We start from the raw sequence: 64,004 nt of genomic DNA, 5'->3' as shown, positions 1-64,004 counted from the left end.
TGCAAGGTTATACCTTCGCGAAAAATTGCTTGGAGCGTTTGGAGGTGTGACAATTCGGGTATCAGAGCACAAATTGCTCTGTTTTGGCTTTGTTTTGGAAGATTTTCTCTGTTTTGCTCGAGTTTTAGTTGCTGAAAATTGTTAGATCGTAATGGATGGTAAGAAGAGTTCGATGGATGCCTTAACTGATAGGGTAGCGGACTTGGAAGACATGATTGGCGAAGAGGTGCGCCATCCTTATGATGCACGGTAATGACTCGCATCCAAGCGTTGGACAAGCATGTTGCTGATATGTTCGTGGAAAGCCAGAGTGCAACTAAGAAGCATGATGATTTGGAAGGCCAAATCAATGTTGTTAAGATCATGTTCGCAGGTGCCTTGAAAGAGCTTACTGATGAGTTAAGCGTCTTGAGGAATATGGTGAGTGTAATTGGTTCGGATCAAGCTATTGCGGGTGGAAGTGGCAGTGACTTTACGAAGATTAAAGTCCCATAACCTAAGGCGTTTTCTGGCGCAATAGATGCGAAAGAATTGGAGAATTTCATGTGGGACATGGACCAATACTTCAAGGCCGCCAAAACCCCGGAAGAACAAAAGATTACTCTCGTTAGCATGTACCTGGAAGGTGATGCAAAATTATGGTGGAGAACTAGAACTGATGATGACCTTACTGCTGGTCGTCCAGGCATCGTGACATGGGACCAAGCAATGCTACTTGGATATCTAGAGAGATCTTGCGTAAGCTGAGGCATACCGGTACACCACGGGAATACGTCAAAGAGTTTTCGTCTCTGATGCTAGACATTCGCAACATGTCTGAGGAAGACAAGTTGTTCAATTTTACATCTGGTTTGCAGCCGTGGGCTCAGGCTGAAGTGAGAAGGCAGGGTGCCAAAGACCTACCTTCAGCCATTGCAATCGTGGACATCCTTGCTGATTTTAGGTCAGTTAATACCTCAATTGATGCTAATATAAAGGGAAAGGACAAGAAAAACCAGAAGTGTAAGGACAAGGATAAGAAAAGTTCTGAGGCCAAGGAGAAAAGCTATCAAAGGGATGATAGTTTGGCTGCGAAGAACAAGGCTGGTGGTTGTTTCTTATGCAAGGGTCCTCATCTTGCGCGTGATTTTCCAAAGAAAGAAAAATTGTCCGCAATCGTCACTGAGTGTAGTGGTGAAAAAGAAGAAGCTGATCAAGTGGAGCATGTTAATCATATTCAACTATGCAACATAGTGGCACAAACGGCAGCAGTATAGCATGGGCTGAGTAGCGCTGGCTTGGTTTATGTGAACGTTGGCATACACAACCATCGTCTCTGGGGCATGATACAGGTGCGTCGTACACTATGATGAGTTTGTCGATGGCAGAGTACTTGGGTTTGGAAGTATATCAAGCTGGTCACTGCATGAAGACAGTGAACGATATAGCTAAGCCAATCAAGGGGATGGTTGTGGCAAATGTTGAAGTTGGAGAATGGCGTGGCCAAATCAGCGTAATGGTGATGCATCTGAATGACTTTGAGATGATCTTGGGTAACAACTTTTTCAAAGAAGTAGAGGAAACAATGATGCATCACCTTGGTGGGATTTTCATACAATGTTCAAGTGCACCTTGTTTCGTGAAGGGTGTAAGGAAAGTTAGTCCGGTTGACATAAAGTGTGACAAAGGAAAGGCAAGTGAGTTTGCTCTTGTCCGCTCGTTCGAAGAAAGCTTAGCTGAGATTCACATGGAATTTGGATATCCTATGGATCTTAGCATCCCTTATTCACCGTGATTGGCGCATGTATGAAGCAGGGGTATTGCATTGATGTTTGCAAGTGCTTGAACCTGCAAGGTTGCTGAAGTGTGGATACTTTGGCATGATTTCTGTTTGCTGGTTCTATTTGAAGTTTTAGTTGGGTGTTGCTGATCTTATGGTCTTTGAAGATAACACACTTTTGTTGGTGTATTTTCTTTGGTAATGTATTTGCTTTCAGTAAGGCCGGGTGTTGTCCAGTGGTGTAAATGGGAAGGGTCCCTATGTTTCTTGTGTAAGGCTAGTGTAATGAATGAAGAAGGTGTTTAAGAAAAAACCTTGTCTCTTTTTGCTTAATTTAAAGCTAGTTCATTGGAGAAGCACTACAAGTATACTTAGCCAAAGTATGCAACAAGAAACGTTGAAAGCAAAACCAAGCAAGAAGTAAAGTTGGTGGCATAGGCAAGTTTGTTGTTGGGAGAGTTACGTAGAAGTGCGACTGTAATTGGCAACGATAGAATTGAGTAACGCAGCAAGAATGAAGATGTAAGTCCATCAAGCATATGAGTTAGGAGTAACTCATAGTTAGGAAAGGCATGATGTTGTTTTTACGCTACATTAAAGCGTAGAAGTTTGAAAGAACAGGTGAGACCTTGTTAGTTTCAAAGGTGCGTGAAGAGGAACCTGGTCTAAAGAGACGGTATGATGTCACGGGTATCCTAAGTCATGGCTAAAGTCATGCATTTCAGTCGAGTTTGCACTAGGGTGTTGCAAGGTGATTGAAGAATACTTAACTTATAGTAAGCCCTGTTGAAATTGCAAAGGTGCAATGTCAGTCGTAATTGAAGGCAAATAAGCTAAGTTATGCATATCAGGGTGATATGTTAGCTATTTGGCGTGTACACTTAGGCACGAAATGGCTTGAAAGAAAAATTTGTGTGTTGTTGCAAGGTGCATGGCAACAGATTGCAAGTAGCATTTGGGTGTTGAGATGTGAATGAAGTAGAGATTGAAGCATAGTCTACGATGCGACAATGATGCTGGAATTCATAGGCTCAATAGCAAAGCAAACAAACTAAGTGGCGGCATAAAGTACTAGGCAGAAAAGTTTTGGCAAGGTTGAAGGCCAAACCAAGTTGCTGATTTCTGAGAGTGGCTCAGATGCGTACAAGGCCAAGGAAAGTTCAGTAGAGGTTGAACTGATGTTGTGTTCAACGAGGACGTTGAACAGATTGGGTGGGGGAGGTCTATAACATGGCCCAACAGTTAATCGCCATAGTGGCGCATTACGAAGTTTGTAACCTGGCAGATGGAGCTGCACAATCCGACGATGTAGCGCCAACATGGATGAGACAAGAAAGGTTACTTGGCACATGCAACAACTATGAGATAGTGTTGCATATCCTTATTCAGAGTTAGCCCATCTCAAGGAAGGAATAAAGGATGAGACGAAAAGTCATGGAATGACTTTGGCATGATCCTAAGCTTTGGCCATGGCTTGGACTATGCATGTGCATCAATGGCGAGGCCAAACACGCCATTGATGATTATTGCTCGCCAAATGAGATGCAAGTGATGCATATGAAACATGAAGCTGAACTAAGCAAGTCAAGACTCAAGTGTTATGGTATTTGGATGATGGCATCCAAATTAACTAAGTATGTAGCTAGGATGGATGTTGCACATTCCTTGCCAGATACTTGGCAGACATGCAAGTGGCATGTTGCATTACCATTGCCAAATACTTGGCAGAGACCAAGAGGGAGTGAAGCGTAATCATTGTTAAAGGCTTGGCAGAAGTACAAGTTGAGTTGCACAAGCATGCCAAACATTGGCATGTCCGAAGTTGCACGTTGCGAGACTTGAGTTCAAGTGCCAGATGCGAGTGTGTGTGCATCACACGCATGCCAAAGTGGAAGAGCAAGTTAGAGACTGTAACGGACGAGAAATTTCCTTCTAATGAGTTGGTTTTCAACCCAGTTAGCAAGGCAAAATCTTCCGGTACGTTACTCAAAAACTAAACAAAAATGTACGTTTATTTCCAAATCCAGTAATAATGAGTGCCAAGGCCAACAAGAAAAATGAAAACGAATAAAAAAATTTAAAATGAAAATCTCTTATCGTGGCTCTGACTAAATGAATTAAGAGGTTAATGTACTTTTTGTTTAAGCAGCACTTTACAAATAAGTAACTATAAAAGAACAAGGTCTCGAAACGTACACTAAAATGTTGACGAAACCATTTAGTCTATAATAGCAAAAGTTCATATAGTTGAAATGAGTCAAATACAACAAGAGTTAATCAAATGAATCTCACCCGCTAGTGGGAAGACTAAAAAAAGATTTTCAAGCACTTGTCAAAAACCAAGACATCACAAACACATTTTAACATTGATCAACATGTATAAAGTTGAGAACTAGAACATATGAAACTTTAATCTAAAGACATTAATAGATGTACATGAGATGGTTAGCTCATACAATAGAGGAAAATGTACATGTGCTTGTACTGCATTAAAGACGAAAGTGAAGGAATTTCTTAAACAGTCTACACATAGGAAAACCCCAGAATGAGTTTGCTGACAGTCTTGTACACAAGAAAATATAATCAAAAGCATTGGTCAAGCCAGAAAATTAAACCACCCAGATAACCCCGTGATATACATATTCGATAAGCAAAGTTACCAAGTTTTGCTTAAGCTACTAGCCGTAAGTTCTTCCTAAGCTTACATCCTTAACCTCTCTCCAAAATCTGTTGGGGGGGAAAACAAAACAAAAACGGGGTGAGCGAATGCCCAGTAGGAGTTTTATCCGTGAAACATAATGCCTGCGAGAAACATAATTGGATAGACAAGAGCAGCAACTAAAATAATGTACAAAATGTAAAGCTTTAAACAATCAGTCAATAAGTAAGATTCAATGCCGCAAATAAAGATAAGTTACTCTACTATTCCTTTGGCAAACGTCATTGTCAGGGTAGTCCGATACCAGCCACCGTTATCAAACAAACGGTCTTCCGGGTTGCCATCCGTAGATGGGGTGCCAATTAAGGCCTGACGGTCCTACAGTAGAGTCATCTAGCTTCCAAATCAAATCCATTATCGTTAAGGAAACTTCCAGAAACCAAGTTATGAAAATCTCGTAAATCCATAACTGAAATCTTACTTAAACACAAACATTGGCGGCATTCACGTTATTAGTAAAATAAAATCCTCACCATGAAACCATTCTCGCAGGTAGCTTCAAAACAGAACTCAATGGTTGATAAGCATGTGAACCCATAAGAATAGTAGACCATGGAGATGTAACATTAACAAATTTAGGCATAAATTTGATGAAGAGCCAAAAGACAGCAAGATAACACAAATGGTTGAAAGTTGAAATTCACCAAGATACGCATCACGAAAGGTGACAAATGAAACTAAAAATCAGTAGCAAAGTTCTTAGTACATTTTCATTTTCTTTACTTTTAAATTGTTGAAATCAAGAAATAAAGTTGACTAAGCTACATGGCAGTTTTAAGACTGTCTGTAGACAATTTTCCTTTTCAAAGCAATCATATCAAAAATGAGACCCATTGGAAGCCAATAAAGTTAAATCAATACCTTCATGTGATCAGAGTGCAATGATTTATGATAGCCAAAAAAATTTAAGTAAACAGAGTGAATAGAGAAAACACCGTATCTCATTCGAACTCATTTTTGCAATAGGAAGCATTTCTAAGACATTGCAAAGGGTCAGGTGTTTGTTAAAACATGATAAAATCCCTAAACAATGACTTGCATAATAATCGCAGTATGCCATCCAAAGTGGGTTGTTCAAAAAGTTTCAAAGAATCATGCTGGTGATGCAATATAATGTGAATTATTATCTTGTAACATTTTGAACTTTAGGGTAGTGAAAAGAGTAAAATGAGAAACATTTATGAAGCAATTTCAATCTTCTTTTGGCTATCAATGGGATTTCAAATGCAAAGATCATTTTGTCATTTTAGCAAACAGGTAGTAGGCAAGTTTAAAGTTTAAGACAAGAATTAGATTTGTGATGAGAAAACGGAACTTCAAATGACTAAAAAAAATATCTTTACTCTTCATCAAATCATTTATACCATCAAAATCATACACAGTTCAATATGTATAGGTCAAACACAAAAATTCCATAATTCCAAACCAAATCTCTTATCATGCAAAATTATCAAAAACATGGATAACTTGAAGAAATTAAGTTTGTAAACAAAATATATCGAATCAATGGTTAACAAAACATCTCCAATAAACATTAACTTAGGTTAAAACATATATGCAGTAACAACAGAAGTAAGAAGAGAAAACATCCAGTGAAAAGGATTGAAGGAAACCCCTACCTGCGTGATAGTGTTAACTTGAAATCCAATCCCATTAATGGCCGTGTAGAAGCGTTAAAGACGAGAAATTAGTGATGGTTAGAGAGGAACAGTGGTGGTTTCATTTCTATTTTTAAAAAAAAATGTCGGAAACAACAAGAGGAAAGATGAGTTTTGTTTCTGTGAATTTAGTTTACAACGAAAAGAACCAAAATACCCCTTTGCTGCACATATTTGTCAAGCGGCAAGCATGCTCAAATCCAGTAGCATCTACTAAATTTCCACCTTAGTACTACTAAGGGATAACCTCTTTATTTAAAAACACACATACTGGTTTCAGGGCACTACTCACCAAGACTATAAGCATATGATACTAGGATTATACACCCCCCATTGCACAATGCTAGCGCTTCCCACCCAAATGGGTTAGACTCGGGCTCAGCGCAGCCCAAAGGAAAAATATTCGTGTTGTTACAGAGACGGTTGCAAAGGAGTTTTGTAACTGAGTTTGGCGTGTCCTAACCGCCCAAGACAAGTGTGGCGCGTTTCTGAGTGCCAGCACTAAAGATAGCAGTTAAAAAGTAAGTTGTGGCGGTTAGGGAACTGCCCATGGACAGATGGTTGTTCATGGGGCGTGTAACAGAGTTGCATACGGATTGGCCCTGATTCTTGGCATTATAAATAGCCAGAGAACCCCTTTTAAACGAGTTGTTCAATAGTTCGAGTATTGAGGAACCACATTTGCAGTAGAGAGTAATTGTTGCGTTAGGTTTAGAGAATAAGCTTGTAAGTCCATTGGTTGGACGATTTTGTATCTTCCCCTTAAGCTAATAAAAGTGAATTTGTTGGCTTATACGTTTGGCTTTGGTTTACTGTTGATTTGATAATACTCCCCTAACTCTGTGAAGCATAAACATGGCAGGAACCTCTTTGTAGTATGGGCTACTGTAAGGACCCTCAAGCACGTCAACGCTATTAGACTAGTCAAGAGACGATTTGGCCGCTAATAACTCGATTAGTTTAACAATGACGTTAATTAATAGAAATTAATTTAACAACGATTTAGTTACGAAACTAGTACCGTTGTTTAGATTTCGGAAAGTTACGCGGAATGGACTGCTCGAGCGTGTCATTCGGATACCGTACGAAGAAGATATCACCGTAATTATGAGAAGGGAAAAATAGGCATTTGGTAGTTTAGCCGACATGGGCTCCCCATATCATTTTGTAGAGTACCTCTATCAGTTGCCCTTGGCTTTATTAGAACTGATCGAGCAGATAAGCTCATTCAACATTTTTATTTCTCTTTCTTCCTTCTCTTCTTCTCTTCTGTTTTTCCTTTCTTTCTCTCGTTCCTCTATTCGATCTCTGTAGAAGTTAAGGTGTTGATTTCGGGATTGAGTTAGAGAGAGTTTGATTCATGAAACTGATCTTATATTGAATGAGGTGATGTGGTTTTGATTCAGGAAGGATAAAGATTAGAGATTGTTAGGGTTCTGAAGTTAGGGTTTTCTGAAGGATGAAGTTGATGGAGATTTCGTGGAATTGATTAGCGTATTGGGTTCCTGATTGATGAAGATTGAATGGGTTGACGTTTAATTGTAGTTTTGAAGATGAGTCAGTGATGAATCAAGAGTTAGGGTTTTATAAGAAGTTCGAAGAAGAGCCAGAAGATGAAGTTGTTGGTTAGAGGATTGAATTAGAAGATGGGTTTGCTTAGTTTGAATTGATGTTGTGTGGTTGTTTCGATGAAGAATCAGTGAATTAAAGAATTGGGTGGATTCTGAATCGAGATAAGGTGTTTAATTAGATCAAGCCAAAGAAGAGGTTAATTCAGTTGCTTCATAACTTGGTCTTGAGGTAATTTTTCTTATCAGTAAACCTAGCAAAGTTATTTGGTTCGTGTATTGAAGTTGTGTGGTCTTTAATGTATTCATAGTTAAGTTAGATAAATGGAGTATTTGCTGGAGATGAAACTGTTTAGATGTTGATGTTGTTTTGAATTGAAACTGAATATAACTTAATTGGTAGATGTCTCAATTGGGTTACAAGAATACTTGAGTTGGATTATTAGAGGAACTGAGAAAGAATGATTCTATAGGAATTATAGGCTAAGTCAGTGGTGTTGGTGATTTGAGATGCCGGATGTATGGGTGATGAGATTTCAGTAGTGAATGATTGTTGTAGAATGTTGGTGAACATTGTAGGTACTGGTGATGTCGAACTGTGTATATCAATTACAGGTATTGGTGTTAGTTTGTGATATGATGAAGTTGGAATTATAACTGGTGTTTTTTTATATGAATTGTTACATGTGTTGTAGAGTTTTGGTGTTGCAGATGGACCTATAATTGGAGATGGTATAGAACAGTGTTTGTAATATGAAGTTGTGGTTAGTATAGAGCTGAGACTGAGTTGGATTGTGCTGGTACTGAAATACATGGAATATAGTTGAGGAGTGTTAACTGAAGTTGAAGGTGGTAATGTAATGGTTGTGGTCTGCTGGGTTGCTTGTTTTGAGATTGGTTTGCGATTGGGAATGAGGGTTAGATGCAGTTGTTGAGTGGATCTTAGGTGAAAGCTTGTTGCTGCAATTGCAGGTAGGATATAGTTTTGTTTGTAATTGAATTGTTGAATTCTATTTGAATGAATGCAATGTTTAGTAATTGTATAACTTATGTTCTTGAGTATTAGGCCTGTTAGTCATCCTAGTCAGACTATCTGACTGATTATGTTCTTAGCTGACTTAGATCATCTGACTGAGTTGAATCAGTCTAACCCTGAGTTGGCTCACTGATTCCCTATTTGACTCAGTGGACCTTGACCGAGTTATCCTTTGACCGTGGACTGGACGTTGACCTTTGACTGACGTTGACTGTTAGCTGACATGTGACTGTCAGTTTGCCTGTTAGAGACCGTTAATTGACCCTAGTGGACCAGGCCTTGTGTAATGAGATTTCTTACTGGACTTGGGCTTAGGGTTAGTTTTACTAGTTTGATGTTTTGAACCTATGTAGTGCGAATTAGCATTTGGCTCCTTCTACAAAGTTGTAGATGTTCACGAGACTTAACTAATGGATTATATAATCAACCTAATTCAATTAGTAAATCATAGTTATGTCAAAGATAGAGAATGAAAAGGTGTAGAGTCACAAAAGGACTTAGAACTACTAGATAGACTTGTATGATTCTTGTGTGAGCCTTTGTGGCTAGATTCTTAGAGTTCTTGTTTGATTAACAGTTACCTATTAACAACGATCGATTCAAAGGATGAACCAGTGGATTGTGGATCTCGAGGTAGGCGAGGCTTGTAATCAAAAGAGGTGGGAATCGATAAAGAACTCTCTTGTATTCATTATTGTTTTACAAATCAATCTTTGTGTTGTGAAATTCATGCATATCTTTGTGTTCTCTGTGTGGTATGAGATGTGTGCCGAAACAATATCAGTATTCTATGGCTAGGGCGATACACCGCAATATTACACGGCTAGGGCGATAGACCGTAATATTATTATTCCTTTATATATATTCAGTATTCTATGGCTAGAGCGATACATTGTAGTATTACCTATTCGGTGTGGAATTGGCATCAATATTACTCTTCCTTATGTGCGGCAACACACATCTCATACATGGATGTTTACTGTTATTTATGGATGTCTATGAAGAAGTTTCTACTTTGTTTTTTACTATCTTTCCGTGTATTAACGACTTTCGATAAAACCTGCATTGTCTTCGAATCATATTAATGTTTACTTGAAAGCTAGTTGTTATTCCTACGGGGCACCCCTTTTAGGGATGATGTGCTCACCCATTCCCACTTTCAGTTTCAGAGACAGATCAGGGTTGCGCAGTGGAAGCTTTGTGGCGTTGAGTCTTCTGCTATGTTTATTATGTTGTATATTTTATTTGCAAACCAAATAACAATTGTATATGTATCATTTGAGAGGAATTATTATTTATATATTTCTGAGCGGGGCTAGTTTTTGGGGTTAAGCTTTGTAGCAGATTCTTAATTGAATGTTTAAGTAAATGATTTAGATTTTTAGTGCCTCTTATTTAGTTAATCTCTTGGATTAGTCAGCTGCTAGCTTTGGAGGCGCTACAGCTACATTGTTTGGTAGATAAAATCTAAGTAAATCTTTCATTGCATACTCAAGGTGAGTTGGATGTTTGCATTGGTGCAAACTTATAAGGCTGAAATACGAGTGGGTGATAAGAGATCATTGAACAACTATATTGCCGGGTTATACCTTCGCGAAAAATTGCTTGGAGCGTTTGGAGGTGTGACACGCACCCCAGTGCCAATGGTATGCCATGCCAGCCACGTCTCCGTGCCAAAGGCATGCCAACCATGCCATCCGCACCATCGTGCCAATGGCATGCCATGCCAGCCACATCTCTGCGCCAAAGGCATGCCAGCCGCACCATCGTGCCAATGACATGCCATGCCAGCCACATCTTCGCGCGAAAGGAATGCCAACCATGCCGGCTGCACCATAGTGCCAATAGCATTCCATGCCAGCCACACCTCCACACCAAATCCATGTTGGCCATGCCTCCATGCCGTTTGCCGCAAAATGGAGGGTTGCAACAATCAACGACCACCCTTCCTCCTGAGGTTCAGATCTCAGCCGTACAAACTTGCCACCAAACGACTTGTGGCAATATCTTGGCTACGGTGCCAACTCTTGGCCACGATGCCAAAACCTTAATTTGGTCATGGTGCCAAAGCCCTAATTTGGCCACAGCCATGCCTCTGTGCCACTTGCTTCCAAACGGAAGGTTGCAACAATCAACGACTATCCTTCCTCCTGATAAAGATCTCAGCCGTACAAACTTGCCACCAAACGACTTGTAGCAACATTTAGCTACGCTGCCAACTCTTTGGCCACGACACACAGTTAACTATGCCAATTATTTGGTCACGACACCAAACCCTAATCATCCACGCCAAGAGCATGCGCAAGCCATGCCAACACCATGGCCACGCCACTGGATACCAGCGGAAGATGACCACAATCAACGGCTAACCTTCCTCTCAAGATGCAAAATCTCGGCCGTCGAAGGTCACCACCGAATCGGCGAGACTCTTAATCTTAACTTTCCAAACAATATGCTACACGTTTTCCACGAAAACACTCGAGACATCAAAACATGTCACAAACTGGGGGATGCTCATCAGGGTATTGGTCTGGCGGTTTACAGCGTGTGGCGTACACTACGCCCGTTACAAGAAAGTGTCAAAAGAGTGAGGCGGTTAGTAAATACAAGAAGTAATGGTGAAACGTTTCCTTCATTATGGAAACATAAATTCCAGGCATTACCCGTTACCGCTTTCTTCCATTTACTCAACCGTTTCCACTTCTTACGAGACCAGGGTACGTTTCATTGCGACTTGTATAAATAGGTCTCACTTATTTCCACCAAAAAACAAGTTTTGGTCAGGAGAATACAACACTCATAAATCACTTGTTAGCTTCCCAATCTGCTAGCGTTTCACTTTCTGATACAAGTCGTCAAACAACTACTCTTCCAGAATCAACTATCCTGGTCTCAACACTCTCTTCGCTTCCCTCCCTAAGACCAACCTTTCTCCTTCACTTTGTGATCGAAGCAAGTCTGGAACGTACATTTCTTGGTTTAGGCCGCATTTGTACAGATTGATCTCTCGAATCAAAGTACTCCTTGCAGTACATTGTTTAGGGTTTAAACTCGTTTCTCACCCACACACGAAACTACCGAAATCAGCAGAAACCGTTTTCACCCTCAAACAATTGACGACCACAGTGGGAGATTAATCTGTCGGTTACAATATCAGTTCCCGATTTCCGATTTCATCTTTTCAACCCAGATATCGAGATGATAGAAACCGACTAGTCGCCGGCTCGGTTATCAAACGGCTCTGGAACGACTGGGGACTTAGGAATGATTGGGGACTTTTCACAGTCACGGACGCCGCCCACAAAAAACTCATATTTACATCCGGGAGATCCATTTTGTTGGGAGACTCTAAAAAACAAGTAAGTCTCGTCAGACGAGTTGCATGTTCTATTACCTAGAATTTTCACATAGATATTAGAAACCGACAGCCATGCTATCCCCATGTTTCATCCCATACTTTCTACTGACAACACAACATTCACAACTCCATGACTCTCCTGGGGTATTTTTGCCACTTATAGTCATAAAAAAAACAACACTATTCTAAAAAACAATTCGTTCCAAAAGAATAATCCAAAACCCCCATTGGAGACAATTATCTATCAATTCAAATCGAACCATGAACTAGGCGCTCTGTTTTCCTTTCAAAAGAAAAAGCCTAAATAAAGAAGTTCAGAAGACAGGAGTGCATTCAAGAAAAACCATCTAGTAATGGCTTGATCTTCTTGGAGAAATCCTCCTTCGTGCTTTCGAGAGCCGCCCACTTCAACTTCAGCTCCTTAGACAACCTTTTGATCTCCGCCTCCTGTTGTGCGACCTCATCCGCGGAAGGGCCTTCAGCCGCCGTGGTATGCAACTTTTCGATCTCAAAGAAACCTTCAACAAACCAGGGAACGTTGAACCCGTGGTCTACGCACACATCACGATGGAACTTCCAGCTTGAGACCACGTCCTCAGAAACGGTATGGCCAGTCACTTTGCACATATCGTCAATCGAAGATAAGGCTTTATCCACACACTTGACCAGCGCAAACCGACTAGTAACCTTTTTGGTTGTGGAGATGTGTTCATACCTTTCCCATATCTTGGTATATAACGTCTTGTATTTGGCTGGCACGCTGAAGTCGCCGATCAGTACGTGATCTGGATAAGGAACTAAGTATGGATGAGCGAAAGCGGCACCCGCAACTGAATCAGTAACTGGCAAGGGATTCCTAACTACAATTGCGCTAGCGGTCGCTGGAGCACTCTCCGCTACTTGATCCGCAACAACATCTTCATCTTGATTGACCTCCATTTCCGGGTCGACAGGCGCAGCTGCCACGGTTGGAGACAAAGCTGTATGTCCACGGTTTTCCGCCTCGGGGTAATCTTCAGGAGCGGGTTCTCCCTCCGATATCACGGTTTAGATATTTAAAAAAAAAAAAAAAAAAAAAGAAGAAGAAGAATGCGTGAAGACTCACTGATCCACTTTCAGACCGACTAGATGAAGACTCGGCGCTGCTGTTGAAGAGCTATTTTCATCATCACTAGATTCCAAGCTTTCCTCCTTTTCGAGATCCTCTTCACCACAAGAAGGCTCAGCATTGCCACCCTATACCGCGAGAGCCGCCGTTCTCTGAGGCTCGGCATTGTCACCCTCTGTCGCGAGAGCCGTCATTCTCTGAGGCTCGGCATTGCCACCCTATGCTACGAGAGCCGCCGTTTTCTGACTACGTGCAAGCTGGGCAAAGGCTTTCACACCCTATTTAAGGAATAAGGAAATATTTTCAATAACGAAAGAATTGTGCAATCCGACTGAGTGGGCAAGAAAAAGAATACATACCCGAATGTTGGAAGAACTGAAGGTCACGGGAGCCGTCGGATCCGACTGAAAGCTACATGCACGATTTTTCGACCTTCGCTCCTTCTCTTGGGGACTGTCTGTGTCCGTGTTAGGATATTTCCGTTTGGGCAAGGAGGGATCCCTTAACAATGGATGTTTTTCTAAAGTTGCAGCAGAAGGCTTACCACAAGTATTCTTCACTACGTCATTCAAGAATCCATGAATGGCAAGGAACTCGTCCTGCCATAATATGTTATACTTGGAAGTTCTTGTCATATTTCGTCTTGAGAGCAAAAAGGGAAGACTTATACCCGGCACAAGAGCACTAACATCAAGAGCAGCTGGCAACAAGTTTTCTGGAACAGGCGACTGAAGAGAGAGAGGGACTCCTTGGTCAAATCCCATATGCCGAGCCGCCCTGTCAATGTTGTAAGAAACTGCCTGGAAAGATCCTCGAAAGAAAGACGGTACATAAACAGGCGTGCAACTTCTCATGAACACAACCTCCCCAATGCACGTATTCTTTTCAGAAAGCAAAGATGTGTTCGGAACAGAGGCAAATGTGTCCATTTAAACTATGGAGGCATGCACCGGTGCCCATGGACGAAAGTTGATTGTCTAGGAGTTTTCGAGGAATTCAACCAGGTTCGAGCCAGATTTTGGACGCCTGTTCACCCAGCAAAGTATCTTAGAACCACCCCAAGACTCGGGAAGTGAAGCCAGCGGTTTTGGAGCGTACTTCTCGAAATGCTCCCACAACCACGCTTGAAGGGACGTACGGGTCCACTTTCATGTAACCTTTTGAAGCACGCATGTCCGCAACCAGATGATCCAAGTGTGTGTACAGAAAACAGAGAACCGAGAAACAAGCCGCCAATAGGTAGAACAACACCTTGCGCTAATCTGATGGCAAACTTAATGAGCCCTTCCTTATCTCTTTATTACCCGAGCCGTCGTCAAAAATATCCCTGGATAACCAAAGAACCAAGAACGCCGCGACATGAAGCGTACTATTCTTTATCCGGCTCCGACTCATCTGGAAACCATTGAGACACCCACCATATGTAGAAACACCTCGTCTCGTTTTCCTTCCGGACAAAGCCTTTCGACTTCGCAACAAAAGCGGCGCACATCTGTTCTTCATCTTCTGACAAGGTAATATCAAGATTCCCTGTTATGGGAAGGTTCGGCAAGACGGCCACACTCTCTAAAGAGATAGTCATTTCACCCCACCTGCATATAGCCGTGTGAGTATCTGGACACCATCGAGAGATAAAATCAACTAAGCTCGGGATGTCTTTCCTGATTTGAAGTGCTGCAGAAGCTGTGACAGCTCCAATGATTTGCGTCTTGGTCAAATTGGCTCTTACGCAGTCCTGACTTATCATGAATCACATCCATTTGTCAAAAGATCGTAACGGACTCTGGCAGAAGAAGCAGGATATTCTTTCCTCTGAAGGCAAAACTGTATTACACAACCTGGTCGAACCGACCGGACGTCTCCTTCACCCTCCGAACCGGTATGAAGGACGGGCACAAACCTGGGATGATTTTTCCTAGATGTGGCAGACGTTGTAAAGAATTCATCATCCGTGTTTGGCTTGGAACTGCCAACGTTTTTCAAAGCCGCGGTAGGGTTTTTCTCAAGTAGCATCCTAACGAAACCTTCTTTAGCCTCTTTCACTTTCAAAGTAACTAAAACAACGGAAAGGGGTATAAAAAAAATTACTACCGGAAGGGGGGTGCACGAAGATTACTTTGTCAGCAATGAAGAATTCATTTCGGTTACAAGCCATTCTATTTTCAACCACAAGTCATAACACGCATATCCAAAGAAATGGGGACTGATACTCGCGTAAGACAAAGTCCTACGCTGCCAAGAGACACACCCCTTTCCAAAAACGTGCGTTGCAGCGGGAAGCACGCTCTCGGCCAAGAAGATGCACCTCCCACCGCGGGAACTATGCTCACGGCCACACGCCAAGTTGTTCATGGAATCAATGACAGTTGCCTACCCGTGCATGCTTACTTTACACAATAATTGCTTCCAACACTATTCATGAGGTGACCGATGTTGTGATTTTCGAAGAGGAATTGTTCATGATGAAGTCTTTCTACAAATGTAAGGAAGACATACCTATGGCTAGGGTTTACATCAACAATATTTCTACAAATTTTTGGAAAGTGTACCTACGGCTAGGGTTTGCATCAACACAAGAAGAACAAGATAAAAGAGAAAAACTAGAGTACATACCTGGAATACGCTCACCCACTTTATTGTTATCTCTCTACCGCTAACACAAGGACGTGGGAAGAAAGATGCGAGATAAAAAGGAGAGCAACCCCTTTTATAGGCGTGACACTTTTGGAATTTGAATAAGGAAAGGATTTTCCACTTGAGCTATGTATGAAAAAGGCAATTGGGCCCGCAAGAACAAGCTTCACGGTGCCAACAATCCATGCCAAGACAGCGCAGTGCCAAGCCAACGTCGCGCCATGCCAGCGCTCACACCATGTCGTGTCAGCACCCACGCCACACCATGTCGTGTCAGCTCCAAAGCCCATGCCAACGCTCACGCACGCCAAGTCTATACCAACGTCCCGCCAAGTCAATGCTAGCGGCTCATTTCAAGCCATTACAATGCTAACGGCTTCATTCCAAACCGAGCAACGCCAGCGGCTCACTTCGCGCCAAGCAATGCAAACGGCTCCTCACCGATCCAAGTTCGTGCAAAGTCGCCAACACAAGAATCACGAATTCTCCTTAACTATCGAAAAGGTTAAATGGATCTTCCTGACCATCTTTTCATGACTTGCTGTTTGGATTTTGTCCTTATCTGTCACCATCTTATGCTTACCTCGCAACAATGCCCCTATTTCGAGCTAAGCAGGGGACTTAATGTTGATGGTGGTTTTTAGCTTAGGGTTAAAATCATAAAATCTTAGTCAAACAGTGACGTCACACTTGAGTAATAATGTTGCCACTAGCACATTTATCGAACCATTCGACATGTCAGCGTAAAATTACCGGGGTACCTTTTTTATGCATATGTCATGCTCCACGGCATAGCCCTCGGTACTGATTGGCAGCATCTCTGCACATGCCAGCCACACAACTGTGCCAATGGCATGCCAACCATGCTAGCCGCACCACCGTGCCAATTGCATGCCATGCCATCCACATCTCTGTGCCAAAGGCATGCCAACCATGCCAGCTGCACCACCGTGCCAATTGCGCCATGCTAGCCACATCTCCGCGCCAAAGGCATGCCAACCATGCCAGCCGCACCACTGTGCCAATGGCATGCCAACCATGACAGTCGCACCACCGTGCCAATGGCATGCCATGCCAGCCACATCTCCGCGCCAAAGGCATGCCAACCATGTCAACCGCACCACCGTGCCAATGGCATGCCATGCCAGCCACATCTCCGCGCCAAAGGCATGCCAGCCGCACCATCATGCCAATTGCATGCCATGTCAGCCACATCTTCGCGCCAAAGGCATGCCAACCATGCCAGTCGCACCACCGTTCCAATAGTATTCCATGTCAGCCATATCTCCGCGCCAAAGGCATGCCAACCATGCCAGCCGCACCATCGTGCCAATGGCATGCCATGCCAGACACATCTCCACGCCGAAGTCATGCCAACCATGCCAGCCGCACCACCGTGCCAATGGCATGCCATGCCAACCATGACGGCCGCACCATAGTGCCAATGGCATGCCATGCCAGCCACACCTCCGCGCCATTGCCATGCTGGCCATGCCTCCATGCCGCTGGCCGCTAAATGGAGAGTTGCAACAATCAACGGCCACCCTTCCTCCTGCTATGCAGATCTTAGCCATACAAACTTGCCACCAAACGACTTGTGGCAATGTCTTGTCTACGGTGCCAACTCTTGGCCACGGTACCAAAGCCCTAATTTTGCCACATCCATGCCTCCATGCCACTGGCTGCCAAACGGAAGGTTGCAACAATCAACGGCTATCCTTCCTCCTGAGATGCAGATCTCAGCCGTACAAACTTGCCACCAAACGACTTGTGGCAACCTTTGGCTACGTTTCCAACTCTTTGGCCACGACACACACTTAGTTATGCCAATTCTTTGGTCACGACACCAAACCCTAATCAGCCACGCCAAGAACATGCACAAGCATGCCAACACCATAGCCACGCCACTGGCTACCATCGGAAGATAACCACAATCAACGGCTAACCTTCCTCTCAAGATGCAAAATCTTGGCCGTCGAAGGTCACCACCGAACCATCAAGCCTCTCAATCTTAACTTGCCAAACAATATGCTACACGTTTTCCACGAAAACATTCGAGACATCAAAACATGTCACAAACTGGGGGATGCTCATCAGGGTATTGGTCTGGCGGTTTACAACGTGCGGCGTACACTACGCCCGTTACAAGAAACTGTCATAAGAGTGAGGCGGTTAGTAAATACAAGAAGTAATGGTGAAACGTTTCCTTCATTATGGAAACATAAATTCCAGGCGTTACCCGTTACCGCTTTCTTCCATTTACTCAACTATTTCCACTTCTTACGGGACCAGGGTACGTTTCATTGCGACTTGTATAAATAGGTCTCACTTATTTCCACCAAAAAACAAGTTTTGGTCAGGAGAATACTACACTCAGAAATCACTTGTTAGCTTCCCAATCTGCTAGCGTTTCACTTTCTGATACAAGTCGTCAAACACCTACTCTTCCAGAATCAACTATCCTGGTCTCAATACTCTCTTCGCTTCCCTCCCTAAGACCAACCTTTCTCCTTCACTTTGTGACCGAAGCAAGTCTGGAACGACCATTTCTTGGTTTAGGCCGGATTTGTACAGATTGATCTCTCGAATCAAAGTACTCCCTTGCAGTACATTGTTTAGGGTTTAAACTCGTTTCTCACCCAGATACACGAAATTACCGAAATCAGCAGAAACCGTTTTCACCCTCAAACAAAAGGGAATACCTCTGAAAAGGAAGCTAGGCTTCAAAACCTAAATTCTGATTGGGAAAACCTTTGTATGGCTGATGAAGATTCATTTGATGAGTTAATCACAAAGTGTCTGAAATTGTTAATGCATCATTTGCATTAGGTAAGACTATTCCTGAAAAGGACATTGTAATGAAAATTCTCAAATCGTTTCCAACTAGATACACTTTCCAGAAATACTCTTGTTGGGAACTTAAAGATCTTTAATCATGATCATACATCCAAATCTGGAAAGAATACTGCTTTCAAAGCACAAAGAACACTAAATTGCTTGACAAAAGTAAAAGTGTTGGAAACTCTGTAGTTGATCCTATTGAGACTGATTCATCAGATGAACATCTTGAAAACTCAGTCTAACTGATCACAAGACAGTTTAGAGATCTTCTTTTGAAGAGAAGTAAACAGTTCATCAGAGATAAACCCAGGTCATCAGTCAAATATCATGACCGTTCCCCTCCTAAAAACAGGGACACCGTCGATACTGATGATGAGGATATGCCACGACGCTTAAAGTGTAAAGGTTTTTGTAATTTCGCTAATGAGTTTCCAAATCGTAAAAAAATATACAGGGAACAAAGGTTTTGCTGCAACTCTTGATGAAATGTCTGATCACTATGATTCAAATTAAGATGAAAATTCAAGTGTTGCACTCCTTGGTGAATATATTTTGATAATTGTAGCAATACGTACATCAATCTTGATATTCTTCCTAGAGATATTTCTTCAACCACTTTGGAGGATAAAATGGATTTTTCCTTGTCTACTAAAAATTCTATCTCACATGTTTCAGGTACCTCAATTTTTTTAGCAGCATGCTCAGCTATGGTATATGAACCGTCTTCGATATTGACATGTTCTTATTGTACTTTTAAGGGTCATGAAATTTCCAAGTGTTTCAAGTACAAACATAAAATAAAATATATCAACAAACTTCAACGGAGAGCAATTCGATTAGTAAACAAGCTCAAACTTGTTCAGAAGTCGAATTCAACCGAGGTATGTAAACTCAACTTCACTCATCTCCGAATAAGTTAATTTCTAAAGAAAAAGATAGACATCTGTAGAAAAGAACAAGGTCTAAACAATCTATGAAAAGGGGTATTAATAATTTCGTACAAGGATCATATAGTGGACAAATTATTATTCACCCCAACACAGCTTAATTGTGTTGAAGGTGCATCTTGTCTCATGTGCCCGAATTCAAAAAGAGACAAGATTCATGCACAATCGGGTTTTAGGAAAATATTTTTTTTTAATTATTTTCCCTTTTGGTTTCAGGTTTTGGCTCAAAATGTTCTTGGAACTTTAGGGACTCATCAAATGTCTGTGTTTAAGATGCCAAAAAAACTTACTGATAGAATTGATTCCATCCAGAGGAGATTCTGGTGGAACAAAACAGACCATAAAAGAGGATTGTTCTTGATAAATTGGGATATTGTTGCTGAACCAAAACATAGGGGGGGTCTTAACATTAGAAAATATGTTATTTTTAGTCTTGCTTTGATAAAAAATTAGCTTGGAGAATGTTTCAGGATCCTAATGCCCTTTGGGTTCAGGTTTTGAAATACAAATATTTTCCTCATTGTGAGCCTTTATCAGATGCGCTAAGTACTAATGGATCTTGGATTTGGAGAGGGGTCTTGGATGGTCTGGATATTATGAAAAAAAAATCATTGTTGGGAGATAGCTGATGGTACCAAAGTCCATATTTGGACTGAAACTTGGGTACCAGACATAGATACTAGGCTTTCTACTACTTTTATGTCTTCTAGTATGGAATATGTAAGTCAGTTAATGGACAAAGATACTAGGAATTGGAACATAAGCACTTTAAATGCTCTTTTTCCAAAACCAGTAGTAGATAAGATCTGTAGAATAAAACTACCTATGATAGGAAATGATCAAATAAGATGCACATGAAATAGAAATGGAATTTTCACTGTTAAATCGGTTAACAATATTTTTCTTGAAGAATCTCAACCTAGACAGGTTACTAATAGTAGTCAATTTCCTTGGCAGAGACTGTGGAAGGTTCAGTTACACCAAAAATCCATCACCTTCTATGGAAGTGTTTGCACAATTGTGTTCTTACTAGAGATAAGCTTTTTAGATATGTTGACAACATACCAAGCACTTGTCCCTTGAGTGGAAATAACACTGAAACTATACATCATCTATTTATAGATTGTCTTGTATCTCTTAATATTTGGAATGCTATAGATAGTAATCTGATTACAACTAGAAGGGGTGTTAATTTCATTGAATGGATTGAAAGGATTCTTAAATCTAACCAATTCTTTAATACAGATGCACAAAAGCAGGTAAGATTGCTTGAATCTATACTCTGGCACATTTGGAAATTAAGATGTTCAGTAGTTTTTAATAAAATACAAATTAGAATTGTTGAATATATTAACACAATAAATAGGTTTGTATCTGATTGGGAATCTTCTTTGAATGATAATCATGATACTAATCAAGTGCAACAGGAACACAGATGGATGCCTTCAAGTGAAAATTTTTTGAAATTGAATTTTGATGTTCCGTTTATTTATGAAAATACCCAAATTGGCATAGGACTAATTCTGCGTAACTCTGCATGAAAATTTATATGTGTTAAAGGAGAAAGATCGACATCAATAAATAAAGAGCAAGGAGAAGCAGTAGAAGCTCTGGAAGCTATAAAGTGGGAAAAGGAAAAAGGATCTCTTAATCTACATTTAGAAGGTGACAATAAAAATGTAGCAACAACAATAAATGGATCTGTATGCAGTATCCAATGGACAACGAATATTATAATCCAAGAATATAGACTTCTATTAAATCAACTTTTTTCTTGGAATTGTTCCCATGTTAAAAGGGAAGCTAATTGAGTAGCAGATGTAATGGCGAAAAATGCCAGAACCAATGGTGTTTCAACGTGGAACTTTGTTCCACCAAGTTTCCTTATAAACTCTTTGCAGAAGGATCAGTCTTGTAACTGTATTTAGCTATCAATATAATTTCTTTCCTAGCAAGAAAAAAAAAAGGGTTAAGAATTGGTCGTACGTGAATCCTACTTTGTATATAGGTTTTGTAACCCTACATTCCTTTTTTCCTTCTCTAGAACTTATTTTATCAAAAGGGTGCTTGTGGAGTCAGTTTTGTGTGTTTTCTTCACATTTCCATATCTTGATGGAGACTCCAAGCATCATGTCTTTTGATGGAAAAGATGTTGATATGATTGTTAAGCCATCAATCATGAAAGAAAAGGGTAAATCTCATCCCTCTACAACTTTAAAGAGAAAAAGGAAGAATATGAAGAAACCAAGGGCTAACCCCTCAAATCTTCAGAAGTTTTCTGGTGTTCTTGAAGAGTTGAAAGAAACAAGGATGGAGATACACCTATACAAAAGATATTATCGGTTTTTCTCGGCGATATTTTAAAATAAAATGTGGTTTATCCGAGACTTGTTTGTAAAACAATCAAAAATAAAACCCCATCTCATTGTCATCAATTAAAAAAATAATTAACCAAAAAAAAGAAAAAAAATGGAAGTGAAGATAAAAAAAAAACTTTAAAAAATTGGGTTAAGAGAAACAAAAGTAGAGATTCAGTAGGTAGAGATGACAAAATCATGGTTTTTTATTACACAAACACTCTTACTATGATAATAGCAGCGTATAGATATATCAGTTTGTACCGGCCGCTACGGACGATATTATCGTTCAATCTTTGTATCGCCGATATTTTCGATATCGTATAGATATATTCCGATACACGATAAAAACCTATAATATTGGCCGGTACAACCGATATTGACTACATTGGGCTTAATACAGTTTGGTGTTCAATCTGGACTAGGTCCTGGGATTTTTCTGCATTCTCGGTTTCCTCGTTAACAAAACTTCTGGTGTTTTATTATTTCTTTTTCCGCATTATATTGTGTATCTTATAATTTAAGTATCACAAGTTATGCGTTGATCAACCATAATAGATACATCCGACCTAGTTTGTTGGATATACGACTTGATTGATTCTTGGACATTGGTCTTTGGTACCGTCCAAGTTATCTCTTTGTGATTAGGTTCACATATTCGGTTCTGTAAATGTTCTAATCGCTAGAGATAGAGATATAACTCTAAGATATTATTCTTTGATCGAGCCTAACTCTCGAAGTTGTATTGAGTTTGTCCATACATATTGCCTAAGAAAAAAGTGGTGGTGTATTTTGGTACCCCGCCTTTTCAACTTGAACTTCCATCCACAGTTCCAAATGTTGAGGTGACGTGGAAGATGGAAGATGAAACTCTTCCACCATAAACTTTCTCTAAGCATAGATCATAATGCAGCGGCGGACTCGGTTGCAAAAGAAACGAGGATCAGAAACCTTCAACATGGGTTAACGCACTTGCACTAAGCATTGTTTCTAATATTTTCAATAAAAATGAAATTGTAAGTTTATTGTACTATATTGGTTAATTTTAAATCGAAACCAAATAAAATAATAAAATAAAAATTAGTCAATAGAATCATACAGAACTTTAGTTGGTAGCCTAGCAACAAGTTGAGAACCAACCTCCTTCTGAATAGCGACACCTAGTCTATAAAAAAGAAAATTTCCAACACCACTACTGACATCATTACTAAAAAGACAATTCTTCAATCTCTTAAAAAAACACAAAGTATCATCTCCGAGTTCTCCTAGCGTGGTAAAGGCTAGGACACCTAAACCATAACCATGTGAAGTACATTGATCCAAGTACTTGTTTCGTTTGTGTAAAACAACATTAGAAATAGCTTGACCTGGGACAAAAACGTGGATACCCTCACCCGAGAAGGGAGAGACCTGTAACATCCATACAAACATCTTGGCCATTCTCCCAGTTAAGAAAAAGAATGTCTGCAGGGCGTAAGTCTCTATTATCATCAGACAGAAGCCCAAGGGTCGCTTCTTTACGTGCATGCACACCAGCTTTGTAACAAATGTCAACGATTACGTCACATACTTGGTCATGCCGAAATTTGATCCCAACATCCTTGGCACAATGAAGAGCATGGTTCCCAAAAATATCCATGGGTCTGTTACAGCTGGAACACATGCCACCTTCAGCGAACAAAGGGATACCAAGTCGGTAACAAACAACAGCTCGAAACTGTCTTGGACCAAGGCATTGATTCAGGTCACTAATGGGTATAGCCAATAGGTAATCTTGAGCGTGCTTAACACGGTTACACTGCCACAAAATGGAATCTCTTGCAGACATTGAAAATTGGTTTGAGATTTGCTTCTTAACTCGTCGAAATAGCTGACTGCCAGGGAGTGCATTGAAGGAGGGGCAGTATCATCAACCCAATAATTAGAAGGTAAACCACATACCTGGATGAAGTTTTGAAGAGCCGACTGATAAGCAGAATCTTTGTCTGAAATGAATAAATTACCAAGAAAAATAATAGGAGTTATCTTTTGCAATGGTTCAAGTAAATCTAAATCTCTTTTCTCTTTTCTCTTTCTACTTTTCTCTTCCCTTCTAAAACAACCCTTGAGTCTTTTCATCTTTCTTGCTCAAATTTGGTCCTTTTAGACAAGATCTGAGCAAGGATTTCTTTTTCTTTTCTAATTTTAGGTAATAGTTTGTTGAATAAGATGTTTCTACATCATATTTTTTTTGTGTCTTTTGATATATTTCTTCGTCGTTTTGGGGGCGATTTTTCTTCGTCGTTGTGGGGCGAGTTCTTCGATCTTTGATGGCTGGTTCGTGGCTTGCTACTCTTGATTCAAAAACATCAACTATTCGACCTGAAAGTTTATGGGAAAAATACTCCTTCCTTTTATTAGCATCTCTTTTCAAGGAAGAATACAATCAAATCAAATGGTCGGAATTATTTATGGAATATACCATCATCTCTCCCTTATACATAATCAAAAATTGGGTATCTCTGCGGGTTATTGCTCTTTCTCCTCGCGATCTACTTGTAGTTGATATCCTTATTTATATTAGGGTTTTGATTATCTTGATATTATTTATGTATTTTGATGTTTTTGTTAATCTTATAAGCGAACATGTAATCCACTATTTTGATTTGAATAAATTGAAATTTGTTGATTGAATAAATAAAAAAAAATAATCTAAATCAGCACGTAACTTATTTATGTGGTTTACAAATGAATGAACCCGGCAATTATACGCACCAACGTCACGTGGTCTGCTTTGCAGAATCAAGCCGCACGAAATTAGGATTTTCTAGCATGTTTGTTTGAATGAATCTCTAGTTACTTCAAAGTTAATCTACTTAGTTATCAACTTTTCATATTTTACGGCTTATATTCAATTAAGCAGCTGTATTATAAGTCTAACATAACCATGATCATTCTTACCTGCTTCTAGGCTGCGCTGGCCTTCTACTAACTTTCTTATCTTTATCTTCCCGCCCACGTAATTTTAATGCTGTTTCTTGAATTGATATTTTTGGTGTTATGGGGGTGACTTACTTTATCAATTCACAATTTTATCCATACAGCGATAAAAGTGACCAACTCCTCCATCAACGTTCGTACACTTGTGGGGCGTTATTGATATTTATTAATGGAGTCCCACTTTATTAATTCTTCCGAGTGCATTTCATACGTGGCCGACGTACCTAATAATATCATTTTTGGCGTTGTGTTCGTGTACGCAAGTCCACGTGTATGGGTATCCCCTAAAAACACGAAGATTTGGTATTAGCGCGACGTGTTTTAGGTGAGTAATGCGAGTTAGGATACTCATTTGGGACTCTTCGAATGCACCTTAATTCATGGACGGACCAACAGCTGGGCTAAAGGGGGTTTTAGCCCAGATAGTTTTTTCAGTCCACAAACCAAAAAAAATAAGATTATCAAGACTTCTAGCGCGGGCCTTAAAAAAAAAAAATTATCCTTCCTGGATCCGTCCCTTTATCCATCCATTATTAGACGTCCTTAAATGACGTTAGGTGTGACTTAATTATCACTGCCTGTCAACCATATATGTATCTGTTAAGCTATCTGAATCAAAGTAAGCGTACGGCATTGTGCAACAGCCATCTGATTTGGCCACCATAGAGATAGGCCTAGCTAGACCCATGAGGGGTAATGATGAACCATAATGTAAGATCTTTGAACATGAACCTAGTTGTTCACAAGAAGTGATTCCATTCCAAAGTTGAAAAGATAATTTAGGTACAAAACGGTCGGCCATGCACATACAATCCAATGACCGTGATCAAAGCGATTTCGAGTCATCGATTCCATCAAACTAGCAGGTACATGTAAACAATCTTACGAAATCTGAATTGAATCTTAATTAAGGTTTTAAGAAAGAAATCAACTTTTGGTACAAACTAGTCTTACAACAGCTCCAAAGCCCGAAAGAACATCTTAAAAAGAAAAAACAAAGTTCAAAGGGCGGGTAGACACTTAACCGACATTTGATTCGAAGAACTGAAACTGTGGGGTTGAAGTGTACACATATTCGGTACAAATTCACACCTCCGTTCCAATCTAGACAGTCGTCTTCGATCTCGAAACCTCTACTGCTTCCAAAAAAAATATCATACCATTACCATCATAACATCGACACGTGGCATACTCTGATTAGTACGACGTGACAACACCGACCTCTGCCTGTTTAACTCCCTTTTCGAGGTCGACTAATGGGTCCACTCTCTTAGATGTCGAATTCTTATTGGTAGTTGGTACATAAGTTTCAGCCGACTATTTCGGATTTTTTATCTTTATCCATTTTTGGTACAACTATTGATATTATTATTCTCTCTTTTTCTCACCAATTAATTTGTTTTGATTATAGTCGGTTTAAATTTAATTACTCCATGGCCACCATCTTTTTAACTCTCTTTTTTTTTTAACCGCCACAAAATCGTGTCACAAACGCGTCACTTACACTATAAAAGGGGCTCTATCTCACAGTTCATTTCCATCAAAAATATTCATTCATCTCTCTCAATTTAGAAAACATTTCCAGAGTTAGTTCAAAATCTTTTCATTGTCTGTCTAATTAAGCATTTTCATTTTTCACTAGTTTCTGTTGATTAATTTCGATAAGCAAACAAAAAAATGGCTGATGAATACCAGAAACCAACCCATGGTTACAACTCCAATGTTAACGAAGGTGAGTGTGAAACTGAGATCAAAGATCGTGGTATGTTTGATTTCTTGAGCAAAAAGAAAGAAGAACCAAGTGTGGAAGAATGTAAACCAGTAGAAGAACATCACCACCACGAGTTCAAATTACCTGAACATCACCACACTAAGGTTGATGATGAATGTGAGGAATTGAAACCGGAGCCTTATCACGCCAAGGTTGATGATTATGAGGAAAAGAAACCTGAACATCATCATAAGTTGTTTGGTCATCATGATGATGAATGTAAACCTGAAGTTGAAGAATTAACCACTGAGGTTGAACATGTTTACATCTCTGAACCACCATGTGAAGAAGAAGAGAAGAAGCCTTCTCTACTTGAGAAGATTCACAGATCTCACAGCCACGGCAGCAGTTCTAGCTCTGTAAGTATATGTTAAATCAAATTTTCTGTTTATCCATTCCCATCATAGTACAAAATGCATGCCAAGTGGCATCCTTTTCCAATTAACTTAGAAATTTAAGCTAACTTTTATTTTGTTTTGTTTGATGAATTTACAGTCAAGTGATGAGGAGGAAGAAGTAGATGGAGTGATGATCAAGAAGAAGAAGAAGTCTTTGAAGGAAAAGATCCAGGAGAAATTACATAAAGATGATGAGGAGGACACCTCAATCCCAATTGAGAAGTGTGATGAACAACTGGTTCATCATCATGACACTGTACACAGTGTCCATGAAGGAGAGAAGAAGGGACTTTTGGAAAAGCTTAAAGAGAAGTTACCAGGTAAGAAATGTGAAGAAGAAGAAGAAAAGAAGAAAGTTGAGTGTGCTCCAATTGAACCCGTTCATGTCACTACTTATGATCATGAAGTAGTACACAGTGTACACGAAGGTGAAGAGAAGAAAGGATTCATGGAGAAGCTTAAAGAAAAGTTACCAGGCAAGCATCATGAAGAGAAAGAGAAATGTGAAGAGAAGCCAGTTGAGTATGCTCCAGTTGAACCTGTTCATGTTAGTACTTATGAATCTCATCCAGAGCCCCATCATGAAGTGAAGGAAGAGAAGAAAGGATTTCTTGAAAAGATTAAGGAGAAGTTTAGCAAAAATGATGATGAATGCAAGGATAAGGAGGAGAAGAAGGAAACCCCTGCTGCATCTAACTACTAAGAAGGTTCTGGATGTTCTTAGTTTGTGATCAAGGTGGTGGCAATCGTATTAGATTTGGTTGTTTGTTTTATTTTATTTCCAATTTCATATTTCTTTGTGGGAATTTGTGGATCCCTAGTTTGTTTTTGTGCTTTGATATGAGTCATGTTCATGGAGAGAACAGTGTGTGAGTATGATCATCTCTCCCAGCCACCACCAGCTACTGCTGTTACTGTTTTTACTTGTAAAATGAAAATTTATGATTTGCCTTTTTCTTTTAATCTGTTTTTGCTTTGCTGATTCTACATTTTCCTTTTATTATGCTTATTGCCTGCCTGGTGGTCTAAAAATATGCTCTAGCTGCTTTGTTCTTTGCTTGGGAGTTTTGCCATCTAAGTATGCTGCTAAGCATGCAGTTAGCAGGGTTTAGGATTCTTTTATTCCTTAACCAAATCAAGCCACTTGAGATGAGCAAACATACTCAATTAAGATAATGCAGTCAATTTTCACTTTTTTAAATAATGACTACCTTTGAAAAAGTATTAAATCAAACCCATAAGCTCAGAATTTTGACAGCAACTCCTTGCCAAATCTAAAGAGAACAAAAGAAGCACATAAAAGAAATTTCAAGAAAAAAAGAGTATATATCAATGAACAGTAACACTGCTGTTTTGATGTAGGGTAGTGGTCATTATGGCATGGTGGGATTTACTTTGACCAGCCATTGTTCAAATTCTAGGGAGCAGCATTATGCACAGGCCAACAACTGTTTCACTAGCATAAGCCCATTCATTCACTGAGAACTTACTTAACCTGAAATGTTTTGTACCCAACATGAATTTATAGACCTAACATAATCCATTAATCCTAGACATTGAGGTTATCTTTCTCAGTGTCTGTGGGCATTTGACATCAGTTGCTATATAGAAAGAGACGCAACTTGTTAGTTCATAGTAAATAACTCGAATCTCAGCAAGAAAACCATACCGAAAGTTCACTTTACTGCATATTTAATGGACTTTACATGAATCAGAACACCAACACCAGTTACAACAACTACAAAATACCCATCTAGTTAAGGGAATTGGATTACACATTCAACCTAGACATAGAATATCCCCTATTACTAACATTTGTAGCTCAATATTAAATAGTAAAATATACCCAAAGCTTAGATTTGTAGACAGACTCAACTAATGTCAATCATCATGATCACTAAACTTCATAATTAAATCAGTGATACTCACATGCAGCCTTGATATTACGGACAGGTTTGCCAAGTTCTTTCGATTTCAGTGTTACGGAACATAGGACTTTTCTATAGAACTTGGGTTTTACCAGCCTTCCCAATACATAAGCCCTGGATCTCACCACAAATGTTAGGTTTAGTGGCACGCTCACACCCTGTACTCCATTCTCACTCAACTTTGACAGTCCTCCATATGTTGGCAGGTGATCGGCGAACACACTTGTCACTATCTTACGCTCGCTCTTCCTTGACTGATAAAACTCTTTCATCTGTAACGAGAAAACAAAAATAAATGGAAGGATGGTCAGTAGATGGTCAAGATCTATTATAAGAAGTGGTCCAGCTGTAGAGCAAACAGAAGGTCTGGAACGGCAAAGATAAACATATTCATGGCGATGGTGATTGCCAAGCAGAGTCACGAAAGTAGTGCCATTATTCTACTTGTACATCTTATAACAGAATAAATACAATTTCAAAACATTAGACTGTCCTACATAAGTTTTTGGTTATACTTCCCCCCAAATGTATTAAGTTGCGACAACCACTGAATACTGTTCACCACCACAAGTTGGTATTTCCATATTCATTGCTGAAACCAAAACACTAGGCCCATATCTTTACTCTTCGTTACTAATTTTCCTAATCACAACAACTCCAACACACAACAGAAAGAAACAAAAAAAGCATTTACTTGCATTCTATCCATTTTCAAAAGTACTAAATAAACCAATGCCATTTTCAATTCAATAAATCGGACTGAAGAAACAAAGTTCATGGGGTCCTCAAGCAACCCCATTCGTCATAACCAAAATAAATGGACTTGTAAATGGTCAAAATCCCTTTAAGGTGACCTGCACAAGTAATATAGAAAAATTTGAGCTTGAAAATTCCATATTGGCAGTAACTGCATTTCCACCATATTCAGCTACTTCCTCATTGAAGTTCATGGACCAATTCCTAGTACCAGTCATAAATCAAACACCTCAACATCGATTGGCATATTATGACGTTTAACCAAAGTCATTACCAATTTCCATCTAAAGACTAAAGATACAATAAGCTAAAAACTAGTGCATAAAGAAACAAATCAATTCAAGGAAATTAATGGACAATTGCGAGTTGGTCGATATAATCTCCCTAGTTTTACAACCATAGGATTTTACCAAACTAGAAAATGTTTGTTTTGCTTTAGTGATTGTGGGTTTTGAAGATTCCAGCACATTGCTTTAGCTGAAAAGTTCTCACTTTTTTCCCTTTCTAGATTCCACAGATTATATACTCCATACCGAACAGTAAAACTAAAACCTAAGGGTCTTCTCAAAACCCCATCTATTTCACATTAATTAAACTTAATTAACAATAAAATAAAAATGAAATTCTTTGTTTACTTACATTCCCAGAAGCAACCTTAAGCTGGTTCTGGTAGAAAGCAAGTGGTGTTGCAGAAACATGAACCCCAAAAAAAGTAGCTTTATTTCGATACAGAAATTTGACTCTTGATTTCAATGAAAGCATCTCAGTTGGAACATTAGAAGTATCTAGCCCAGCCTGTACTCCATAGCTATCAAATACAATTTCCTGAAATCAGAACGAAAAACATAATCCCATTATCAATTAATCAACATTACAAAAACAACCCCAAATTTTCACAAAATAAGTAAAGCCAAAATGAACACCAAGATTCTGTCGATAGGCATGGGTGATAACAACTAAATAAATTAGGGTTTTTAATTATAGACAGTATATTGCAAGCGTGAATTAAGGGATTCTCTTTAAACTACATAGTACTAACAGTCAGATAGACCGAGTTACTAGTTGACTCATTGACTCAGTCTCCAACAAAAAAAAAAAACCTTTTTCAAAGAAGGAAATGGAAATGAAAATGAAAAACCCTGTGAAGAAAAAGGAATTACCGTGATGGTGATTTCAGGTGGGTAAGCTCTGCTAGCACCCCATAAGATAAGAGAGAAGACCGTAAACAGAACAATAAAGGAGAATATGAAACAAACAATATAAAATCTCTTAACATCTCCAGAATCTTTATAACCTCCATTAAAATCATCATCATCTTCATCTTCGTCACCATCATCATGAATGGTATTAATTTTTTTCCAACTAGGTGGATTTCTAAGATTTTTATTAAGTGAAGCAGAGAAACGAGTCGTGGACGATTCGCGTGAATGATGAATCGGCGAACAGTGATAATGATGATTTGTAGGTGATCCCATAGGACTAGAACCATATGACATCTTTTCAACATCATGTTGTGATGGGCTCTGTACATAGTATAATGGTCTTCTTGGTGATCTTGGTGGTGTTGATGCATCTATACTTGTTCCTTCTGAATCTGATTTTACATGCATTGTTCTTGACGTTTTGGGTTCCCACATGGTGAAAAAGCTGTGCAGAAATGAAAAAAATAAATGGAGGGTTTTGAATGTTTGCTAGAGGAGGAATGTAGTATATTTATGATTTTATCCTCCTTTGATAAATTCTTTCATTCATTCATTCGTTAGAAATAGTCGAAGTTTTTTCTTTTCCTGGAACGAAGCGTGTGACAGGCCAGCTGATTATTTAAAGCGGATTTCAAACGAGGTTCTAAAAGGGTTTTTGAATCACAGTTCCCGGTGTAATTTTCTATGTACTTGGTTAAGGACCTGTTTGGTAGAGTATGGAAACTTTATGGTCGTTATGGAATATGCTTTTGCCTGACCGCACTTCCCTTTTACCGTTCAAGGACACATTGCTCCTGCTTATCTTCGCCTAATCGAAGAATCAAAAGTTGCACATTAGGAAATAGATTTTAATTTTTAATGGTTGCCCAAATATCATGATTATATTCGTTTAATAAAAGATCTCCTGGATTAAATTTAAGTTTTCGTCTAAATGCATTTGATTTAGGGGTAATTCGACATAACGTAGAGATTATCCTTTGTCAATAAAGTCATATAATCATTAGAAGATGACAAGTGCCGAACTATTAATCTTCTCCTAAAGTGCACTTTTATTTCCTTCATGGAGTCATCAACAGGGGCTCAACGGATAACATTGCCATGTTCTCAAACATTCCAAACAGTCCCTAACCCAAACTGCCCATTGTGTGCGTAGTTTAGAAGTTTACGTCTTTTTAGGTACTGCTGTTTTTCATCCCACAGTCTTAGCAATGTACACTTGGACTTGGACCTTTCTTTGTTCGTGTTCTTTACCATTCTCTCTCGACTTTCTTTTCTTCGCTTTTACACGGGAAGACTGTAGTGATACTATTTGTTCACACACTTTAGATGTGAGTGAACGAGTTCAACCAGTAAGATGGATCTTGGGTTGGGGCTATTGTAAGGCTCAAGTATTGAGGTGTCATTCACTTACTTTATGTGTGGGTGAAGCTAGAATTGGCCTGCACTACATGGTCGCAGAAATGATAGAAATAGTCGGTTCCGTCTGAGATAAGAGGAAGAAAAGAGTGTTTGGTTTGTATGTGGGTGCACGTTTCTCCTTTCTTTTGTTAGCCAGTGGGATATGATTTGATGGTGTGAAAGAATACGCACCTTTGATCGTTTGCATCGGATCTTCATAAAGAAAGGAGAAAAAGAAACAAAGGTTTGCATCGGATATTGTTTTCTTTTCTTCTTTGGATAACTTTCTTTACTCATGATAGTCTATCCAGAAAACCTCGAGTTACTCGATATGGGGGAGTAGTATGATTTAACATGTAACATGTTAATCGCCATGTAAATGTCCTACTGTCAACTCAAGAGGTGCTGTAGTGCTGAGTTCATAGATGTTGATGATTTTTTAAAACATAATCCACCCTGCCTAATGCTATAAAACCATGTGACCAAATTAGAAAATTGTATTTATTTATATTAGGGGGGTAAAAGCGTATTAAAATTTGCCGACCATTAAGTGGTCTGATGGTTGGCATGTTCCCTCCACTACGGAGATAGGGTTCGAACCCCGTAATTGTCATAAATAACTCCTTATAAGGAGTTAAGGATATAGCCCAAGATCATTGTTCCAACCCATCAAAAAAAACATATTAAAATTCTAAAACGGTCCCCATATTAAACGGTGATCAAAATTTTCCATTTGGTTAAGAGTGTACACTACCTCTCTCGAATATATGTCAAATCCATAATTCCTCAAACAAGAGCAAACCCGATCTTTCTCACCTTACTTTTTCTCATAGAACTTTTCAACTTTCCAAATATTTTCTGTGGAATTTTTTTTTCTTTTTAGACCTAGACCTAAACCTTCTTATTATCTTTCATCATTTCATCTTAAGAGAAACGACTTATCTTACTCTTTATTTTCATCCCTTGTATCTTAATTCGATTCATGATTGTTTTTATTTTTTGTGATAATCGACATACATAAGAAGCAAGGGTGCTATTGGCTCTCACCATGGCGATGATAATCTATTAGACCATTCTGCTGAAGGTATTATTGATCTTGCTTCGTTTTCTTTTAACATGTTTAATTAAGTATTTGATTTTCATTAGAATGGGAAAAAAAATTGAACTCGTAGTGCGAGTTTAAAAATGAATTCGAGGCTTCACATCCGTCGGATTATGGAGATTTGACATCAGCAAACTGGGTACTTAACCCCAGTCACATTGCTGAATTTTCAAAAATACTTATCTGAAATTCCGATATATTTCATGTATCCACGCGATACTTTTGGTTCCAAGGGAGGATCTTTATCTTTTATTCTTTTTGGAAAACCTAGAATCTTACCCCATAAATCCGACATACGAACTCTTGCTTGCAGAAAGAAAATCACAGAAATAATTCTCAAGAATCTCGTAAACCTAGTAGTAGATTTCATTACAATTTTGTCATCGTAGTACAACGACCTTCAATCGCGTTTTCTTTTCTGGTAGATTAGTATACCAGGATAATAATAATAGTGGGTTAATGATTGTATAGGAATGCATAAGCCTCTATCCAATCACTGGGATATATACACACACTATAGCTTTGTCTATTCCAATCAAGGATGCAACAATCAAAGACAAACAACAAAATTAAAAGAATACAGTTAGGAATGACGATTCACGTTTTATAATTTTAGATGATGATTTCTTGTTTTATTATCTTGGTTATTGATCTCTTGTTCTACCGAGCTGCTGTGAATTTTACAAAGAAGTGAATTCGTTTTATTTCATCTCTTCTTGAGACCAGTCACTGCTCGGACTACTTGTTGCAATTAGCACTGAAAAATAGCAGTTTTAAACATGCTAGGTTTTTGTTAATTATTGATTGATAGTTGATTATTTAGTCATCATTTCTCAATCTTTCATGTGTAGATGCAAGATCGTTGTGTCTCTGTTAACACATCAATACAATTAAAATGAGCTTCACTTTCAGCTATGGACGTCACGCACAAAATATTCTATCAGTTGGAACTCCATCTTATATAGCTATGGTCGTGAAATACTCCCTACTTTTTCCAAAAAGAATAAGAGATAAAGATCCACCCAAACAATGAAGTTATATTGCGTGGGAAATTCTGGTACTGGTAGATACATGAAATATATTCTCTTAAGATATGATGTATTTTTCAAAATCCAGCAACTTAACTGTGGTCAAGTATCTAATTTGCTGATGTCAAATCTCCATAATCCGACGGATGTGAAGCCGCGAATTCATTTTTGAACTCGCACCGTGAGTTCAAAATATTTTCCATTCGAATATCGTTTTGATTTTTATTTTATTTTGATTTTGCAGCCATCAACTCCATGCTCAAACGGTATTTTTCGATTCTGTTTTCTATAGGTGCAAAAGCATTATTGTTCTACTATTTTTTCCTTTTGTCCATTGACTTGATTTTTATCATGTGTTTTTATTAAAATTGATTTTGATCTCTATTTACAGATCAACTGACGATTATATTTGTGTATTCGAACTTTACTACCAACAGCTTAAGTGGTTAACAATTTTTGTTTTTACTATGCAGGTGATTGCTAAAAACACAAACATGAAAATAAAATCAGATTATATCAGAAACCCAAACATTTCTATTTAACACAAACTTGTTGTTCCCCCCGTTTCTTCCCGATAGGTAAACCTCAAATGTTTATTTTAAGCCTGTGGCGAATATTGTATTTACAAAGATTATCATTTGTTTGTATGAACACTCATACCATGAATGGTATTCGTTGATTTTATAGCATGAGTGGCAGAACTATTTTAAAGGTCATGTTGCATGATTTGATTCTAAAATACATTTAAGTAACTAGATTTGGGATTTGAATTGTAGAGTGGGATCCTTGGGATATTCCAGATGATTACGAATGTGAGGTTATTAAGAATGATACTCCAGTTCCAAAGCAAGTCCCTCTGCATCGTCCAGATCCTCTTCCAGAGGTGTTATTCAGGAAGCTTGAGGCAATTACTTATGCCCTAAAGAAAGATGAGCCAGTTATTACCGAGTCCACGGCTTAAAAGGAGTAACCTACTTTCACTTTTACAAACTCGGCTATGTTTTATCTAGGAAAACAATAGTTATATTTGTTGTTTGAGCTTTCTGCACTTCAATAAAAGCTCAGCTTCATATCAGTGAACCTGAGTGAACTTTTGTTTGGAAGGGATTACTGCATTAAAGTCTTTTTGTTAACTTCATCTTTATGCATTTTTGTGTAAGTGTAGATGGTGAAATTTGGATAAGGGGCAAAAGTATCATTTCAAGATCATGGGACAAAACTCAGCTCTCACGGGAAAGATTAAGCCCTTGGCCCTCAAGGCACCCTTAGCCATGGTTTCCATTATACGTCCCCGTGAGACATTGTTGGTCGTGATGTGGTGATTCCTAGCGCACATCCCCGCGAGATATTGTTAGCCACGTAGGTTCTGTAGAGCGTAAAACATCACCGGCAGACTTATGAACCAGAACAACAACAATTCCAGCATGTCTTCGTGACACACAGCTGATTGTGATGCCATGATTCCTAGTATACATCCTCGACGAGATACTGTTGGTCATGTAGGTTCTGTAGATGCGTAAAAACGTCCCCGGCGGACTTATGACCCAAAGCAGAGATATGCATGTCTCCTGTAAGCACGACACACCTTATTTGAGATCAAAGACTGATTCATACTACTTCATCGCGAGATACACTGGTCATGTCTACTTTAGGCTCTGAGTCGGCTTACCGAGGCTTTAGAATAATTCATAGAACATCCCCACGAGATACGCTGGTTATTTTACCTTTGGGCCCTTTCGACAGACTCCTAGAACATCCTTCCGAGATACACTGGTCATGTCCCCCATAAATACAGACACAATTGATTCCTATCACATCTCCGTAAGATTACGATGGTCAAAGACAAGTGAGTCAAGGTATCGCAGAGGCAATATTAGGCATACAAGCCTTCTTTTCTCTCCCAAACATGTCCCAGCTGACTTCAGAGAGATTCCATTGTGTTGGCCAATTCTTAAATAAACTCTATCCCGTCAGCCAAATTTCTGACGGCCTGAAACCCGTCAGCTAAATCTCCGATGGCCTCAAAATATTTGACGGTCTCAGACCCGTCGGACAAATCTCTAACAGCCTCAGTCGCGTCAGACAAATCTCAGGTGGCCTCATCCTAACTGAGTGATGTGTTTTCAAAGTTGTTGTAGTGATATGATTCGTTCAAGACTTGTGAAAGCGTATTTTTAGATTTTTTTTAATAAATAAAAATAGCGAACTAAATTAAAAAGATGTTGTGAAAATTATGGAGAGAATGGGGCTAGGATTCCACCATTGGTTGATATTAGCGATTTAATAAAACAATAATTATGCAACTCAACATTCAAATTGATTCTAATAGTATTGCCTAGACATGTAGATTTCCAAAAGAATAGATGTTAATCCAAGCATAGAATATCAAAACCCTAAAGCAAGCATATTCTATCAAGAGAAAATACACCTATCTAATCAAAATCGTATAAACAATTTTTAGTTCAATGCAAAAATCATAATAGAGTTGTTGTAATTAATTAATAGAAATATATCACTTTTACCGAAACAACGGCTTCCTCCATAGCCCCAAGGATTGGGTTTAGCTCATCATGATGTTGGAAACACGCTCAAAAGTTGATTTCATTGCTCAAAGTAGGTGTACAAATGATGAAATGGAGAAAATGATGAAAATCGGGTGTTTGCAACGTTTATAATTGTTGCAAAACACTATTACAAAGAACGATAAATAAGAACTGCTGTTGTTGTATCTCTGCGACCCTCGGGTTGCTGTCGTTGTCACTGTTGATAAACGACTGCCTCTGGTGGTCTTTTGTTCTTCGTGTTCTTGGTGCAGCAGCAGAAACAGAGTTCTGAAAACTTTGATTCATGCCTCTTGAGCTCTCCTTTTGACCCCAAACTCTCCGTCCCCCTTCTACGTGATCCTAGGAACCTATTTATACATCACTGCGACATTGAATCTCCCAAAATCTCTTTATTTAATCCCATTATTTCTTTTATTCTTGAAAATATATTGTTTCCAAAAATCGTTTTCCTACGCGTCTGCAACTGTATTTCTTTCCTTCTATACCTTCTTCACGCTCCAGAATGTCGATCAACTTTTCCAAGCACGTGCAATACACGTTTAAATTCCTCACAACTTGTGCAAGCCCATGTTTTTCCTCAAACTCCCTGTTTGGATTAAACCGAGTTATCCAGCCAAATTTGATCGAAACAAACACCCATACCAGCTCTGCTAGGACATATCACAACTACACATGAAGTTTCAGCGATTGAATCGCACAAAAACTCCTCCAAAATCCGATCGAAAAATCTGTCTGTGAATGGAAATGTTTTCCCGCCATTTTTATTTTTGAAATGTTGAAGATGAAGTGCCCCTATCCTTTTCTGGGGTGCGAATAGCAGATGGGTGCTGAGGACAAATTTGGGTGCTGAGGATGAATTTGGGCTACGCATAACCTTGGGTGTCCTTTAGCCATTCTGGGGTCCGTATAGAAAATGTCCTCCAGGGGTCCAAATAATACTTTTTGAGCAACTTTTTCCACACAAGTGTATTTCTCCAAAAACACCTACACGAACATAAAAACACCATAATCAAGCACTAGCAATAGAGACACTGAGGACAATTCAGACACAAAAATGTGTCTATCAAATACCCCCAAACTTAATATTTTCTAGTCCTCGAGCAAATCTAATCTAGAAAATGACTACACTTAGCACGTGCAGCAAGCCATTAAACCACTAGGTGGCCCTAGTGGCGGAGTGTTGTCTCCGGAGGGTTTACCAGAGGTGTACCCACAAAACCTTTACTCCAGAACCTAGCTATCTATGCAGAACCTTGGAAGGCACTAAAGAATCTCCTTGGTTGGCATACAAACGTTGACTATAGGAGGAAGTACCCTGATGCGAATTTCCAATTGTTGTACACGAGTTTGCACTCAGCATACTATAATTCATATATAAGTGATAGAGCTCTACTCAGATAGTTTCTAGACATCATAACCGGAGTCAACCAATCATATGGAAAGATTAAGAAGATGGATAAAGAGATGGTTAAAAGTGAACGGTGTTTCCCATATCTGTCTGAAGGCCTCTGCCAAGGTGAACCTATCTTAATGAACTGAGATACCGGTCTGACTAATATCAACACAACTGGCATATACAAGGGGACCAGTGGTCGATAAACCTAACTCTAGGTCAACACAACTGGCATATACAAGGGCACCAGTGGTCGACTTTATTGAATTTATTCCGGTTGGTCTAATGGTCTGGTCTCATTTTTATTTTTTATTTTTGTATCTCAATCACTCTATTCCACCCTATCAAAGGTAACAACTTGAATCGTGTGCCCCACCAAATCAATTAAAAAAAACAAAAGGATTATGATTCAACGAGATATGACGAAACTACCATGTTTGTTTTTTAATTCTAACACCTGAGCTCTGTTCTTTTATGAATAGACTCTTTAGATGTTTCCATCTAATTAGATTGGTTCCTCAACTCCTATAACTAAGAAGTTCCCATCCACTTAGATTGGTTAGTGCCAACCTTAATAAGCATAAATCTCTAGGCTCTGGAGTTTATTTGTTGCAGCCAAGAGCTAACAAAAAGTTTCTTCCCCACCCGCAAACTTAAATCTAACATTGTCCTCAATGTTCTAAAGATGAAATTAAAAGTATGAACAATAAGAAACTGTTACCACTTGATGGATGGAAAAAGAAATAAGGAATGATATTACCGTAAGCATGAGTACCTCCCAGGAAATGCTAAATTTAAAGTCTTTAGCTAGACATCAAATACCTCAAAAAGGATTATCACCTTCCAAAGTCATATATCAATAGTCGAAACAATTGTGGGTCCATAAGACCAAATAGAGATGACACCAGTATGAGACAACTGCACTGATTCAGAAAAATGAAAAGAAGGAGCACGTGTTCATCTAAGGTTTCTGTCAAGACAACTGGGTTTATCTGCGGCGCGTAATTGAACTTCATATGTGTGTCTCGATAAATAGATTCATCCGAAAAACGAGTCTCTAATACCCGGGTTACCTCCTGGACAGTATCAGGAGGATCGGGTTGCGGAGTCTGAAAAGACTCAAGTAATATCTCAGATGTACAAGGATCGAGTCTCAAGTTAGGGACTCTAATTAGGGATACGATACAATCACAAGAACCATCACTACCCCCAAACTTAGGGTTCAGAGACAAATCTCTAACTATTTCTTGAATTTTCGGATCCATAGAATCTTTAAAATACTCAAGAGCTTCTTCTAAAGATTGATCACATATCTGATCTAAGAGAATGGTTTCCTTAAAATCATCTAAAGAATATACCAGTAAAGTGTCAAGCCAATTATCCTGAACTAAAGTGCTAATCATATTCATTTCTTCTAAATCATCGTTCTCATAAGGTTGTCTAGTAACATTAAAGACATTTAGTTCAATGGTCATATTATCAAAGGATATGTTCATAAGCCCAGTCCTACAGTTGATGACAGCGTTAGCTGTGGCTAAAAATGGGTGACCTAAAATCACTGGGATTTGACGACTTGGGTCCTGAACAGGCTGGGTGTCTAGAAAAACAAAATCCACAGGATAAATAAACTTATCAACCTCAATCAGAACATCCTCTATGACACCACGAGGGACTTTGACAGACCTATCAGCTAATTGTAGTGTCATTTTAGTCGGTTTCAACTTACCAAGACCTAGCTGGGTGTATACATGATACAGGAGTAAGTTAACACTAGCTCCTAAGTCAAGTAAAGCTTTATCGACCATGTGATTACCAATCGCACAAGATATGGTGGGGCATCCAGGATCCTTATACTTAGGGGGTGTTTGGTTCAGAAGAATGGAACTTACCTGACCAGCTAAAAAAGCTTTCTTATGGACATTAAGCTTACGCTTTCGTGTACAAAGATCTTTAAGGAACTTGGCATAAGCAGGCATCTGCCTAATTGCTTATAATAGCGGAATATTGATGTTCACCTTCTTAAATATTTCCATTATCTCGTTGAAAGTCGACTGCTTCTTTGTTGGGGCTAACAAATGTGGATATGGAGCTCTAGGCACAAAGGTAGACCTATCAGGAATTTCTTGGGAATCCTTAGAGACTGTTTCAGTTCCTCATCTACGGGATCCTCTTGGGAAGTAGAAGGTGGAACTACAATAGGTACACTAGGCATGGCTACCTTATTGTCTACCGTTTTACCACTCCTAAGGGTTGTTATCGAGTTCACATGGTTTGATGATTTCTCACCAGCTAAAGATATTTGATGGACTCCCCTAGGGTTGGGTTGTGGTTGACTAGGAAACTTTCCTTTTTCTCTCAATGTCTCATTTGTATGACTAACCTGGGTTTTCAACTCGGAAATAGCCTGAGAGTTAGCTTGTACCATCTTTTTATTTTCGTCTAATCCTTGTGCAACCGATTGCTGAAATTCTAAAGTGTTCCGAGTTAACAAGGCAAGAGACTCTTCTAAACTCATGATTTTCTTATCTGAAGGTATCTGAAACTGTGCCGGAGTTGAAGGATTCTTAGTATAGCCAAAACCTGGGGGAACCTGAGCGTCACTAGACTGACCTTGATTCTGGCCCTTGGACAAAGAAAGGTTTGGATGGTTTCTCCAGCCAGGGTTATAGGTTTCTGAATATGGGTCAAACTTCTGTCGGTCATCAAACCTAGTGTTGTTATAAAGAGCATTGGCTTGCTCTTCAATAACATGGCCTTCCCAAAAAGGCTCATTTCTTCCACTACTACCACTAGAATGACCTAATTCTAAGGTTTCTAACCTTTTGGCTATAGCTGCTATTTTGGCATCTGACTCATAAGATATTTCTACCCTATTAACATTTCCTCTACTTAGAAGAATTGTTTTCTGGGGTTCCCTACTATTTTCCCATTGTTGGGTCTTATCGGCGATTTCATTCAAAAATGTCATCGCTTCATCAACAGTTGTATTCTCAAACCCACTTGTGCATAAGGACTCAACCATGGTTGTTGTTGAATAATCTAAACCCTCGTAGAGGATCTGAACTAACCTAACCTTCTCCAAACCATGATGAGGACATTGAGATATCAAGTCATTGAACCTTTCTAAGTACCTATATAAAGATTCCCCCTCTTGTTGGGCAAAAGTACATATTTGTGTCCTAATAGACGATGTTTTATGCCTTGGGAAAAACTTATGTATAAAGGCAGAAGTAAGTTGGTCATAGGTTTCAATTGACTCAGAGTCCAAATTATACGGCCAAGATTTGGCTTTATCTTTTAAGGAAAAAGGGAATAACCTAATTTTCAACACATCATCACTTAGGTTTTTAATTTTCAGAGTAATACAAACTTCCTCAAATTCCCTAACATGAAAATAGGGGTTCTCATTCTCCTTACCTAAAAATATTGGGAGCATTTGTAAATTCCTAGGTTTCAGTTCATAATTTGCCTCGGTTTCAGCTAACTTGATACAAGACGGACGAGAGGTCCTACTTGGGTTTAGCAAAGCTTTCAAAGTTGTCATTTCTGGCACTACCAAAGGACTAGGAGTACTTTCCTCATGAAGAGACAAATTCTCAAAACTGAAGTTTCCAAAAATGGGGATCTCAAAAGAAGAGTCTTCGAGCTCCCCGCCTTCACAAGAAGAACTACTAGGTTTTTCACTAATCAAACGACCTAGAGTGTTTCTTTTCCAAGCCCGTTTAAAAACTTCGGGCATACACTAGAGAAAATCAAAAAGAAAAGTCCAAAAAAGGAAGGGATGTTCTATGCAAACACAATCAAGGCTGACTCCACCACAGCAAACCTACTGATTTCTAGCAAACAAAAAGCATGATGGCTCCACTTATATTGTTTCTAGACCAGCTTTTAATCCTTCGAACGGGAATTCGTTACAATTTAAGCAAACCTCTCTGGAATCAATCCGAGTTAAAGTAAGTTGAATAGAGGCGAGGGAATCTCGGTGGAGCTTTGATACCAAAGGCCTCACCGATATTACAAGGCGGCGCAGTCACGCATTCAACTTACAGAAACCGTCAAGAACTTCGAAGTATGCTTAAAAGAGTAACCAATATTTTTCGAATGACTTTCCTGTTAAGCTCGTTACCCTATCGGTTTCGTTCTAGTCAAAATTTTAGGCTTAGGTTCGCGTTTGGTGTCGTTTTCCTAAGGCGGGCAAGAAGAAAACGGTGATGAAATTCGAACCCTTATCTTGTATGGCCAGTCCTTGCCCTTTACTAGGAAATTAAAGCAGCCATTTTCAAGTCCTCAACATATATGCATACAAAGGAACACAGTAACTCGCTGACAGGGGATTCGCGAGTGTTTCGAAAAACTTACCTCCCGTACCAGACGGGGGATGAACTTTTGTAGTCGACTCGGGCCACGACTCCTATGTCATGTACGAACCCGAGGGGCCGAGGTGATATCGTAATCACCGTCCTTCTCTGCAAACAGTTTATATTTAAACTACCCTTCCGTAGGGTTTAAAAATAATGTCCCAAAATTTAAAGTCCAAAGTCCAAAAATATGAAGTGCAAAAGAAAAAGAAAGTCTAAAAAAAAAAATCTACAAAAATAAAAATGTCTCTCTTTTTTTATCTCTCTTTTTTTTTATAAAATAAAAAAAATCTTCTTCTTTCGCTCCTTTCGCTTTGCCTTTCACTCGAAGTCTTTAAGTTTTCACCAAAAGCTTTGGCAAAATTTTCTTTCGCTCCAAATTCCGAATTCTGTAAGAAAAAGACAAAAACCCCAAAACGTAAAGAAGAACAAATAAAAAAAAACCTAAAAAAAAATCTAAAAAACTCTAGCCTAAAGACAAGTCCGCGTCGGCGGCGCCAAAAATTGATGTGTTTCAAAGTTGTTGTAGTGATATGATTCGTTCAAGACTTGTGAAAGTGGATTTTTAGATTTTTTTTAATAAATAAAAATAGCGAACTAAATTAAAAAGATGTTGTGAAAATTATGGACAGAACGGGGCTAGGATTCCACCATTGGTTGATATTAGTGATTTAATAAAACAATAATTATGCAACTCAACATTCAATTGATTCTAATAGTATTTCCTAGAGATGTAGATTTCCAAAAGAATAGATGTTAATCCAAGCATAGAATATCAAAACCCTAAAGCAAGCATATTCTATCAAGAGAAAATACACCTATCTAATCAAAATCATATAAACAATTTTTAGTTCAATGCAAAAATCATAATAGAGTTGTTGTAATTAATTAATAGAAATATATCACTTTTACCGAAACAACGGCTTCCTCCATAGCCCCAAGGATTGGGTTTAGCTCATCATGATGTTGGAAACACGCTCAAAAGTTGATTTCATTGCTCAAAGTAGGTGTACAAATGATGAAATGGAGAAAATGATGAAAATCAAGGCTGACTCCACCACAGCAAACCTACTGATTTCTAGCAAACAAAAAGCATGATGGCTCCACTTATATTGTTTCTAGACCAGCTTCTAATCCTTCGAACGGGAATTCGTTACAATTTAAGCAAACCTCTCTGGAATCAATCCGAGTTAAAGTAAGTTGAATAGAGGCGAGGGAAGCTCGGTGGAGCTTTGATACCAAAGGCCTCACCGGTATTACAAGGCGGCGCAGTCACGCATTCAACTTACAGAAACCGTCAAGAACTTCGAAGTATGCTTAAAAGAGTAACCAATATTTTTCGAATGACTTTCCTGTTAAGCTCGTTACCCTATCGGTTTCGTTCTAGTCAAAATTTTAGGCTTAGGTTCGCGTTTGGTGTCGTTTTCCTAAGGCGTGCAAGAAGAAAACGGTGATGAAATTCGAACCCTTATCTTGTATGGCCAGTCCTTGCCCTTTACTAGGAAATTAAAGCAGCCATTTTCAAGTCCTCAACATATATGCATACAAAGGAAGACAGTAACTCGCTGACAGGGGATTCGCGAGTGTTTCGAAAAACTTACCTCCCGTACCAGACGGGGGATGAACTTTTGTAGTCGACTCGGGCCACGACTCCTATGTCATGTACGAACCCGAGGGGCCGAGGTGATATCGTAATCACCGTCCTTCTCTGCAAACAGTTTATATTTAAACTACCCTTCCGTAGGGTTTAAAAATAATGTCCCAAAATTTAAAGTCCAAAGTCCAAAAATATGAAGTGCAAAAGAAAAAGAAAGTCTAAAAAAAAAAATCTACAAAAATAAAAATGTATCTCTTTTTTTTTCTCTCTGTTTTTTTTATCAAATAAAAAAAATCTTCTTCTTTCGCTCCTTTCGCTTTGCCTTTCACTCGAAGTCTTTAAGTTTTCACCAAAAGCTTTGGCAAAATTTTCTTTCGCTCCAAATTCCGAATTCTGTAAGAAAAAGACAAAAACGCCAAAACGTAAAGAAGAACAAATAAAAAAAAAACCTAAAAAAAAATCTAAAAAACTCTAGCCTAAAGACAAGTCCGCGTCGGCGGCGCCAAAAATTGATGTGTTTCAAAGTTGTTGTAGTGATATGATTCGTTCAAGACTTGTGAAAGTGGATTTTTAGATTTTTTTTAATAAATAAAAATAGCGAACTAAATTAAAAAGATGTTGTGAAAATTATGGACAGAACGGGACTAGGATTCCACCATTGGTTGATATTAGTGATTTAATAAAACAATAATTATGCAACTCAACATTCAATTGATTCTAATAGTATTTCCTAGACATGTAGATTTCCAAAAGAATAGATGTTAATCCAAGCATAGAATATCAAAACCCTAAAGCAAGCATATTCTATCAAGAGAAAATACACCTATCTAATCAAAATCATATAAACAATTTTTAGTTCAATGCAAAAATCATAATAGAGTTGTTGTAATTAATTAATAGAAATATATCACTTTTACCGAAACAACGGCTTCCTCCATAGCCCCAAGGATTGGGTTTAGCTCATCATGATGTTGGAAACACGCTCAAAAGTTGATTTCATTGCTCAAAGTAGGTGTACAAATGATGAAATGGAGAAAATGATGAAAATCGGGTGTTTGCAACGTTTATAATTGTTGCAAAACACTGTTACAAAGAACGATAAATAAGAACTGTTGTTGTTGTATCTCTGCGACCCTTGGGTTGCTGTCGTTGTCACTGTTGATAAACGACTGCCTCTGGTGGTCTTTTGTTCTTCGTGTTCTTGGTGCAGCAGCAGAAACAGAGTTCTGAAAACTTTGATTCATGCCTCTTGAGCTCTCCTCTTGACCCCAAACTCTCCGTCCCCCTTCTACGTGATCCTAGGAACCTATTTATACATCACTGCGACATTGAATCTCCCAAAATCTCTTTATTTAATCCCATTATTTCTTTTATTCTCGAAAATATATTGTTTCCAAAAATCGTTTTCCTACGCGTCTGCAACTGTATTTCTTTCCTTCTATACCTTCTTCACGCTCCAGAATGTCGATCAACTCTTCCAAGCACGTGCAATACACGTTCAAATTCCTCACAACTTGTGCAAGCCCATGTTTTTCCTCCAACTCCCTGTTTGGATTAAACCGAGTTATCCAGCCAAATTTGATCGAAACAAACACCCATACCAGCTCTGTTAGGACATATCACAACTACCCATGAAGTTTCAGCGATTGAATCGCACAAAAACTCCTCCAAAATCCGATCGAAAAATCTGCCTGTGAATGGAAATGTTTTCCCGCCATTTTTATTTTTGAAATGTTGAAGATGAAGTGCCCTTATCCTTTTCTGGGGTGCGAATAGCAGATGGGTGCTGAGGACAAATTTGGGTGATGAGGATGTATTTGGGCTACGCACAAACTTGGGTGTCTCTTAGCCAAATCTGGGGTCTGTATAGCAAATGTCCTCCAGGAGTCCAAATAGCACTTTTTGAGCAACTTTTTCCACACAAGTGTATTTCTCCAAAAACACCTACACAAACATAAAAGCACCATAATAAGTACAAAATCAAGCACTAGCAATAGAGACACTGAGGATATTTCAGACACAAAAATGTGTCTATCACTGAGCCATCTCGTCTGAAGAGTTTTATACACACATGAAACTCAGTCACACGCTTTACCTAGGGCTCGAGTATATTTTCTCAGCTTCTCAAACATACTCACGGCTAGTAAATTGAGCTTGAACTATACATGTTTATCCAAAAACTTGGATAAGCTCTCTTGAGATACGCATGCTCAATAAAGGGACCTACAAGCAATAATACGGTCTTCACATGACATATGTGACCGCCCATGGAGAGAGAGGGAGCTCAACCTCAGCTCCTCTCACACTTTGCACATGATTCTTGAGGCATTCCATGCCTTTTCAACGTGACTCATCCTAGTCATTCTCACAAACCAGAGAATATCTCTCTATCTTGGCCAACTCGACTAAAGAGAATATTTCTCTCTCTCAACACATCATCACAAAGGATGACTCAGCTTCACACAAATTGGGGGATTTCAATTAGGGTTTTGGTCTGGCGGTCTACGGCACGTGTGAAAAACACGCGGCCTATTTCTCATAGCATAAGAGAGTAAATGCGGTGGAATAATGTGATAAACTCAACGTAGTTTATCTCTATCTATTTCACCGACCTGAGATTAGAGAATTCATATATAAATAGGTCCTCTATTTCTCCAAGCTAACATCATCTTTCTCGTAAACTCTCAGAACAATTCTCTTCAAACCCTAGAATTCTCTGATCTCTCTCTTCGTCTGCTTCCCTCCCTAAGACCATCCCTAAACCTCTTTTCTGTGACTGAAGCAGCCTTTGAACGACCATTGTGCATGGTTTAGGCAGAGACTATTCGTTCTCAACCTCTTGTAACTCACTTTCATAACCTCTAGAATCCCATTCTAACACTACACCAAATTCTGGGATGCGTATCAGAACTGAGCCGTTACTAAAATGGTTTGTAACGGCTCTTGCATGTTGTAAAAGTGGGTGTTACATTTTTTGTAACGGCAACGGGGCCATTACGAATTTGGTTGTAACGGCTCTCTTAACAGATGAACGCCGTTACTAATTTTCCACGGTAACAACTCATGGCCGTTACGAATTCTTTTATAACAATGCTGTCGTAATGTGCTCGAGCCGTTACTACGTAGCAAATTGTAACAGCTTACAGCCGTTACTTCGTGGCAATTTGAAACAGGTTGAAGCCGTTACGAACTTTTTGTAACAACAAAAAAATTACTGCCAGTCAACCTTGACCTGGTCAAAATTGGTCGATATTGACCAGGTCAAAACTGACCGGCAGTTCATTTTCTGCCGGAAATGTGCCGGAATATCAATTATCCTGCACACACCATTCAATCCATTCATCATCCACAATCAACAGTAACTTCTTCAATCAATTCAAATCTCATTCAATTCATATCAAAAAGGAACAAAATTCTTCTAAATAATTTTTTTTGTTGTTAAGTATCAAATTCTAAAGGAATACATAAAAATTTACTAAGTTCCTAAGTTCAGTCAAAAAAAGGCAGTTTCCCACCTTGATGATCCTCCCTGCAATGTCGAATTTCCCATTCAAACTCTGAGCAGTTCTAGCATCTTCAAGACGAAAAAACCGAACCTTTTGCACTGTCCAGTCTCCTGGTCAAGAGGCACCAGCTCCACAACTCGAATGGTTCAAACACCTGGAAAAAACAATATCACCTAAAATAAGATCAAGTTTGGACATCAGACATCTTACCTATTACACAACAGAGCATATAGTAATCCTTACAAGAAAAGGAATGCTATTAGAGAGCCATCGAAAGAAACCAAAACATAATGAAAAGAAAAAATAAAGAACCTTGTCCAAGGAGCAGGTTCATTTATCATGAGAGTACTTGAGTAGCACAACTGTGTTAATACTTCAACTTTTAAAGAAGATAATTCTATGACGTGCATTTAGAAACATACAAGAGAACCACCATGCTGAGCAATTGAGGCAAAGTACAATGGGTACTAAGGGATGGGGCAAAGAACACCATCTTTCTCTGAGCTGATCAATAATTGCATCATCATATGAACCTGAGATGCAAACAAGGAAACAATTATCAGATTTTCTTTCACTCCGGTTTTTTAAATACATGTAGGAGAGATAAGATTGTGTAGGGCTTGCACCATCAGTGAGAAAGGAAAGAGGAAATGAACCTGCCATAACAGCGAATTAGATCAGGAATGACTGTTTCTCTGGCATCTCTTGAGCATGGCATGCAGAAATTCATCCATGGTTACTTGTATGCTCTCCTCATCCAATGTCTTAGTAAGATCTTCTAGGCTTAGTTGCCTGTTCAAGGCATATGATATGACACTTTTAACAACACCTTCAAGTTCTACACCACTGAAGTTCTTCGTCCAAGCAGCTGCATCCAAAAAATAAATATGTCAAATTACAAGACAAGAGTCAGATAACTGACACATTTTTACTCTTAGTAAAATGCTCTCGATCATCCAATATCAAGATCACATTATAAACATCCTTAAATCTCTCCCCAAATTTTAGAGGAGGCATCATTAGAGCATTCATATTAGCATCATGACCGCCAAAACTGAATGGTTTCTGCAATTGAACAAATTAGTATCTTTAGAGAGAAACCAGTCAACAACAAGTCATATGGAAACAAGTACATATTTAATTGACTAATCTCAACATGTATATTACTCCTTTACACATACAGAAGATGATCAAGCTTTTAAGGCTAAACTACTCGGTGTTGAATCAACGCGGCATGAATAATCTGGAACACGTGCTATACCTGCACAAGCATATCTCGTTTGACTATTTCCACCTAAGCAGGAGTCTAATTGACCGTAAAGTGGCAGCTACAGCCATATGAATCTTTTAGTAGATAAGAGTTTTTTTACTTCATTAGAACTATGATGGAAACATACCCATATCTTCAACAATGGAGGTGTTGGAGGATGGATGGGTAACCTTTCCCATGGTCTGCCTACAGTCTGAGAGCAACTCATCCAATCTTCCATTCTACAAAATGAAAGATAAGAAATCAAAACGTTTGCAGGGTGTTCAGGTAACAACTTGAGCACTCAGACAAACACTGAACTTAAGTACAAAACATAGGTATTTGTCTATAAGAAGAAAATGACATTTAGCATAGGTTTGAAAGAATATTAGAACATGGATAAGAAAAAGACGCAAACAAAACGTCCTAGGCAGTCGAGACAGATGATCCAGCAAATCCAGCATCCAAAATTCCAAATCCTACATGGATGACCAAAATAATCCTTAGAATAAAGTTTGCCTTCTTGAAAACTTCGTCTATAGCAATTGATTTCTCTTGACTACTTGAATCCCATGTAACTTCTTCATCAGACAAATTACTATGACCAAATTCTAAACCCGGTGCATCTGGAACATTTTTGGATGTGCCCAAATCATTGCAATCAACCGAACATCTGTACAAATTGATGGTTTTTGATAGGCACTCGCGAGCAGATAACACCAATACGTTATTACATACATAATCGACGTCCTTGACAGTCCACTGGCCTCATCGGCATCAATAAGTTCTTGTTTCTTCATGAATTGAGTACCTGTTCCATCTGAAGTTCGTCTGAGACATACGAAAAATCATTCAAGGAAACCATTGTTACACAAGTTTACACAGAACAAACAACCAAATAAACATAAGAATATCGAATAAAATGAGACCTTTGGTACTTACTCATAAAGGGTAATCAATAGTGCATAAGCCACGGAATTCTTTTGTGGTAAAAAAAGCCTTTTTCCTTTACTTTTCTTCCCTAAAGTTTTAGACTACAAACCATATAAACAATTTCCTCTTCGAGGTCCAAGCGAATTTGAGAAGTATCTCCATCTCCGAATCTCTGTGCAAATAAAATCACATGCATTTAGTCTACATATAGCAGGAACTAAGATATTTCACCAACCAATCCCTAAGGTAACAGAACACATGAGAAACCAAGGATAAGCATGATCTTAGGGAAGACATTGCAAATCAGTAAATTATTTTCATAAGCATGAGCTAAAGAAATCCTCAACCAACAAAAATAAAAATCACCAGCCAATTCCTTGATGCTTCATCGATAAGTAACCTTCCCAATTCAGCCATTGCATTCTCTATTTCCTTACCCTATTGCTCGATTTCTCCTCGAGTTTCTAATCCTCATACATAGTCCTCTGCGCCTTTGTCTTTTTCTGAATTAGGTGACACCTAATTACCAAAGCAGTTATAAACGTGAATGCATCAAAATAATGTAAACATGGATTAACAGTTATAAACATAGTTACCCTCATTATAAACTTGAAAACCATCTGTTTGTTGAGTGGTTAGGATCAGCAGCAAACAGGATCATCAGAGAAGCCGAAGAAGCAGCACTCATGGCAAATGGCCATAAACAACATAGCTTTGGACCAGTTATTCAAAGTTCAAATCTTGAGGAGCAACAACACACCCTGAAATCATAAAATAGACACCCATGTTAGAAAAATAAACCTAAAATCAGTTCATACTTACAAACCCAAAAATAGAAATTAACATAAACCAAAATCAGTTCATACTTTCAAACCCTAAAATAAAAATTAAAACAATATATCAAAATAGAAATTAACATATTCAGAGATTATATTATCAAATTTAGCAAATGAAAGCCAAAATCGATTAACATATTCACGGATTAAGATGAAAAAACCCAAAATCGAATCTAAGATAAAACCCTAAAATCAGACGATGAAAAAAAACCTTAAAATCAGACGATAAAACACATACCTAGTTTGTTAATCGATTCATCTGAGAGGTTTTTGTGATGATTGAGGTTTTTATGATGATCTGGTTTAATGAAAAAGAAGAGAGGCTGAGAGCAGAAGAGAAGAGAAGAGAGGCTGAGAGCGAAGAGAGAAAAATGAAAATGAAAACTGAAAATTCAATCTGCTTTCATTAGGGCATACCCATATCACGCATGTGAATCGCACACGCATGGTAGGAAATATCCTATAGTGTTTTTTAAATTTGGGTGGAAACACAATGGTACGTGTGTGAATGGCACACTCACAGACTCCAGGTGTTACGATCCTGGTGTGACCAAGCGTGTGACTGGCACGGCTAAAAAAAATCGTAGCGGCTTAACTCTGTTACGAAATTTTAAAAATTAGTAACGGATGTTACGATTTTTTTGTAAGTGGCATTTGTAACGGGAAATTTGTAACGGCCTATAATCCGTTACGAATTGCTGTTACGATTCCAGGAATTTGGTGTAGTTAACCTCTCTCAGATTTTAGGTAACTATAGTAAGCAATCTAGAAAAATATAGCCATAACCAATCATGTTTTTATTTATATTGTTTCCAAAAAAAAATTGGTTTACCTTTTTGAGTGTCTTTTGATCATGGCCTGTTTTGTTAAAAGAAAAAGATGGTTTAATGCATTTATCCCTACCATTCCAAATCAAAAATTATCATCGAACCTGGTGCATAGCATGGGTTACATGTCTGTTTTGTTAAAATAAGGTAACTGCTATGAGAAGATAAATATGCTCGGTGCATAGACAAGCACAAATCTAGTTTATAATGATGCTAGGAAGTAAGGGTGGGAGGAAAGGATAAAGAGTCTGACTAGTTTGGGCCTAGAAAAATTATTTGAGGCATATCACCAGAAGACAAAATAAGATATGTTGAAGTAAAATGGAGAACTCATTGGCCAACTATTTGAAATAAGATATTATGTGGCATATCACTAGAAATCATCTAATGTTAATTCATCATTAAAACATCAAAAACAAATTGACTTTTTTGAAAAAACATCAACCCATAATCGGTGGATGTTCATGCACTCATAGACCGGTTCTGGGTAGATGTTTTAATTCACCAAGAGCACCTAAAATAGGTTTATATTGCTTATTACATAAACCGACTGCAAGAACAGAAATTGTAAATATACATATAGACCTATTATTTCATACTTCCATCAAAAAAATATTCATTTCATAGTTTTTGGAAATCAACAAATTACACAGTTTAGGAAATTAGCGTATTACATTGGACAATATACTATGTATATTCTTGAATTTCACACATCAATACATCATCAATGAACTTCCGAGCATGTTTGACCAACATCTCTAATTCCTTCGCGTGAATGAACTTCCTATCCCCATGTCGTATTCGTGATTGGCCATTAAATCGTTCCAACTAAAATTAAATGAATTACACGTTGGGGTGCAACTAAAATTATATGAATATGTCGGATTACTTACTTTTTCACTAAGAGGAGATTGGGGATGATGGTCGTTCACCATTTTTATTACATTGAAACTCCTAAAGTGAATTTTTTATGTGTGCGAACCAAAACGCTAAGTCTCCTCATCTACGGTTCTTGGAATTCTCGGTGTGCTCATAATATAACTCTTTGAATCTCTTCCAAAATATTGAATGTTGTTCATTCGGATGTTCGTGGAAGACGGGAATAGAAAATTTCACTAGCTTCATATCTTCTTCTGGATCCCATTCCATTTCCCAAGCTCTATTTGAGTATAGGATGAAGTAGTAATGGCAAAAATTTGCAAGTTATGGCATGCTTGGGAAAGAGTTTGTCCTTATATAGATGAAGACTCGAGATCAATGGCTTGTTATTTTGAAACCAATCCAAATAATCGGCTTATAAATAGGTCCACATCGACCGATAGTTTCCTTACAAATTCATATAAAGAATGCGTTAACACGATCGATTTATAGAAATACCCATGTAATCCAATTCTTGTCGAAAAAACATATAGAAAAAGTGGCAGTTTCACTTATAAGAATCAGATTATATTGTTTACCACATATATCGAATCTGATAGAGTGTCAGAATTTTGGTAACTTTTTTTCTCAGAATCGGTGGATGAAGATGTTACATATATGGACCATGATAGAAATAGGGAATGAAATTTAAGAATGCCTACTTATAAATAATAGAAACCGATTCTGAACTTGTAATTCTTGAGAAATGATATAATCGGTTTTATGAAGGGATACGTAAACCGACTGTAACTAAATAACTAGCCAGAATTCCTGCATTTTTGGCTCAAATATTGTAGTTCTTTTGTCGCGTCTTAAGCAAACACAAAAATTTAAAACCAATTAAATTCATTTAATTCATTGAATAACGAAAATAACATGAATAAACATAAGTTCAAGACATAAATTTTGACACTATAATGATCCATATAGTTAAAGACATAATTTTGGAAAACTAAAAAACCGTTCATTCATTATCTTCATCACCATCAACATCCCCACCATGTCCACGACCATGATCACCTCTTTAGCAAGTCGTTTTTTGCCAGCAGCATCATCTCTACTATCATGTTGGTCGGTGCTCGCATCAACGCGGGAGGTTTTATTCAAAACGACTAGCTTCCTCTTTGAATTTTTCTTATCCACCATTTTCCCATACTTTGCCACAACATTTACATCTTCCAGACTTCTCAATTTTGCAATATTTTCTTCATTCTCCTTTAACCTTATACCTTTACCTATACATACCCCTGCTTTGTTTATCAAATGCCCAACTCATCTTATCTGTTTTGATCTCAAATAACAAGCATTCAAAAAATTATTCCAAAACCATTAACAAAACCATAAAGGAGTATGCGATAATCATTAAGAATACTATAAAGGAGTACACGATAACCATTAAAAAATAATAGTTTCTTTCTCATGGTCAAGATGGCCGACGCGTTGATTATGGTCAAGAAAACAAATCCTGCATATCACCAATGTATAATTTACGATCTTCGTTCTGTGCTGGAGTAAACACTTGGTAATTTGATATCTTGAATCATCACAGTGTCAGCTTAATACAAAATCGAAAGACAAATATATGTTTGGCTCGATATTCTGAGTTTTTATTTTTCTCTTATCAACTCATCAACAGTCGACCATCTATACAACCCAATTCCTTTATACAACCCCACTATCCTCTTACGAGTATTGTTTATGTGCGTAATGCCTTCCGCCAATGGATCATCAAGCACCTCCACCACCAACCAATGCATGGCAACCTCCAACTGCAGTAAAAGCATCATCAACACCAGTCATCTTTACTACCACGCCTGCATCAGTCTCTCGAAAACCAAAAATTAATCAAGTCTGAATACAACTCACAAACCCCAAAATTCATCCCCCTTCTAAACCTTCTCAATTCCCTGCATAAATAACTTATTCTTCAGCAAATTCCTCAGCTTTTAACTCTTTATTCTCAGTGCAATCAATCTCCACTCAAAAACTAAAAGCAATAGATAAAATACAAACACAACCTTTTCTTCAAAAGGAGGAGACCACCCAGACCAAGAATCTACCCCAAGAGCAAAACCCAAAAAGTTCTTACACAAGAAAAACTCATAATAATCACCCAACACAGAATCTCCATCCAACATCCACTCTAGTGATAAAAAAAGGAAACGACAGTTTTCCAACTAAGAGAAAGAATGAGAAATCTCATGCAATCACATGAGAGTCATTGTATTGCGGTAACAATTACAGAGGGATATTTCACTTTCTAAGGTCTCAAACAAGCTTTGAAGAAACATTGGAGCCTTATTGCACTCAAAAACTTCCAAAAATGGCCAAACACGGATAACAAAGTATACCAAGCCATCATAGAACATCAAAGCGACAAAGAAACGATACTCACAAACAAAAATTGGATTAGTGTTAGAGCATTGCTCGGTCGAACTTGCAAGCGTTGCTATCTCAAGCTTGTTTGTCAAGTTTAGTTTCCAAAAATATAAGTCTTGATTTCTAGACTACTTATAGCTAAGTCTCGGATTAGGATAGTAAGTGCAATTGAGCTTTAGAATTCACGGCGTTCATCGAATGAAGACGAAGAACTACTCAAGGGAACTTGTGGAACTTCATCAAAAAAAGGTATGTGGAGACTTGAACTAATCTGTCACTCAAAAGTCTATCTACTATATCTCCTATTTGAGACAAAAGTCGTATTCCTATATAGACTTCAATTATACACATTTGATATTTCGAGCCGAGTTTATCTTGCTTATATATTTCTCGAAATATGTCTTGGTAAGCTTTCGCTTTAACCAAGTTCATCTTTTATCCTTGACGAAAGTCAAAAGATGATCATATGAAAAATCTCCTTGTAACATCTTACATGGTTTGTGTGAGACAGTCATTTGATATAGACTCATAATGTTTCGTATTGATCATTCGATCACTTGAAAATTGCTTTGAAGTTAATAGTTTGTGTGAGAAATCTATTGTCGTCTTCCAAGAATATTTCAATGATTGAAATAAGGGTTTAGAACATGTAACCATAATTGGATATAAACATAGTGTGTATTCACATTTTTGTATAAAGTCCAAAACCGGGAACCATAGTATGCGTACCCATACGCGTACTGGTTGGTTGTTGGAAGTCCGAGAACAAAGTATGAGAAGTTCAAGTTCCGTGAATTTCTGCTGGAGTTTGGAAGTGTACTATGGTATGCGTACCCGTACGCGTACTGGCGAAACCATACTCAGTCCGGCTACTTAGGTATGCGTACCCGTTTGCATACTTAAGTAGGTTATAATCTAAAATCGGTTTGTTCATGAACTAATATATTTATATATTAAGGAATGCAATCTTTTGCAAACCGTGTCTATAATGTTCATGAAATGATTCGAGTGAATCAAAATCGATTTTGCTTCAATTGTGTCTTGTATACTTCTATGAGAATATAAACAATTGAACAACTCTCTAACTAGTTTCATTTGAGTCATTTGAACTAGTTTTGATAAAGATGAATAAGGTTGATATGAAAGTGCTCATATGGCTAACCATTGGTTAAATATTGTTGAAACAACTAAGTGTACATATTTAGGTACGGTCACCTTTATCTAAATGATGGTAGAATTCATTTGTGTATAACAACCTAAGTTCGATCTAATGGTTGAACGATATTAGCTTGAATCTAATCAGGTTTTCATCTAACAGTGAATATTGAATGCAGTGTTACCAAGGTAACATTGATTTCAAACCCTGATTTGGAGACTATATAAAGGATAACTCTAGCAACTGGGAAATCTAATCCCCACACCTCCTGTGTGATACTAGTTGCGACTAGAGTATATTCTTCTTTAGCCTTAGATTTTTCCAAAACCCAGTAGGTTAAAGACTTAAAGACTTCATTGGGATTGTGAAGCCATACCTAACTATTTTCTCTGTAGTTGCGTGTTCTGATCTTGTTGTTTTCTATTGTGATTGAGTACTATCTTCTTTAATATTTGCTCGAGATTTATTCTCCGATAGGCAAGATTGAAAAGTAGTCACAAACATCTTTGTCTCATCGTTTGTAATTCCACAATATCTTGTTTCGTTAATCGATTAAGATTATTGTGAGGTGATTGATAATACTAGGCTGTTCTTCGGGAATATAAGTCTGGTTTATCAATTGGTTCATGTTCACCTTGATTTATCAAAAGATGAAATAAAACTCGTAGGTATATCCATAGGAGACAAATTTATCTATTCAATAGACTTTTTTGTGTGATACATATTTGTTTAACAAGCCTTTTGAAAAAGCAGGGGTCTAAAAACCACACCCAATATTTTGATTAGAAATCTGTATGGACTAACTCCAATATACTTTTAAGAGAATCAACTAGACAGTCAGGCCCAATCTTAATAAAAGTATATCAAAGAGTTATATCTCTCTTTATCGATTCAATACTTACTCAAGCAAATAGAAATTTGCGAGTCTAATTGAATACAAAAGAAATCACTTGAATGGTACCAAAGAACAATGTTCAAGTATCAATCAATCTCAATCAACAACCAAAGGTTGGATTTCCCAGTTGATTGATTCAACGCACAAACTGTGATATTTCAATTATATAAACAAATATAATGCGGAAAAGAAATAACACAAACACCAGAAATTTTGTTAACGAGGAAACCGCAAATGCAGAAAAACCCTGGTACCTAATCCAGATTGAACACACACTGTATTAAGCCGCTACAGACACTAGTCTACTACAAACTAACTTCGGTCTGGACTTCAGTTGAACCCCAATCAATATCACACTGATCCAAGGTACAATTGCGCTCCATACATCTCTGATCCCAGCATGATACTACGCACTTGATTCCCTTAGCTGATCTCACCTACAACTAAGAGTTGCTACGACCCAAAGTCAAAGACTTTAATAAACAAATTTGTATCACACTGAAAATTCTACGGTAATAGTTAAATATGTCTCCCTCAGAAATACCTACGAGTTTTTGTTTCGTCTTTTGATAAATCAAGGTGATCAGGAACCAATTGATAAGCAATACTTATATTCCCGAAGAACAACTCTTACCAATCACCTCACAATAATCTTAATCGACCAGAGAAAGAAGATATTGCGGAATCACAAACGATGAGACGAAGATGTTTGTGACTTCTTTTATATCTTGCCTATCGGATAAATCAATCTCAAGCCAATCTTACGATTGTACTTAGTACGATAGAAACAGCAAGAGCAGATCACACAACTACGAGAAAAGTAGTATCGGTCTGGCTTCACAATCCCAATGAAGTCTTCAAGTCGTTAACCTACAGGGTCTCGGTAGAAACCTAAGGTTAAAGGAGAATCGACTCTAGCTAATACAACTAGTATCACACAAGAGGTGTAGGGATTAGGTTTCACAGTTGCTAGAGTTCTCCCTTATATAGTCTTTCAAATCAGGGTTTGCAATCAATGTTAGCTTAGTAACAAAGCATTCAATATTCACCGTTAGATGAAAACCTGATTAGATTCAAGCTAATATCTTTCAAACGCTAGATCAAAACTTAGCTTGTTACACATAAATGAAATGCACGTTTATTTAGGTTTGTGTAACCGTACCCAAACATGTACATCTAGTTGGTTCAGTAGTAGTTAACCAAATGGTTAGCCATATGAGCCCTTTCATATCAACCATATTCTTCTTTACCATAACTAGTTCAAATGACTCAAATGAACTAGTTAGAGAGTTGTTCAATTGCTTAGATCTTATAGAAGTATACTAGACACAATCGAAACAAAAACGATTTGATTCACTCGAATCGATTCATAAAGTTTATAGCCACTGTTTGCAAACTTGCATTCCTTAGTTTATATAAGTTTAAGTTCACGAATAATCGTTTTTATGAAATAACCAACTTAAGTACGCAGACTTAAGTACTCGGAATAAATTTGTTTTCAGTTCACAAACTCCGGCAAAAATTCTCGCGATGAGAACTTCTGATAGTACGCGGACTCTAGTTCTGGTTTTCCTAAGCAGCAAAGTACGCATACTTTGGTTCAAGGAATAAGTACTTATACATGTATGAGTTACCACACAATTTTTACATCCAACCATGGTTATATAATGTAAACTCTCATTTCAATCATTGAAACATTCTTAATTAGAGGACGTTATATAGTTGTTGTTCACACACTATTTTTCGTCAAAGCAATTTTCAACTAATTGAAACTTAATATCACTTTCGTCACTAGTAAAGATGAACTTGGCCAACGCGAAAGCTTACCAACACATATTTCGAGAAATAGATAAGCGATATAAACTCGGCTCGAAATAGCAAATGTGTATAATCAAAGTCCATATATCAAAACGACTTTTGTCTCAAGATAGGAGATAGAGTAGATAGACTTTTGAGTGATAAATAAGTTCAATTCTCCACATACCTTTTGTTGATGAAGTTCCACAAGTTCTCTTAAGTAGTTTTTCGTCTTCATTAGATGAACGCTGTGAAGTCTAAATCTCAACTACACTTAATATCCTAATCCGAGACTTAGCTATAAGTAGACTAGAAATAAAGACTTATAGTTTTGACAATTAAACTTGACAAACAAGCTTGAGGTAGCAACGCTTGCGAGTTCGACCGAGCAGTGCTCTAACAATCTCCCCCTTTGTAAATTTTAGTGACAAAACTATCAATACATATGGATTACAAAATAAATAAACTTAGCAGCTTCTCATCCAAATGATTGATCTCCTTGGTTCTTCAACATTACTCGAAATCTTCGTCACTTCCAAGTATTCCAATGATTCTAAATGTGTTCAACTCAGAATCATAGTTGTTGAAGATTCATTGCTATAACAATGAGAAAACAATAGCTCTCAATCATTGTTATACAATGTCATAGTATTATTACACATCATCAAAGTTCAATTGTATCACAACTTTAACAACAATACTATGGTGATATGTATCACTCCTCCTTAGTCAATACGTCATCACATGAAAACCACTTCTCCTTATATAATGATCCGTAAACCATATGTATTTGTAGCGTGAACTACACATTAATTCTCCCCCTTTTTGTCAATAAAATTGGCAAAGGTATGAAAACTAGTGGTATCCTAATGAAATTTCCATAGAGACATTTCATGACCAAAAGAAAGCACATATCAACTTTTTAGATGCAATCATATATCCGAAGTTAAATGCTTTCATCAAGGAGTTTATAAAGATACAAGATAACCCCTATAATATTCCACAGCCGCACTCCCCACAAAGATTTAAAAATTAAGCACAAGTTTAATTAAGAACTCTCCCCCATAAAATGCCATTCCAGGAAGAACAACAAGAGTGACCTTACTTTCATAAGAAAAGAATGATTTCTTTGGACATAAAAAATCACATACGAATATGATTTTGAATCCAAAAATTCACAATTAAATTAATCACAAGAGAGCTCATTGGATATGATTTTTGAATATGATTGTATTCCGATTAATTCAATCGGAATACACAACTAAATTACCACAAGAGTGTGATCACTTCAATTGGTCATGCTTGACATAAGAGAACTTACGGAGCAACACATCTAAACAAACCATGAAAATGATCAATTCAATTGATTATGCTCAAACATAAGAAGACTTATGAAGCAACACAATACATACACAAAGATGTGGATCGGAGATCGACCATTACTGAGGAATAGACAAGGATTCATTCTATTTTCCATCACTATTTGCACAATGACACACAATATACATAATCCTCATAAACAAAAATTCATCCTATCTTCCAAAAATATTTGCATAATGACATATAATAGGCTTAAAACTTTTGTAATGTCAAAAGTTCATTCATTCTTTTATCAATATATGCATATCGACATACAAAAGACTTAACTTGTGATCATGCATGGGACAATTATAGTTCACGGACGCAAACACACATATCCCATAACAATTTTTGCAATAAATAAAACCAATAAAGATTAGTACTACAAAAACAATCTTTGTCCTTAGAAGGTAGAATCAATATTTTCGCACGGATGTACACCAAGAGTGGTTACCAAAAGCGTATAAAAATATTTTCTTAACAAATAAGAATATACAAAGTCATTAAAGACCATGCATCATAGTTCACATAAGATGATTGTGAACATTCAAGAATCCCATAGCAATGCGTACTACTGCCCATTCTTGAACTTCTTTCTTTTTGATTCACCAATATCATTCTTGTAAAAGCTAAAAATGAGCTTATAAGAGAATTCTCCAAGAATCCAAGTTCCCAAGTTCAACAGAAGTATAACAAGTGCGACGAGACGGAGCAAAACACTCAAAAACAAGATACGGGACAAAGACCAACCTCAACTCATCAAAATTTGATATTTCTCATCACCATTTTGAATATAATTCAAAGAGGAAGATGATGCAAAAATAATGAGGTCATTCCGAGTTCGGACGAAGAAGTTACGGCCAAAACAAATTTACCGAATATCGACGTCAAGTATGCATACGGGTTTGCAAACGAATTTTCTCATCCTGGAGCAGTATGCCAACGGTTATGCGTACTTAAACCCCCTGGATTTTGATTTTAAATGATGTTATGCATTCCTGGTATGTGTACCATGTATCCCAAACATCCTGAACTATTATTTTCAAACCTAAACATTTAAGAACCTTAAACACATATCAAGTTAGGTAGAAATGAACGATAAGCAAGGTACATACATGGAGCATTATAAGTACTCTAAGCAAATAAAAACACAAATCTTGATCAAGTTTATAGACATACCTTTTTACAGCCTTACCGAACATAATCTGTGTTCCACAATTCTTGTGCCTCCCTCACCGTAATCATAGCAGGGCATTCCTTGGTGAGGATGCACTTACAACATACTCAAGTTGTGTTGAGGTGAACAATGTCTTGCTCACCACAATTTACTTTTGGATTAACATGAAAGAGATCGCTTTTAGAACCTTTCACATCCAAATCCATCTTTCCAAAGAATTTTTAAGTTCCAACATCATGGATACTGCCTTTTCCATAGTTATGGAATTTTCTGGGAGATCATTCCTTTTCACACTCAACGCATCATAAAATTTCTTTGGTATCCACTTATGAGTGTGTTTAGTAACAACCTGACCCTTCTTACCGTTACTCTCTTCTGGAATTCTCGGATGGATTGACCATTCTTTTGAAAATTAGTCTTTATCCAATTGGGAGCATCAGATCTTGTCTTCGTCTTGACAAAGTTATCCTTTTGATAATCATTACGATTGTGAAAAGGATTCTTATTACGTTTATAGGAAAATCTAGGTTTATCACAGCACTGATTCCTTTTCCTAAAGGTTGGACAGTTACAACCTGTAGCGTTAAGGGGATTAGCCTTAACATATGATCTTGGTTTCAACACTTCTTGTGATGCCCAAACAAGAACATCATGAAGTTTCTCATTCCTTATACGGAAACGACATCTCCTTTCCAGGTGACCTTTATTTCCGCAATAGTGGAAAACATAAGGAATGTTATTACCTCGATACGTATCTGCTGACTTTGGAGGTTGATATACATTGCTCTTTCGAACTTTAAATGCCGGTGAAGGTATTTCACTTTTTTCATCAGTAGAAATCTTTTATTTAGAATAATCACTATCCTTGACAAATTTTACCTCTTTGTTAATACTTGGAGCATCTATTCCCTTATAGCCCAATCCTCGTGTATCACGATGATTTTTACTTGCTCCTAGCATAGTGGTTAATTTGCTTGAGCTAGTATTGAACTTTTTCAAGTTATCTTCCAACATCTTTATTTTATCAAGAGCAGCAGTTAAATCAGCCACAAGGCGTTTTTCTAGAGCGAGATACGCGCCTTCTCTGTCATCAAAACTTGCTTGCTGGGAATTAATCCTTACTTCAGATTCTGCAAGTTTCTCTTCCAACAAAATATACTTTTGATGAAGATTATCACATTCAAGTGATTTCATATGTAGGTTTTCCTCAGAATCCTTGAGGATCGATTTGTTTGAACGATTCGAAACAAAAACACCCGTGTAACATCTTCTCAATTTCTTGTCTGTGCGACAGAGATTAGTCAGAAAAGGTGCGACATGAGAAGTTTTCATCTTCTTCTTTTCCAACGAATTTATAAGCTCAACATACTCCGAGACTTCCTCATCAACATCCCTATCAATATATGAATCACATTCATCAGAAAGAGTTCATGCAATTGTTCTTCTAGGGGAGTTTACCAGTTATCAACAATTTCCACATGTTTCGATATTGACTTAGTTGTGATAGTTCTCTCAGGAGAATCCAAGCTTTGCGAATCATCTGGTAATTTCTGAACTAGTACGTTATCAGAGATAAACTCGTCCATATAGTCAATTTGCTACAAACACAAACTTATAAGGTCTTAAACGTGTTTGCCAGCTCTGATACCAATTGAAAAAGCGTGGGTCTAACAACCACACCCAATATTTTGATTATCAATCTGTATGGACTAACTCCAATATACTTTTAAGAGAATCAACTAGACAGTTAAACTCAGTCTTAATAAAAGTATATCAAAGAGTTATATCTCTCTTTCTCGATTCAATACTTATTCAAGCAAATAGAAATCTACGAGTCTAATTAAATACAAGATAAATCACTTGAAGGGTACCAAATACCAATGTTCAAGTATCAATCAATCTCAATCAACAACCGAAGGTTGGATTTCCCAATTGATTGATTCAATGCACAACCTGTGATACTTCAATTATATAAACAAATATAATGCGGGAAAGAATAACACAGACACCAGAAATTTTGTTAACAAGGAAACCACAAATGCAGAAAAACCCAGAACCTAGTCCAGATTGAACACACACTGTATTAAGCCGCTACAGACACTAGCCTACTACAAACTAACTTCGGTATGGACTGTAATTAAACCACAATCAATCTCACACTGATCCAAGGTACAGTTGCGCTCCTTACGTCTCTGATCCCAGCAGGATACTACGCACTTGATTCCCTTAGTTGATCTCACCCACAACTAAGAGTTGCTACGACCCAAAGTCGAAGACTTTAATAAATAAATTTATATCACACAGAAAAGTGTATGGTAATAGATAAATCTGTCTCCCACAGAAATACCTACGATTTTTTGTTCCGTCTTTTGATAAATTAAGTTGAACATGAACCAATTGATAAACCAGACTTATATTCCTGAAGAACAGCTCAGTATTATCAATCATCTCACAATAATCTTAATCGACTAGCGAAAGAAGATATTGCGGAATCACAAACGATGAGACGAAGA

At 38.0% G+C, this 64,004-nt stretch overlaps 2 protein-coding genes and 2 long non-coding RNA genes across 6 annotated transcripts; 1 reads left to right on the top strand and 3 right to left on the bottom strand.

Moving 5' to 3' along the window:
* Nucleotides 1-4,137: 4,137 nt before the first annotated feature.
* On the bottom strand, nt 4,138-6,262 carry LOC113286106. Its single transcript, XR_003329110.1, has 2 exons — nt 6,098-6,262; nt 4,138-4,486 (listed from the first exon to the last, which is right to left on the bottom strand). It is a non-coding gene; the product is annotated as an uncharacterized LOC113286106 (long non-coding RNA).
* Nucleotides 6,263-26,498: 20,236 nt separating this feature from the next.
* Nucleotides 26,499-28,096, top strand: LOC113289088 (dehydrin COR47-like). The gene is made up of 2 exons (XM_026538259.1): nt 26,499-27,094; nt 27,231-28,096. The coding sequence occupies exons 1-2, from the start codon at nt 26,642-26,644 to the stop codon at nt 27,834-27,836; spliced, it is 1,059 nt and encodes a 352-aa protein (XP_026394044.1). The 5' UTR covers nt 26,499-26,641; the 3' UTR covers nt 27,837-28,096.
* A 688-nt stretch (nt 28,097-28,784) lies between these two features.
* On the bottom strand, nt 28,785-31,675 carry LOC113289089. Its single transcript, XM_026538260.1, has 3 exons — nt 30,978-31,675; nt 30,457-30,642; nt 28,785-29,333 (listed from the first exon to the last, which is right to left on the bottom strand). The coding sequence occupies exons 1-3, from the start codon at nt 31,452-31,454 to the stop codon at nt 29,049-29,051; spliced, it is 948 nt and encodes a 315-aa protein (XP_026394045.1). The 5' UTR covers nt 31,455-31,675; the 3' UTR covers nt 28,785-29,048.
* A 16,201-nt stretch (nt 31,676-47,876) lies between these two features.
* LOC113286105 lies at nt 47,877-51,346 on the bottom strand. Of its 3 annotated transcripts, none has more exons than XR_003329108.1 (8): nt 51,222-51,346; nt 50,744-50,908; nt 50,514-50,666; nt 50,157-50,319; nt 49,363-50,045; nt 48,622-48,833; nt 48,278-48,498; nt 47,877-48,119 (listed from the first exon to the last, which is right to left on the bottom strand). It is a non-coding gene; the product is annotated as an uncharacterized LOC113286105 (long non-coding RNA). The 3 variants fall into 3 exon arrangements; XR_003329107.1 differs by having other exon boundaries at nt 48,388-48,498; XR_003329109.1 differs by having other exon boundaries at nt 48,388-48,498; nt 50,585-50,666.
* Between the last annotated feature and the right edge of the window lie 12,658 nt (nt 51,347-64,004).

The sequence above is a fragment of the Papaver somniferum genome, chromosome 6 (genome assembly GCF_003573695.1).
Source record: "Papaver somniferum cultivar HN1 chromosome 6, ASM357369v1, whole genome shotgun sequence".
NCBI classification, from domain to species: Eukaryota; Viridiplantae; Streptophyta; class Magnoliopsida; order Ranunculales; family Papaveraceae; genus Papaver; species Papaver somniferum.
The sequence above is the reverse complement of the archived record's forward strand: the minus strand, read 5'-3'. Positions and strand labels throughout refer to the sequence as shown.

Bases quoted from the DNA above. Each gene is read 5' to 3' on its own strand.
- LOC113289088 (XM_026538259.1), top strand. From the start codon at position 26,642: ATGGCTGATGAATACCAGAAACCAACCCATGGTTACAACTCCAATGTT. The intron at 27,095-27,230 runs GTAAGTATATGT...ATGAATTTACAG, and splicing joins ACGGCAGCAGTTCTAGCTCT to TCAAGTGATGAGGAGGAAGA.
- LOC113289089 (XM_026538260.1), bottom strand. From the start codon at position 31,454: ATGTGGGAACCCAAAACGTCAAGAACAATGCATGTAAAATCAGATTCA. The intron at 30,643-30,977 runs GTAATTCCTTTT...TTCTGATTTCAG, and splicing joins CACCTGAAATCACCATCACG to GAAATTGTATTTGATAGCTA. The intron at 29,334-30,456 runs GTAAGTAAACAA...TTCTCGTTACAG, and splicing joins TTAAGGTTGCTTCTGGGAAT to ATGAAAGAGTTTTATCAGTC.